This window comes from Anomaloglossus baeobatrachus, chromosome 8 (assembly GCF_048569485.1).
Source record: "Anomaloglossus baeobatrachus isolate aAnoBae1 chromosome 8, aAnoBae1.hap1, whole genome shotgun sequence".
NCBI lineage: Eukaryota > Metazoa > Chordata > Amphibia > Anura > Aromobatidae > Anomaloglossus > Anomaloglossus baeobatrachus.
The window spans coordinates 115,365,278-115,437,366 of record NC_134360.1 but is presented as its reverse complement, the minus strand read 5'-3'; positions in this window follow the sequence as shown (position 1 = coordinate 115,437,366).

Here is a 72,089-nt window from a genome sequence, read left to right as displayed (position 1 = left end):
TGGCACCAGTGGGACACAAAATTAGTATAGCAACCACTTTTTGGATGCCACTTATGTCCAGCACTGTTTGCTATAAAAATAGCAAAGCAAAATGTGCATGAGGGTTTAATGCAGAGGTGCTGGAAAATGCTTGGCACCAGTGGGACACAAAATTAGTATAGCAGCCACTGTTTGGATGCCACTTATGTTCAGCACTGTTTGCTATAAAAATAGCGTAGCAAAATGTGCATGAGGGTTTAATGCAGAGGTGCTGGAAAATGCTTGGCACCGGTGGGACACAAAATTAGTATAGCAACCACTTTTTGAATGCCACTTATGTCCAGCACTGTTTGCTATAAAAATAGCAAAGCAAAATGTGCATGAGGGTTTAATGCAGAGGTGCTGGAAAGTGCTTGGCACCAGTGGGACACAAAATTAGTATAGCAGCCACTGTTTGGATGCCACTTATGTTCAGCACTCTTTGCTATAAAAATAGCGTAGCAAATTGTGCATGAGGGTTAAATGCAGTGGTGATCGAAAATGCATGGCACCAGTGGGACACAAAATTAGTATAGCAGCCACTGTTTGGATGCCACTTATGTCCAGCACTGTTTGCTATAAAAATATCGTAGCAAAATGGGCATCAGGGTGTAATGCAGAGATGCTGGAAAGTGCTTGGCACCAGTGGGTCACAAAATTAGTATAGCAGCCACTGTTTGGATGCCACTTATGTTCAGCACTGTTTGCTATGAAAATAGCGAAGCAAAATGTGCATGAGGGTTTAATGCAGAGGTGCTGGAAAATGCTTGGCACCAGTGGATCACAAAATTAGTATAGCAGCCACTGTTTGGATGCCACTTATGTTCAGCACTCTTTGCTATAAAAATAGCGTAGCAAATTGTGTAAGAGGGTTTAATGCAGAGGTGCTGGAAAATGCTTGGCACCAGTGGGTCACAAAATTAGTATAGCAGCCACTGTTTGGATGCCACTTATGTTCAGCACTGTTTGCTATGAAAATAGCGCAGCAAAATGTGCATGAGGGTTTAATGCAGAGGTGCTGGAAAATGCTTGGCACCAGTGGGTCACAAAATTAGTATAGCAGCCACTGTTTGGATGCCACTTATGTTCAGCACTGTTTGCTATAAAAACAGCGTAGCAAAATGTGCATCAGGGTTTAATGCAGAGGTGCTCGAAAATGCTTGGCACTAGTGGGACACAAAATTAGTATAGCAGCCACTGTTTGGATGCCACTTATGTTCAGCACTGTTTGCTATGAAAATAGCGTAGCAAAATGTGCATGAGGGTTTAATGCAGAGGTGCTGGAAAATGCTTGGCACCAGTGGGTCACAAAATTAGTATAGCAGCCACTGTTTGGATGCCACTTATGTTCAGCACTGTTTGCTATAAAAATAGCGTAGCAAAATGTGCATCAGGGTTTAATGCAGAGGTGCTCGAAAATGCTTGGCACTAGTGGGACACAAAATTAGTATAGCAGCCACTGTTTGGATGCCACTTATGTTCAGCACTGTTTGCTATGAAAATAGCGTAGCAAAATGTGCATGAGGGTTTAATGCAGAGGTGCTGGAAAATGCTTGGCACCAGTGGGTCACAAAATTAGTATAGCAGCCACTGTTTGGATGCCACTTATGTTCAGCACTGTTTGCTATAAAAATAGCGTAGCAAAATGTGCAAGAGGGTTTAATGCAGAGGTGCTGGAAAATGCTTGGCACCAGTGGGTCACAAAATTAGTATAGCAGCCACTGTTTGGATGCCACTTATGTTCAGCACTGTTTGCTATAAAAACAGCGTAGCAAAATGTGCATCAGGGTTGAATGCAGAGGTGCTCGAAAATGCTTGGCACTAGTGGGACACAAAATTAGTATAGCAGCCACTGTTTGGATGCCACTTATGTTCAGCACTGTTTGCTATGAAAATAGCGTAGCAAAATGTGCATGAGGGTTTAATGCAGAGGTGCTGGAAAATGCTTGGCACCAGTGGGTCACAAAATTAGTATAGCAGCCACTGTTTGGATGCCACTTATGTTCAGCACTGTTTGCTATAAAAACAGCGTAGCAAAATGTGCATCAGGGTTTAATGCAGAGGTGCTCGAAAATGCTTGGCACTAGTGGGACACAAAATTAGTATAGCAGCCACTGTTTGGATGCCACTTATGTTCAGCACTGTTTGCTATGAAAATAGCGTAGCAAAATGTGCATGAGGGTTTAATGCAGAGGTGCTGGAAAATGCTTGGCACCAGTGGGTCACAAAATTAGTATAGCAGCCACTGTTTGGATGCCACTTATGTTCAGCACTGTTTGCTATAAAAATAGCGTAGCAAAATGTGCATCAGGGTTTAATGCAGAGGTGCTCGAAAATGCTTGGCACTAGTGGGACACAAAATTAGTATAGCAGCCACTGTTTGGATGCCACTTATGTTCAGCACTGTTTGCTATGAAAATAGCGTAGCAAAATGTGCATGAGGGTTTAATGCAGAGGTGCTGGAAAATGCTTGGCACCAGTGGGTCACAAAATTAGTATAGCAGCCACTGTTTGGATGCCACTTATGTTCAGCACTGTTTGCTATAAAAATAGCGTAGCAAAATGTGCAAGAGGGTTTAATGCAGAGGTGCTGGAAAATGCTTGGCACCAGTGGGTCACAAAATTAGTATAGCAGCCACTGTTTGGATGCCACTTATGTTCAGCACTGTTTGCTATAAAAACAGCGTAGCAAAATGTGCATCAGGGTTGAATGCAGAGGTGCTCGAAAATGCTTGGCACTAGTGGGACACAAAATTAGTATAGCAGCCACTGTTTGGATGCCACTTATGTTCAGCACTGTTTGCTATGAAAATAGCGTAGCAAAATGTGCATGAGGGTTTAATGCAGAGGTGCTGGAAAATGCTTGGCACCAGTGGGTCACAAAATTAGTATAGCAGCCACTGTTTGGATGCCACTTATGTTCAGCACTGTTTGCTATAAAAATAGCGTAGCAAAATGTGCATCAGGGTTTAATGCAGAGGTGCTCGAAAATGCTTGGCACTAGTGGGACACAAAATTAGTATAGCAGCCACTGTTTGGATGCCACTTATGTTCAGCACTGTTTGCTATGAAAATAGCGTAGCAAAATGTGCATGAGGGTTTAATGCAGAGGTGCTGGAAAATGCTTGGCACCAGTGGGTCACAAAATTAGTATAGCAGCCACTGTTTGGATGCCACTTATGTTCAGCACTGTTTGCTATAAAAATAGCGTAGCAAAATGTGCAAGAGGGTTTAATGCAGAGGTGCTGGAAAATGCTTGGCACCAGTGGGTCACAAAATTAGTATAGCAGCCACTGTTTGGATGCCACTTATGTTCAGCACTGTTTGCTATAAAAACAGCGTAGCAAAATGTGCATCAGGGTTTAATGCAGTGGTAATCGAAAATGCTTGGCACCAGTGGGACACAAAATTAGTATAGCAGCCACTGTTTGGATGCCACTTATGTCCAGCACTGTTTGCTATAAAAATATCGTAGCAAAATGGGCATCAGGGTGTAATGCAGAAGTGCTGGAAATTGCTTGGCACCAGTGGGTCACAAAATTAGTATAGCAGCCACTGTTTGGATGCCACTTATGTTCAGCACTGTTTGCTATGAAAATAGCGCAGCAAAATGTGCATGAGGGTTTAATGCAGAGGTGCTGGAAAATGCTTGGCACCAGTGGGTCACAAAATTAGTATAGCAGCCACTGTTTGGATGCCACTTATGTTCAGCACTCTTTGCTATAAAAATAGCGTAGCAAATTCTGCAAGAGGGTTTAATGCAGAGGTGCTGGAAAATGCTTGGCACCAGTGGGTCACAAAATTAGTATAGCAGCCACTGTTTGGATGCCACTTATGTTCAGCACTGTTTGCTATAAAAACAGCGTAGCAAAATGTGCATCAGGGTTTAATGCAGAGGTGCTGGAAAATGCTTGGCACCAGTGGGTCACAAAATTAGTATAGCAGCCACTGTTTGGATGCCACTTATGTTCAGCACTGTTTGCTATAAAAATAGCGTAGCAAAATGTGCATAAGGGTTTAATTCAGAGGTGCTAGAAAATGCTTGGAACCAGTGGGACACAAAATTAGTATAGCAGCAACTGTTTGGATGCCACTTATGTTCAGCACTGTTTGCTATAAAAACAGCGTAGCAAAATGTGCATCAGGGTTTAATGCAGAGGTGCTGGAAAATGCTTGCCACCAGTGGGACACAAAATTAGTATAGCAGCCACTTTTTGGATGCAACTTATGTCCAGCACTGTTTGCTATAAAAATAGTGCAGCAAAATGTGCATGAGGGTTAAATGCAGTGGTGATCGAAAATGCTTGGCACCAGTGGGACACAAAATTAGTATAGCAGCCACTGTTTGGATGCCACTTATGTCCAGCACTGTTTGCTATAAAAATATCGTAGCAAAATGGGCATCAGGGTGTAATGCAGAGGTGCTGGAAAGTGCTTGGCACCAGTGGGTCACAAAATTAGTATAGCAGCCACTGTTTGGATGCCACTTATGTTCAGCACTGTTTGCTATGAAAATAGCGCAGCAAAATGTGCATGAGGGTTTAATGCAGAGGTGCTGGAAAATGCTTGGCACCAGTGGGTCACAAAATTAGTATAGCAGCCACTGTTTGGATGCCACTTATGTTCAGCACTGTTTGCTATAAAAACAGCGTAGCAAAATGTGCATCAGGGTTTAATGCAGAGGTGCTCGAAAATGCTTGGCACTAGTGGGACACAAAATTAGTATAGCAGCCACTGTTTGGATGCCACTTATGTTCAGCACTGTTTGCTATGAAAATAGCGTAGCAAAATGTGCATGAGGGTTTAATGCAGAGGTGCTGGAAAATGCTTGGCACCAGTGGGTCACAAAATTAGTATAGCAGCCACTGTTTGGATGCCACTTATGTTCAGCACTGTTTGCTATAAAAATAGCGTAGCAAAATGTGCATCAGGGTTTAATGCAGAGGTGCTCGAAAATGCTTGGCACTAGTGGGACACAAAATTAGTATAGCAGCCACTGTTTGGATGCCACTTATGTTCAGCACTGTTTGCTATGAAAATAGCGTAGCAAAATGTGCATGAGGGTTTAATGCAGAGGTGCTGGAAAATGCTTGGCACCAGTGGGTCACAAAATTAGTATAGCAGCCACTGTTTGGATGCCACTTATGTTCAGCACTGTTTGCTATAAAAATAGCGTAGCAAAATGTGCAAGAGGGTTTAATGCAGAGGTGCTGGAAAATGCTTGGCACCAGTGGGTCACAAAATTAGTATAGCAGCCACTGTTTGGATGCCACTTATGTTCAGCACTGTTTGCTATAAAAACAGCGTAGCAAAATGTGCATCAGGGTTGAATGCAGAGGTGCTCGAAAATGCTTGGCACTAGTGGGACACAAAATTAGTATAGCAGCCACTGTTTGGATGCCACTTATGTTCAGCACTGTTTGCTATGAAAATAGCGTAGCAAAATGTGCATGAGGGTTTAATGCAGAGGTGCTGGAAAATGCTTGGCACCAGTGGGTCACAAAATTAGTATAGCAGCCACTGTTTGGATGCCACTTATGTTCAGCACTGTTTGCTATAAAAATAGCGTAGCAAAATGTGCATCAGGGTTTAATGCAGAGGTGCTCGAAAATGCTTGGCACTAGTGGGACACAAAATTAGTATAGCAGCCACTGTTTGGATGCCACTTATGTTCAGCACTGTTTGCTATGAAAATAGCGTAGCAAAATGTGCATGAGGGTTTAATGCAGAGGTGCTGGAAAATGCTTGGCACCAGTGGGTCACAAAATTAGTATAGCAGCCACTGTTTGGATGCCACTTATGTTCAGCACTGTTTGCTATAAAAATAGCGTAGCAAAATGTGCAAGAGGGTTTAATGCAGAGGTGCTGGAAAATGCTTGGCACCAGTGGGTCACAAAATTAGTATAGCAGCCACTGTTTGGATGCCACTTATGTTCAGCACTGTTTGCTATAAAAACAGCGTAGCAAAATGTGCATCAGGGTTTAATGCAGTGGTAATCGAAAATGCTTGGCACCAGTGGGACACAAAATTAGTATAGCAGCCACTGTTTGGATGCCACTTATGTCCAGCACTGTTTGCTATAAAAATATCGTAGCAAAATGGGCATCAGGGTGTAATGCAGAAGTGCTGGAAATTGCTTGGCACCAGTGGGTCACAAAATTAGTATAGCAGCCACTGTTTGGATGCCACTTATGTTCAGCACTGTTTGCTATGAAAATAGCGCAGCAAAATGTGCATGAGGGTTTAATGCAGAGGTGCTGGAAAATGCTTGGCACCAGTGGGTCACAAAATTAGTATAGCAGCCACTGTTTGGATGCCACTTATGTTCAGCACTCTTTGCTATAAAAATAGCGTAGCAAATTCTGCAAGAGGGTTTAATGCAGAGGTGCTGGAAAATGCTTGGCACCAGTGGGTCACAAAATTAGTATAGCAGCCACTGTTTGGATGCCACTTATGTTCAGCACTGTTTGCTATAAAAACAGCGTAGCAAAATGTGCATCAGGGTTTAATGCAGAGGTGCTGGAAAATGCTTGGCACCAGTGGGTCACAAAATTAGTATAGCAGCCACTGTTTGGATGCCACTTATGTTCAGCACTGTTTGCTATAAAAATAGCGTAGCAAAATGTGCATAAGGGTTTAATTCAGAGGTGCTAGAAAATGCTTGGAACCAGTGGGACACAAAATTAGTATAGCAGCAACTGTTTGGATGCCACTTATGTTCAGCACTGTTTGCTATAAAAACAGCGTAGCAAAATGTGCATCAGGGTTTAATGCAGAGGTGCTGGAAAATGCTTGCCACCAGTGGGACACAAAATTAGTATAGCAGCCACTTTTTGGATGCAACTTATGTCCAGCACTGTTTGCTATAAAAATAGTGCAGCAAAATGTGCATGAGGGTTAAATGCAGTGGTGATCGAAAATGCTTGGCACCAGTGGGACACAAAATTAGTATAGCAGCCACTGTTTGGATGCCACTTATGTCCAGCACTGTTTGCTATAAAAATATCGTAGCAAAATGGGCATCAGGGTGTAATGCAGAGGTGCTGGAAAGTGCTTGGCACCAGTGGGTCACAAAATTAGTATAGCAGCCACTGTTTGGATGCCACTTATGTTCAGCACTGTTTGCTATGAAAATAGCGCAGCAAAATGTGCATGAGGGTTTAATGCAGAGGTGCTGGAAAATGCTTGGCACCAGTGGGTCACAAAATTAGTATAGCAGCCACTGTTTGGATGCCACTTATGTTCAGCACTCTTTGCTATAAAAATAGCGTAGCAAGTTGTGCAAGAGGGTTTAATGCAGAGGTGCTGGAAAATGCTTGGCACCAGTGGGTCACAAAATTAGTATAGCAGCCACTGTTTGGATGCCACTTATGTTCAGCACTGTTTGCTATGAAAATAGCGTAGCAAAATGTGCATGAGGGTTTAATGCAGAGGTGCTGGAAAATGCTTGGCACCAGTGGGTCACAAAATTAGTATAGCAGCCACTGTTTGGATGCCACTTATGTTCAGCACTGTTTGCTATGAAAATAGCGCAGCAAAATGTGCATGAGGGTTTAATGCAGAGGTGCTGGAAAATGCTTGGCACCAGTGGGTCACAAAATTAGTATAGCAGCCACTGTTTGGATGCCACTTATGTTCAGCACTCTTTGCTATAAAAATAGCGTAGCAAATTCTGCAAGAGGGTTTAATGCAGAGGTGCTGGAAAATGCTTGGCACCAGTGGGTCACAAAATTAGTATAGCAGCCACTGTTTGGATGCCACTTATGTTCAGCACTGTTTGCTATAAAAACAGCGTAGCAAAATGTGCATCAGGGTTTAATGCAGAGGTGCTGGAAAATGCTTGGCACCAGTGGGTCACAAAATTAGTATAGCAGCCACTGTTTGGATGCCACTTATGTTCAGCACTGTTTGCTATAAAAATAGCGTAGCAAAATGTGCATAAGGGTTTAATTCAGAGGTGCTAGAAAATGCTTGGAACCAGTGGGACACAAACTTAGTATAGCAGCAACTGTTTGGATGCCACTTATGTTCAGCACTGTTTGCTATAAAAACAGCGTAGCAAAATGTGCATCAGGGTTTAATGCAGAGGTGCTGGAAATTGCTTGCCACCAGTGGGACACAAAATTAGTATAGCAGCCACTTTTTGGATGCAACTTATGTCCAGCACTGTTTGCTATAAAAATAGTGCAGCAAAATGTGCATGAGGGTTAAATGCAGTGGTGATCGAAAATGCTTGGCACCAGTGGGACACAAAATTAGTATAGCAGCCACTGTTTGGATGCCACTTATGTCCAGCACTGTTTGCTATAAAAATATCGTAGCAAAATGGGCATCAGGGTGTAATGCAGAGGTGCTGGAAAGTGCTTGGCACCAGTGGGTCACAAAATTAGTATAGCAGCCACTGTTTGGATGCCACTTATGTTCAGCACTGTTTGCTATGAAAATAGCGCAGCAAAATGTGCATGAGGGTTTAATGCAGAGGTGCTGGAAAATGCTTGGCACCAGTGGGTCACAAAATTAGTATAGCAGCCACTGTTTGGATGCCACTTATGTTCAGCACTCTTTGCTATAAAAATAGCGTAGCAAGTTGTGCAAGAGGGTTTAATGCAGAGGTGCTGGAAAATGCTTGGCACCAGTGGGTCACAAAATTAGTATAGCAGCCACTGTTTGGATGCCACTTATGTTCAGCACTGTTTGCTATGAAAATAGCGTAGCAAAATGTGCATGAGGGTTTAATGCAGAGGTGCTGGAAAATGCTTGGCACCAGTGGGTCACAAAATTAGTATAGCAGCCACTGTTTGGATGCCACTTATGTTCAGCACTGTTTGCTATAAAAATAGCGTAGCAAAATGTGCAAGAGGGTTTAATGCAGAGGTGCTGGAAAATGCTTGGCACCAGTGGGTCACAAAATTAGTATAGCAGCCACTGTTTGGATGCCACTTATGTTCAGCACTGTTTGCTATAAAAATAGCGTAGCAAAATGTGCATCAGGGTTTAATGCAGAGGTGCTGGAAAATGCTTGGCACCAGTTTGACAACAATGGAGTATAGCAGCCACTGTTTAGATGCCACTTATGTTCAGCACTGTTTGCTATAAAAATAGCGTAGCAAAATGTGCATCAGGGTTTAATGCAGAGGTGCTGGAAAATTCTTGGCACCAGTGGGACACAAAATTAGTATAGCAGCCACTATTTGGATGCCACTTATGTTCAGCACTGTTTGCTATAAAAACAGCGTAGCAAAATGTGCATCAGGGTTTAATGCAGAGGTGCTCGAAAATGCTTGGCACTAGTGGGACACAAAATTAGTATAGCAGCCACTGTTTGGATGCCACTTATGTCCAGCACTGTTTGCTATAAAAACAGAGTAGCAAAATGTGCATCAGGGTTTAATGCAGAGGTGCTGGAAAATGCTTGGCACCAGTGGGACACAAAATTAGTATAGCAGCCACTGTTTGGATGCCACTTATGTTCAGCACTGTTTGCTATAAAAATAGCGTAGCAAAATGTGCATGAGGGTTTAATGCAGAGGTGCTGGAAAATGCTTGGCACCGGTGGGACACAAAATTAGTATAGCAACCACTTTTTGGATGCCACTTATGTCCAGCACTGTTTGCTATAAAAATAGCAAAGCAAAATGTGCATGAGGGTTTAATGCAGAGGTGCTGGAAAGTGCTTGGCACCAGTGGGACACAAAATTAGTATAGCAGCCACTGTTTGGATGCCACTTATGTTCAGCACTCTTTGCTATAAAAATAGCGTAGCAAATTGTGCATGAGGGTTAAATGCAGTGGTGATCGAAAATGCTTGGCACCAGTGGGACACAAAATTAGTATAGCAGCCACTGTTTGGATGCCACTTATGTCCTGCACTGTTTGCTATAAAAATATCGTAGCAAAATGGGCATCAGGGTGTAATGCAGAGGTGCTGGAAAGTGCTTGGCACCAGTGGGTCACAAAATTAGTATAGCAGCCACTGTTTGGATGCCACTTATGTTCAGCACTGTTTGCTATGAAAATAGCGCAGCAAAATGTGCATGAGGGTTTAATGCAGAGGTGCTGGAAAATGCTTGGCACCAGTGGATCACAAAATTAGTATAGCAGCCACTGTTTGGATGCCACTTATGTTCAGCACTCTTTGCTATAAAAATAGCGTAGCAAATTGTGCAAGAGGGTTTAATGCAGAGGTGCTGGAAAATGCTTGGCACCAGTGGGTCACAAAATTAGTATAGCAGCCACTGTTTGGATGCCACTTATGTTCAGCACTGTTTGCTATGAAAATAGCGCAGCAAAATGTGCATGAGGGTTTAATGCAGAGGTGCTGGAAAATGCTTGGCACCAGTGGGTCACAAAATTAGTATAGCAGCCACTGTTTGGATGCCACTTATGTTCAGCACTGTTTGCTATAAAAACAGCGTAGCAAAATGTGCATCAGGGTTTAATGCACAGGTGCTCGAAAATGCTTGGCACTAGTGGGACACAAAATTAGTATAGCAGCCACTGTTTGGATGCCACTTATGTTCAGCACTGTTTGCTATGAAAATAGCGTAGCAAAATGTGCATGAGGGTTTAATGCAGAGGTGCTGGAAAATGCTTGGCACCAGTGGGTCACAAAATTAGTATAGCAGCCACTGTTTGGATGCCACTTATGTTCAGCACTGTTTGCTATAAAAATAGCGTAGCAAAATGTGCATCAGGGTTTAATGCAGAGGTGCTCGAAAATGCTTGGCACTAGTGGGACACAAAATTAGTATAGCAGCCACTGTTTGGATGCCACTTATGTTCAGCACTCTTTGCTATAAAAATAGCGTAGCAAGTTGTGCAAGAGGGTTTAATGCAGAGGTGCTGGAAAATGCTTGGCACCAGTGGGTCACAAAATTAGTATAGCAGCCACTGTTTGGATGCCACTTATGTTCAGCACTGTTTGCTATGAAAATAGCGTAGCAAAATGTGCATGAGGGTTTAATGCAGAGGTGCTGGAAAATGCTTGGCACCAGTGGGTCACAAAATTAGTATAGCAGCCACTGTTTGGATGCCACTTATGTTCAGCACTGTTTGCTATAAAAATAGCGTAGCAAAATGTGCAAGAGGGTTTAATGCAGAGGTGCTGGAAAATGCTTGGCACCAGTGGGTCACAAAATTAGTATAGCAGCCACTGTTTGGATGCCACTTATGTTCAGCACTGTTTGCTATAAAAATAGCGTAGCAAAATGTGCATCAGGGTTTAATGCAGAGGTGCTGGAAAATGCTTGGCACCAGTTTGACAACAATGGAGTATAGCAGCCACTGTTTAGATGCCACTTATGTTCAGCACTGTTTGCTATAAAAATAGCGTAGCAAAATGTGCATCAGGGTTTAATGCAGAGGTGCTGGAAAATTCTTGGCACCAGTGGGACACAAAATTAGTATAGCAGCCACTATTTGGATGCCACTTATGTTCAGCACTGTTTGCTATAAAAACAGCGTAGCAAAATGTGCATCAGGGTTTAATGCAGAGGTGCTCGAAAATGCTTGGCACTAGTGGGACACAAAATTAGTATAGCAGCCACTGTTTGGATGCCACTTATGTCCAGCACTGTTTGCTATAAAAAAAGAGTAGCAAAATGTGCATCAGGGTTTAATGCAGAGGTGCTGGAAAATGCTTGGCACCAGTGGGACACAAAATTAGTATAGCAGCCACTGTTTGGATGCCACTTATGTTCAGCACTGTTTGCTATAAAAATAGCGTAGCAAAATGTGCATGAGGGTTTAATGCAGAGGTGCTGGAAAATGCTTGGCACCGGTGGGACACAAAATTAGTATAGCAACCACTTTTTGGATGCCACTTATGTCCAGCACTGTTTGCTATAAAAATAGCAAAGCAAAATGTGCATGAGGGTTTAATGCAGAGGTGCTGGAAAGTGCTTGGCACCAGTGGGACACAAAATTAGTATAGCAGCCACTGTTTGGATGCCACTTATGTTCAGCACTCTTTGCTATAAAAATAGCGTAGCAAATTGTGCATGAGGGTTAAATGCAGTGGTGATCGAAAATGCTTGGCACCAGTGGGACACAAAATTAGTATAGCAGCCACTGTTTGGATGCCACTTATGTCCTGCACTGTTTGCTATAAAAATATCGTAGCAAAATGGGCATCAGGGTGTAATGCAGAGGTGCTGGAAAGTGCTTGGCACCAGTGGGTCACAAAATTAGTATAGCAGCCACTGTTTGGATGCCACTTATGTTCAGCACTGTTTGCTATGAAAATAGCGCAGCAAAATGTGCATGAGGGTTTAATGCAGAGGTGCTGGAAAATGCTTGGCACCAGTGGATCACAAAATTAGTATAGCAGCCACTGTTTGGATGCCACTTATGTTCAGCACTCTTTGCTATAAAAATAGCGTAGCAAATTGTGCAAGAGGGTTTAATGCAGAGGTGCTGGAAAATGCTTGGCACCAGTGGGTCACAAAATTAGTATAGCAGCCACTGTTTGGATGCCACTTATGTTCAGCACTGTTTGCTATGAAAATAGCGCAGCAAAATGTGCATGAGGGTTTAATGCAGAGGTGCTGGAAAATGCTTGGCACCAGTGGGTCACAAAATTAGTATAGCAGCCACTGTTTGGATGCCACTTATGTTCAGCACTGTTTGCTATAAAAACAGCGTAGCAAAATGTGCATCAGGGTTTAATGCAGAGGTGCTCGAAAATGCTTGGCACTAGTGGGACACAAAATTAGTATAGCAGCCACTGTTTGGATGCCACTTATGTTCAGCACTGTTTGCTATGAAAATAGCGTAGCAAAATGTGCATGAGGGTTTAATGCAGAGGTGCTGGAAAATGCTTGGCACCAGTGGGTCACAAAATTAGTATAGCAGCCACTGTTTGGATGCCACTTATGTTCAGCACTGTTTGCTATAAAAATAGCGTAGCAAAATGTGCATCAGGGTTTAATGCAGAGGTGCTCGAAAATGCTTGGCACTAGTGGGACACAAAATTAGTATAGCAGCCACTGTTTGGATGCCACTTATGTTCAGCACTGTTTGCTATGAAAATAGCGTAGCAAAATGTGCATGAGGGTTTAATGCAGAGGTGCTGGAAAATGCTTGGCACCAGTGGGTCACAAAATTAGTATAGCAGCCACTGTTTGGATGCCACTTATGTTCAGCACTGTTTGCTATAAAAATAGCGTAGCAAAATGTGCAAGAGGGTTTAATGCAGAGGTGCTGGAAAATGCTTGGCACCAGTGGGTCACAAAATTAGTATAGCAGCCACTGTTTGGATGCCACTTATGTTCAGCACTGTTTGCTATAAAAACAACGTAGCAAAATGTGCATCAGGGTTTAATGCAGAGGTGCTCGAAAATGCTTGGCACTAGTGGGACACAAAATTAGTATAGCAGCCACTGTTTGGATGCCACTTATGTTCAGCACTGTTTGCTATGAAAATAGCGTAGCAAAATGTGCATGAGGGTTTAATGCAGAGGTGCTGGAAAATGCTTGGCACCAGTGGGTCACAAAATTAGTATAGCAGCCACTGTTTGGATGCCACTTATGTTCAGCACTGTTTGCTATAAAAATAGCGTAGCAAAATGTGCATCAGGGTTTAATGCAGAGGTGCTCGAAAATGCTTGGCACTAGTGGGACACAAAATTAGTATAGCAGCCACTGTTTGTATGCCACTTATGTTCAGCACTGTTTGCTATGAAAATAGCGTAGCAAAATGTGCATGAGGGTTTAATGCAGAGGTGCTGGAAAATGCTTGGCACCAGTGGGTCACAAAATTAGTATAGCAGCCACTGTTTGGATGCCACTTATGTTCAGCACTGTTTGCTATAAAAATAGCGTAGCAAAATGTGCAAGAGGGTTTAATGCAGAGGTGCTGGAAAATGCTTGGCACCAGTGGGTCACAAAATTAGTATAGCAGCCACTGTTTGGATGCCACTTATGTTCAGCACTGTTTGCTATAAAAATATCGTAGCAAAATGGGCATCAGGGTGTAATGCAGAGGTGCTGGAAAGTGCTTGGCACCAGTGGGTCACAAAATTAGTATAGCAGCCACTGTTTGGATGCCAGTTATGTTCAGCACTGTTTGCTATGAAAATAGCGCAGCAAAATGTGCATGAGGGTTTAATGCAGAGGTGCTGGAAAATGCTTGGCACCAGTGGGTCACAAAATTAGTATAGCAGCCACTGTTTGGATGCCACTTATGTTCAGCACTCTTTGCTATAAAAATAGCGTAGCAAATTGTGCAAGAAGGTTTAATGCAGAGGTGCTGGAAAATGCTTGGCACCAGTGGGTCACAAAATTAGTATAGCAGCCACTGTTTGGATGCCACTTATGTTCAGCACTGTTTGCTATAAAAACAGCGTAGCAAAATGTGCATCAGGGTTTAATGCAGAGGTGCTGGAAAATGCTTGGCACCAGTGGGTCACAAAATTAGTATAGCAGCCACTGTTTGGATGCCACTTATGTTCAGCACTGTTTGCTATAAAAATAGCGTAGCAAAATGTGCATAAGGGTTTAATTCAGAGGTGCTAGAAAATGCTTGGAACCAGTGGGACACAAAATTAGTATAGCAGCAACTGTTTGGATGCCACTTATGTTCAGCACTGTTTGCTATAAAAACAGCGTAGCAAAATGTGCATCAGGGTTTAATGCAGAGGTGCTGGAAAATGCTTGCCACCAGTGGGACACAAAATTAGTATAGCAGCCACTTTTTGGATGCAACTTATGTCCAGCACTGTTTGCTATAAAAATAGTGTAGCAAAATGTGCATGAGGGTTAAATGCAGTGGTGATCGAAAATGCTTGGCACCAGTGGCACACAAAATTAGTATAGCAGCCACTGTTTGGATGCCACTTATGTCCAGCACTGTTTGCTATAAAAATATCGTAGCAAAATGTGCATCAGGGTGTATTGCAGAGGTGCTGGAAAGTGCTTGGCACCAGTGGGTCACAAAATTAGTATAGCAGCCACTGTTTGGATGCCACTTATGTTCAGCACTGTTTGCTATGAAAATAGCGCAGCAAAATGTGCATGAGGGTTTAATGCAGAGGTGCTGGAAAATGCTTGGCATCAGTGGGTCACAAAATTAGTATAGCAGCCACTGTTTGGATGCCACTTATGTTCAGCACTCTTTGCTATAAAAATAGCGTAGCAAATTGTGCAAGAGGGTTTAATGCAGAGGTGCTGGAAAATGCTTGGCACCAGTGGGTCACAAAATTAGTATAGCAGCCACTGTTTGGATGCCACTTATGTTCAGCACTCTTTGCTATAAAAATAGCGTAGCAAATTGTGCAAGAGGGTTTAATGCAGAGGTGCTGGAAAATGCTTGGCACCAGTGGGTCACAAAATTAGTATAGCAGCCACTGTTTGGATGCCACTTATGTTCAGCACTGTTTGCTATAAAAATAGCGTAGCAAAATGTGCATCAGGGTTTAATGCAGAGGTGCTGGAAAATGCTTGGCACCAGTTTGACAACAATGGAGTATAGCAGCCACTGTTTAGATGCCACTTATGTTCAGCACTGTTTGCTATAAAAATAGCGTAGCAAAATGTGCATCAGGGTTTAATGCAGAGGTGCTGGAAAATTCTTGGCACCAGTGGGACACAAAATTAGTATAGCAGCCACTATTTGGATGCCACTTATGTTCAGCACTGTTTGCTATAAAAACAGCGTAGCAAAATGTGCATCAGGGTTTAATGCAGAGGTGCTCGAAAATGCTTGGCACTAGTGGGACACAAAATTAGTATAGCAGCCACTGTTTGGATGTCACTTATGTCCAGCACTGTTTGCTATAAAAACAGAGTAGCAAAATGTGCATCAGGGTTTAATGCAGAGGTGCTGGAAAATGCTTGGCACCAGTGGGACACAAAATTAGTATAGCAGCCACTGTTTGGATGCCACTTATGTTCAGCACTGTTTGCTATAAAAATAGCGTAGCAAAATGTGCATGAGGGTTTAATGCAGAGGTGCTGGAAAATGCTTGGCACCAGTGGGACACAAAATTAGTATAGCAACCACTTTTTGGATGCCACTTATGTCCAGCACTGTTTGCTATAAAAATAGCAAAGCAAAATGTGCATGAGGGTTTAATGCAGAGGTGCTGGAAAATGCTTGGCACCAGTGGGACACAAAATTAGTATAGCAGCCACTGTTTGGATGCCACTTATGTTCAGCACTGTTTGCTATAAAAATAGCATAGCAAAATGTGCATGAGGGTTTAATGCAGAGGTGCTGGAAAATGCTTGGCACCGGTGGGACACAAAATTAGTATAGCAACCACTTTTTGAATGCCACTTATGTCCAGCACTGTTTGCTATAAAAATAGCAAAGCAAAATGTGCATGAGGGTTTAATGCAGAGGTGCTGGAAAGTGCTTGGCACCAGTGGGACACAAAATTAGTATAGCAGCCACTGTTTGGATGCCACTTATGTTCAGCACTCTTTGCTATAAAAATAGCGTAGCAAATTGTGCATGAGGGTTAAATGCAGTGGTGATCGAAAATGCATGGCACCAGTGGGACACAAAATTAGTATAGCAGCCACTGTTTGGATGCCACTTATGTCCAGCACTGTTTGCTATAAAAATATCGTAGCAAAATGGGCATCAGGGTGTAATGCAGAGATGCTGGAAAGTGCTTGGCACCAGTGGGTCACAAAATTAGTATAGCAGCCACTGTTTGGATGCCACTTATGTTCAGCACTGTTTGCTATGAAAATAGCGAAGCAAAATGTGCATGAGGGTTTAATGCAGAGGTGCTGGAAAATGCTTGGCACCAGTGGATCACAAAATTAGTATAGCAGCCACTGTTTGGATGCCACTTATGTTCAGCACTCTTTGCTATAAAAATAGCGTAGCAAATTGTGCAAGAGGGTTTAATGCAGAGGTGCTGGAAAATGCTTGGCACCAGTGGGTCACAAAATTAGTATAGCAGCCACTGTTTGGATGCCACTTATGTTCAGCACTGTTTGCTATGAAAATAGCGCAGCAAAATGTGCATGAGGGTTTAATGCAGAGGTGCTGGAAAATGCTTGGCACCAGTGGGTCACAAAATTAGTATAGCAGCCACTGTTTGGATGCCACTTATGTTCAGCACTGTTTGCTATAAAAACAGCGTAGCAAAATGTGCATCAGGGTTTAATGCAGAGGTGCTCGAAAATGCTTGGCACTAGTGGGACACAAAATTAGTATAGCAGCCACTGTTTGGATGCCACTTATGTTCAGCACTGTTTGCTATAAAAATAGCGTAGCAAAATGTGCATCAGGGTTTAATGCAGAGGTGCTCGAAAATGCTTGGCACTAGTGGGACACAAAATTAGTATAGCAGCCACTGTTTGGATGCCACTTATGTTCAGCACTGTTTGCTATGAAAATAGCGTAGCAAAATGTGCATGAGGGTTTAATGCAGAGGTGCTGGAAAATGCTTGGCACCAGTGGGTCACAAAATTAGTATAGCAGCCACTGTTTGGATGCCACTTATGTTCAGCACTGTTTGCTATAAAAATAGCGTAGCAAAATGTGCAAGAGGGTTTAATGCAGAGGTGCTGGAAAATGCTTGGCACCAGTGGGTCACAAAATTAGTATAGCAGCCACTGTTTGGATGCCACTTATGTTCAGCACTGTTTGCTATAAAAACAGCGTAGCAAAATGTGCATCAGGGTTTAATGCAGAGGTGCTCGAAAATGCTTGGCACTAGTGGGACACAAAATTAGTATAGCAGCCACTGTTTGGATGCCACTTATGTTCAGCACTGTTTGCTATGAAAATAGCGTAGCAAAATGTGCATGAGGGTTTAATGCAGAGGTGCTGGAAAATGCTTGGCACCAGTGGGTCACAAAATTAGTATAGCAGCCACTGTTTGGATGCCACTTATGTTCAGCACTGTTTGCTATAAAAATAGCGTAGCAAAATGTGCATCAGGGTTTAATGCAGAGGTGCTCGAAAATGCTTGGCACTAGTGGGACACAAAATTAGTATAGCAGCCACTGTTTGGATGCCACTTATGTTCAGCACTGTTTGCTATGAAAATAGCGTAGCAAAATGTGCATGAGGGTTTAATGCAGAGGTGCTGGAAAATGCTTGGCACCAGTGGGTCACAAAATTAGTATAGCAGCCACTGTTTGGATGCCACTTATGTTCAGCACTGTTTGCTATAAAAATAGCGTAGCAAAATGTGCAAGAGGGTTTAATGCAGAGGTGCTGGAAAATGCTTGGCACCAGTGGGTCACAAAATTAGTATAGCAGCCACTGTTTGGATGCCACTTATGTTCAGCACTGTTTGCTATAAAAATAGCGTAGCAAAATGTGCATAAGGGTTTAATTCAGAGGTGCTAGAAAATGCTTGGAACCAGTGGGACACAAAATTAGTATAGCAGCAACTGTTTGGATGCCACTTATGTTCAGCACTGTTTGCTATAAAAACAGCGTAGCAAAATGTGCATCAGGGTTTAATGCAGTGGTAATCAAAAATGCTTGGCACCAGTGGGACACAAAATTAGTATAGCAGCCACTGTTTGGATGCCACTTATGTCCAGCACTGTTTGCTATAAAAATATCGTAGCAAAATGGGCATCAGGGTGTAATGCAGAGGTGCTGGAAATTGCTTGGCACCAGTGGGTCACAAAATTAGTATAGCAGCCACTGTTTGGATGCCACTTATGTTCAGCACTGTTTGCTATGAAAATAGCGCAGCAAAATGTGCATGAGGGTTTAATGCAGAGGTGCTGGAAAATGCTTGGCACCAGTGGGTCACAAAATTAGTATAGCAGCCACTGTTTGGATGCCACTTATGTTCAGCATTCTTTGCTATAAAAATAGCGTAGCAAATTCTGCAAGAGGGTTTAATGCAGAGGTGCTGGAAAATGCTTGGCACCAGTGGGTCACAAAATTAGTATAGCAGCCACTGTTTGGATGCCACTTATGTTCAGCACTGTTTGCTATGAAAATAGCGTAGCAAAATGTGCATGAGGGTTTAATGCAGAGGTGCTGGAAAATGCTTGGCACCAGTGGGTCACAAAATTAGTATAGCAGCCACTGCTTGGATGCCACTTATGTTCAGCACTGTTTGCTATAAAAATAGCGTAGCAAAATGTGCAAGAGGGTTTAATGCAGAGGTGCTGGAAAATGCTTGGCACCAGTGGGTCACAAAATTAGTATAGCAGCCACTGTTTGGATGCCACTTATGTTCAGCACTGTTTGCTATAAAAACAGCGTAGCAAAATGTGCATCAGGGTTTAATGCAGAGGTGCTCGAAAATGCTTGGCACTAGTGGGACACAAAATTAGTATAGCAGCCACTGTTTGGATGCCACTTATGTTCAGCACTGTTTGCTATGAAAATAGCGTAGCAAAATGTGCATGAGGGTTTAATGCAGAGGTGCTGGAAAATGCTTGGCACCAGTGGGTCACAAAATTAGTATAGCAGCCACTGTTTGGATGCCACTTATGTTCAGCACTGTTTGCTATAAAAATAGCGTAGCAAAATGTGCATCAGGGTTTAATGCAGAGGTGCTCGAAAATGCTTGGCACTAGTGGGACACAAAATTAGTATAGCAGCCACTGTTTGGATGCCACTTATGTTCAGCACTGTTTGCTATGAAAATAGCGTAGCAAAATGTGCATGAGGGTTTAATGCAGAGGTGCTGGAAAATGCTTGGCACCAGTGGGTCACAAAATTAGTATAGCAGCCACTGTTTGGATGCCACTTATGTTCAGCACTGTTTGCTATAAAAATAGCGTAGCAAAATGTGCAAGAGGGTTTAATGCAGAGGTGCTGGAAAATGCTTGGCACCAGTGGGTCACAAAATTAGTATAGCAGCCACTGTTTGGATGCCACTTATGTTCAGCACTGTTTGCTATAAAAATAGCGTAGCAAAATGTGCATAAGGGTTTAATTCAGAGGTGCTAGAAAATGCTTGGAACCAGTGGGACACAAAATTAGTATAGCAGCAACTGTTTGGATGCCACTTATGTTCAGCACTGTTTGCTATAAAAACAGCGTAGCAAAATGTGCAGCAGGGTTTAATGCAGTGGTAATCAAAAATGCTTGGCACCAGTGGGACACAAAATTAGTATAGCAGCCACTGTTTGGATGCCACTTATGTCCAGCACTGTTTGCTATAAAAATATCGTAGCAAAATGGGCATCAGGGTGTAATGCAGAGGTGCTGGAAATTGCTTGGCACCAGTGGGTCACAAAATTAGTATAGCAGCCACTGTTTGGATGCCACTTATGTTCAGCACTGTTTGCTATGAAAATAGCGCAGCAAAATGTGCATGAGGGTTTAATGCAGAGGTGCTGGAAAATGCTTGGCACCAGTGGGTCACAAAATTAGTATAGCAGCCACTGTTTGGATGCCACTTATGTTCAGCACTCTTTGCTATAAAAATAGCGTAGCAAATTCTGCAAGAGGGTTTAATGCAGAGGTGCTGGAAAATGCTTGGCACCAGTGGGTCACAAAATTAGTATAGCAGCCACTGTTTGGATGCCACTTATGTTCAGCACTGTTTGCTATAAAAACAGCGTAGCAAAATGTGCATCAGGGTTTAATGCAGAGGTGCTGGAAAATGCTTGGCACCAGTGGGTCACAAAATTAGTATAGCAGCCACTGTTTGGATGCCACTTATGTTCAGCACTGTTTGCTATGAAAATAGCGCAGCAAAATGTGCATGAGGGTTTAATGCAGAGGTGCTGGAAAATGCTTGCCACCAGTGGGACACAAAATTAGTATAGCAGCCACTTTTTGGATGCAACTTATGTCCAGCACTGTTTGCTATAAAAATAGTGTAGCAAAATGTGCATGAGGGTTAAATGCAGTGGTGATCGAAAATGCTTGGCACCAGTGGGACACAAAATTAGTATAGCAGCCACTGTTTGGATGCCACTTATGTCCAGCACTGTTTGCTATAAAAATATCGTAGCAAAATGGGCATCAGGGTGTAATGCAGAGGTGCTGGAAAGTGCTTGGCATCAGTGGGACACAAAATTAGTATAGCAGCCACTTTTTGGATGCCAATTATGTCCAGCACTGTTTTGCTATAAAAATAGCGTAGCAAAATGTGCATCAGGGTTTAATGCAGAGGTGCTGGAAAATGCTTGCCACCAGTGGGACACAAAATTAGTATAGCAGCCACTGTTTGGATGCCACTTATGTTCAGCACTGTTTGCTATAAAAATAGCGTAGCAAAATGTGCATAAGGGTTTAATTCAGAGGTGCTAGAAAATGCTTGGAACCAGTGGGACACAAAATTAGTATAGCAGCAACTGTTTGGATGCCACTTATGTTCAGCACTGTTTGCTATAAAAACAGCGTAGCAAAATGTGCATCAGGGTTTAATGCAGAGGTGCTGGAAAATGCTTGCCACCAGTGGGACACAAAATTAGTATAGCAGCCACTTTTTGGATGCAACTTATGTCCAGCACTGTTTGCTATAAAAATAGTGTAGCAAAATGTGCATGAGGGTTAAATGCAGTGGTGATCGAAAATGCTTGGCACCAGTGGGACACAAAATTAGTATAGCAGCCACTGTTTGGATGCCACTTATGACCAGCACTGTTTGCTATAAAAATATCGTAGCAAAATGGGCATCAGGGTGTAATGCAGAGGTGCTGGAAAGTGCTTGGCACCAGTGGGTCACAAAATTAGTATAGCAGCCACTGTTTGGATGCCACTTATGTTCAGCACTGTTTGCTATGAAAATAGCGCAGCAAAATGTGCATGAGGGTTTAATGCAGAGGTGCTGGAAAATGCTTGGCACCAGTGGGTCACAAAATTAGTATAGCAGCCACTGTTTGGATGCCACTTATGTTCAGCACTCTTTGCTATAAAAATAGCGTAGCAAATTGTGCAAGAGGGTTTAATGCAGAGGTGCTGGAAAATGCTTGGCACCAGTGGGTCACAAAATTAGTATAGCAGCCACTGTTTGGATGCCACTTATGTTCAGCACTGTTTGCTATGAAAATAGCGTAGCAAAATGTGCATGATGGTTTAATGCAGAGGTGCTGGAAAATGCTTGGCACCAGTGGGTCACAAAATTAGTATAGCAGCCACTGTTTGGATGCCACTTATGTTCAGCACTGTTTGCTATAAAAATAGCGTAGCAAAATGTGCAAGAGGGTTTAATGCAGAGGTGCTGGAAAATGCTTGGCACCAGTGGGTCACAAAATTAGTATAGCAGCCACTGTTTGGATGCCACTTATGTTCAGCACTGTTTGCTATAAAAATAGCGTAGCAAAATGTGCATCAGGGTTTAATGCAGAGGTGCTGGAAAATGCTTGGCACCAGTTTGACAACAATGGAGTATAGCAGCCACTGTTTAGATGCCACTTATGTTCAGCACTGTTTGCTATAAAAATAGCGTAGCAAAATGTGCATCAGGGTTTAATGCAGAGGTGCTGGAAAATTCTTGGCACCAGTGGGACACAAAATTAGTATAGCAGCCACTATTTGGATGCCACTTATGTTCAGCACTGTTTGCTATAAAAACAGCGTAGCAAAATGTGCATCAGGGTTTAATGCAGAGGTGCTCGAAAATGCTTGGCACTAGTGTGACACAAAATTAGTATAGCAGCCACTGTTTGGATACCACTTATGTCCAGCACTGTTTGCTATAAAAACAGAGTAGCAAAATGGGCATCAGGGTTTAATGCAGAGGTGCTGGAAAATGATTGGCACCAGTGGGACACAAAATTAGTATAGCAGCCACTGTTTGGATGCCACTTATGTTCAGCACTGTTTGCTATAAAAATAGCGTAGCAAAATGTGCATGAGGGTTTAATGCAGAGGTGCTGGAAAATGCTTGGCACCAGTGGGACACAAAATTAGTATAGCAACCACTTTTTGGATGCCACTTATGTCCAGCACTGTTTGCTATAAAAATAGCAAAGCAAAATGTGCATGAGGGTTTAATGCAGAGGTGCTGGAAAATGCTTGGCACCAGTGGGACACAAAATTAGTATAGCAGCCACTGTTTGGATGCCACTTATGTTCAGCACTGTTTGCTATAAAAATAGCGTAGCAAAATGTGCATGAGGGTTTAATGCAGAGGTGCTGGAAAATGCTTGGCACCAGTGGGACACAAAATTAGTATAGCAACCACTTTTTGGATGCCACTTATGTCCAGCACTGTTTGCTATAAAAATAGCAAAGCAAAATGTGCATGAGGGTTTAATGCAGAGGTGCTGGAAAATGCTTGGCACCAGTGGGACACAAAATTAGTATAGCAGCCACTATTTGGATGCCACTTATGTTCAGCACTGTTTGCTATAAAAATAGCGTAGCAAAATGTGCATGAGGGTTTAATGCAGAGGTGCTGGAAAATGCTTGGCACCAGTGGGACACAAAATTAGTATAGCAACCACTTTTTGGATGCCACTTATGTCCAGCACTGTTTGCTATAAAAATAGCAAAGCAAAATGTGCATGAGGGTTTAATGCAGAGGTGCTGGAAAATGCTTGGCACCAGTGGGACACAAAATTAGTATAGCAGCCACTGTTTGGATGCCACTTATGTTCAGCACTGTTTGCTATAAAAATAGCGTAGCAAAATGTGCATGAGGGTTTAATGCAGAGGTTCTGGAAAATGCTTAGCACCAGTGGGACACAAAATTAGTATAGCAACCACTTTTTGGATGCCACTTATGTCCAGCACTGTTTGCTATAAAAATAGCAAAGCAAAATGTGCATGAGGGTTTAATGCAGAGGTGCTGGAAAGTGCTTGGCACCAGTGGGACACAAAATTAGTATAACAGCCACTGCTTGGATGCCACTTTTGTTCAGCACTGTTTGCTATAAAAATAGCATAGCAAAACGTGCATGAGGGTTTAATGCAGAGGTGCTGGAAAATGCTTGGCATTAGTGGGTCACAAAATTAGTATAGCAGCCACTGTTTGGATGCCACTTATGTTCAGCACTCTTTGCTATAAAAATAGCGTAGCAAATTGTGCAAGAGGGTTTAATGCAGAGGTGCTGGAAAATGCTTGGCACCAGTGGGTCACAAAATTAGTATAGCAGCCACTGTTTGGATGCCACTTATGTTCAGCACTGTTTGCTATGAAAATAGCGTAGCAAAATGTGCATGAGGGTTTAATGCAGAGGTGCTGGAAAATGCTTGGCACCAGTGGGTCACAAAATTAGTATAGCAGCCACTGTTTGGATGCCACTTATGTTCAGCACTGTTTGCTATAAAAATAGCGTAGCAAAATGTGCAAGAGGGTTTAATGCAGAGGTGCTGGAAAATGCTTGGCACCAGTGGGTCACAAAATTAGTATAGCAGCCACTGTTTGGATGCCACTTATGTTCAGCACTGTTTGCTATAAAAATAGCGTAGCAAAATGTGCATAAGGGTTTAATTCAGAGGTGCTAGAAAATGCTTGGAACCAGTGGGACACAAAATTAGTATAGCAGCAACTGTTTGGATGCCACTTATGTTCAGCACTGTTTGCTATAAAAACAGCGTAGCAAAATGTGCATCAGGGTTTAATGCAGAGGTGCTGGAAAATACTTGGCACCAGTGGGACACAAAATTAGTATTACAGCCCCTAATTGGATGCCACTTATGTCCAGCACTGTTTGCTATAAAAATACCATAGCAAAACGTGCATGAGGGTTTAATGCAGAGGTGCTGGAAAATGCTTGCCACCAGTGGGACACAAAATTAGTATAGCAGCCACTTTTTGGATGCAACTTATGTCCAGCACTGTTTGCTATAAAAATAGTGTAGCAAAATGTGCATGAGGGTTAAATGCAGTGGTGATCGAAAATGCTTGGCACCAGTGGGACACAAAATTAGTATAGCAGCCACTGTTTGGATGCCACTTATGTCCAGCACTGTTTGCTATAAAAATATCGTAGCAAAATGGGCATCAGGGTGTAATGCTGAGGTGCTGGAAAGTGCTTGGCATCAGTGGGACACAAAATTAGTATAGCAGCCACTTTTTGGATGCCACTTATGTCCAGCACTGTTTTGCTATAAAAATAGCGTAGCAAAATGTGCATCAGGGTTTAATGCAGAGGTGCTGGAAAATGCTTGGCACCAGTTTGACAACAATGGAGTATAGCAGCCACTGTTTAGATGCCACTTATGTTCAGCACTGTTTGCTATAAAAATAGCGTAGCAAAATGTGCATCAGGGTTTAATGCAGAGGTGCTGGAAAATTCTTGGCACCAGTGGGACACAAAATTAGTATAGCAGCCACTATTTGGATGCCACTTATGTTCAGCACTGTTTGCTATAAAAACAGCGTAGCAAAATGTGCATCAGGGTTTAATGCAGAGGTGCTCGAAAATGCTTGGCACTAGTGGGACACAAAATTAGTATAGCAGCCACTGTTTGGATGCCACTTATGTCCAGCACTGTTTGCTATAAAAACAGAGTAGCAAAATGTGCATCATGGTTTAATGCAGAGGTGCTGGAAAATGCTTGGCACCAGTGGGACACAAAATTAGTATAGCAGCCACTGTTTGGATGCCACTTATGTTCAGCACTGTTTGCTATAAAAACAGCGTAGCAAAATGTGCATCATGGTTTAATGCAGAATTGCTGGAAAATGCTTGGCACCAGTGGGACACAAAATTAGTATAGCAAACACTTTTTGGATGCCACTTATGTCCAGCACTGTTTGCTATAAAAATAGCATAGCAAAACGTGCATGAGGGTTTAATGCAGAGGTGCTTGAAAATGCTTGGCACCAGTGGGACACAAAATTATTATAGCAGCCACTATTTGGATGCCACTTATGTTCAGCACTGTTTGCTATAAAAATATCATAGCAAAATGTGCATCAGGGTTTAATGCAGAGGTGCTCGAAAATGCTTGGCACCAGTGGGACACAAAATTAGTATAGCAGCCACTGTTTTGATGCCACTTATGTCCAGCCCTGTTTGCTATAAAAACAGCGTAGCAAAATGTTCATGAGGGTTTAATGCCGAGGTGCTGGAAAATGCTTGGCACCAGTGGGACACAAAATTAGTATAGCAGCCACTGTTTGGATGCCACTTATGTTCAGCACTGTTTGCTATAAAAATAGCGTAGCAAAATGTGCATCAGGGTTTAATGCAGAGGTGCTGGAAAATGCTTGGCACCAGTGGGACACAAAATTAGTATAGCAACCACTTTTTGGATACCACTTATGTCCAGCACTGTTTGCTATAAAAATAGCAAAGCAAAATGTGCATGAGGGTTTAATGCAGAGGTGCTGGAAAGTGCTTGGCACCAGTGGGACACAAAATTAGTATAGCAGCCACTGTTTGGATTCCACTTATGTTCAGCACTGTTTGCTATAAAAATAGCGTAGCAAAATGTGCATCAGGGTTTAATGCAGAGGTGCTCGAAAATGCTTGGCACCAGTGGGACACAAAATTATTATAGCAGCCACTGTTTGGATGCCACTTAAGTTCAGCACTGTTTGCTATAAAAACAGCGTAGCAAAATGTGCATCAGGGTTTAATGCAGAGGTGCTGGAAAATGCTTGGCACCAGTGGGACACAAAATTAGTATTACAGCCCCTAATTGGATGCCGCTTATGTCCAGCACTGTTTGCTATAAAAATACCATAGCAAAACGTGCATGAGGGTTTAATGCAGAGGTGCTGGAAAATGCTTGCCACCAGTGGGACAACAATGGAGTATAGCAGCCACTGTTTGGATGCCACTTATGTTCAGCACTGTTTGCTGTAAAAATAGCGTAGCAAAATGTGCATCAGGGTTAAATGCAGTGGTGATCGAAAATGCTTGGCACCAGTGGGACACAAAATTAGTATAGCAGCCACTGTTTGGATACCACTTATGTCCAGCACTGTTTGCTATAAAAATATCGTAGCAAAATGGGCATCAGGGTGTAATGCAGAGGTGCTGGAAAGTGCTTGGCATCAGTGGGACACAAAATTAGTATAGCAGCCACTTTTTGGATGCCACTTATGTCCAGCACTGTTTTGCTATAAAAATAGCGTAGCAAAATGTGCATCATGGTTTAATGCAGAGGTGCTGGAAAATGCTTGGCACCAGTTTGACAACAATGGAGTATAGCAGCCACTGTTTAGATGCCACTTATGTTCAGCACTGTTTGCTATAAAAACAGCGTAGCAAAATGTGCATCAGGGTTTAATGCAGAGGTGCTCGAAAATGCTTGGCACTAGTGGGACACAAAATTAGTATAGCAGCCACTGTTTGGATGCCACTTATGTCCAGCACTGTTTGCTATAAAAACAGAGTAGCAAAATGTGCATCAGGGTTTAATGCAGAGGTGCTGGAAAATGCTTTGCACCAGTGGGACACAAAATTAGAATAGCAGCCACTGTTTGGATGCCACTTATGTTCAGCACTGTTTGCTATAAAAATAGCGTAGCAAAATGTGCATGTGGGTTTAATGCAGAGGTGCTGGAAAATGCTTGGCACCAGTGGGACACAAAATTAGTATAGCAACCACTTTTTGGATGCCACTTATGTCCAGCACTGTTTGCTATAAAAATAGCAAAGCAAAATGTGCATTAGGGTTTAATGCAGAGGTGCTGGAAAGTGCATGGCACCAGTGGGACACAAAATTAGTATAACAGCCACTGCTTGGATGCCACTTTTGTTCAGCACTGTTTGCTATAAAAATAGCATAGCAAAACGTGCATGAGGGTTTAATGCAGAGGTGCTGGAAAATGCTTGGCACCAGTGGGACACAAAATTAGTATAGCAGCCACTTTTTGGATGCCACTTATGTTCAGCACTGTTTGCTATAAAAATAGCGTAGCAAAATGTGCATCAGGGTTTAATGCAGAGGTGCTCGAAAATGCTTGGCACCAGTGGGACACAAAATTAGTATAGCAGCCCCTGTTTGGATGCCATTTATGTCCAGCACTGTTTGCTATAAAAACAGCGTAGCAAAATGTGCATCAGGGTTTAATGCAGAGGTGCTGGAAAGTGCTTGGCACCAGTGGGACACAAAATTAGTATAACAGCCACTGTTCGGATGCCACTTATGTTCAGCACTGTTTGCTATAAAAATAGCATAGCAAAACGTGCATGAGGGTTTAATGCAGAGGTGCTGGAAAATGCTTGGCACCAGTGGGACACAAAATTAGAATAGCAGCCACTGTTTGGATGCCACTTATGTCCAGCACTGTTTGCTATAAAAACAACGTAGCAAAATGTGCATCAGGGTTTTATGCAGAGGTGCTGGAAAATGCTTGGCACCAGTGGGACACAAAATTAGTATAGCAACCACTTTTTGGATGCCACTTATGTCCAGCACTGTTTGCTATAAAAATAGCGTAGCAAAATGTGCATGAGGGTTTAATGCAGAGGTGCTGGAAAGTGCTTGGCACCAGTGGGACACAAAATTAGTATAACAGCCTCTGTTTGCATGCCACTTATGTTCAGCACTGTTTGCTATAAAAATAGCATAGCAAAACGTGCATGAGGGTTTAATGCAGAGTTGCTTGAAAATGCTTGGCACCAGTGGGACACAAAATTATTATAGCAGGCACTATTTGGATGCCACTTATGTACAGCACTGTTTGCTATAAAAATATTATAGCAAAATGTGCATCAGGGTTTAATGCAGAGGTGCTCGAAAATGCTTGGCACCAGTGGGACACAAAATTAGTATAGCAGCCACTGTTTGGATGCCACTTATGTCCAGCACTGTTTGCTATAAAAACAGCGTAGCAAAATGTTCATGAGGGTTTAATGCCGAGGTGCTGGAAAATGCTTGGCACCAGTGGGACACAAAATTAGTATAGCAGCCACTGTTTGGATGCCACTTATGTTCAGCACTGTTTGCTATAAAAATAGCGTAGCAACATGTGCATCAGGGTTTAATGCAGAGGTGCTGGAAAATGCTTGGCACCAGTGGGACACAAAATTAGTATAGCAACCACTTTTTGGATACCACTTATGTCCAGCACTGTTTGCTATAAAAATAGCAAAGCAAAATGTGCATGAGGGTGTAATGCAGATGTGCTGGAAAATGCTTGCCACCAGTGGGACAACAATGGAGTATAGCAGCCACTGTTTGGATGCCACTTATGTTCAGCACTGTTTGCTGTAAAAATAGCGTAGCAAAATGTACATCAGGGTTAAATGCAGTGGTGATCGAAAATGCTTGGCACCAGTGGGACACAAAATTAGTATAGCAGCCACTGTTTGGATGCCACTTATGTCCAGCACTGTTTGCTATAAAAATATCGTAGCAAAATGGGCATCAGGGTGTAATGCAGAGGTGCTGGAAAGTGCTTGGCATCAGTGGGACACAAATATAGTATAGCAGCCACTTTTTTGATGCCACTTATGTCCAGCACTGTTTTGCTATAAAAATAGCGTAGCAAAATGTGCATCATGGTTTAATGCAGAGGTGCTGGAAAATGCTTGGAACCAGTTTGACAACAATGGAGTATAGCAGCCACTGTTTAGATGCCACTTATGTTCAGCACTGTTTGCTATAAAAACAGCGTAGCAAAATGTGCATCAGGGTTTAATGCAGAGGTGCTCGAAAATGCTTGGCACTAGTGGGACACAAAATTAGTATAGCAGCCACTGTTTGGATGCCACTTATGTCCAGCACTGTTTGCTATAAAAACAGAGTAGCAAAATGTGCATCAGGGTTTAATGCAGAGGTGCTGGAAAATGCTTGGCACCAGTGGGACACAAAATTAGAATAGCAGCCACTGTTTGGATGCCACTTATGTTCAGCACTGTTTGCTATAAAAATAGCGTAGCAAAATGTGCATGAGGGTTTAATGCAGAGGTGCTGGAAAATGCTTGGCACAAGTGGGACACAAAATTAGTATAGCAACCACTTTTTGGATGCCACTTATGTCCAGCACTGTTTGCTATAAAAATAGCAAAGCAAAATGTGCATTAGGGTTTAATGCAGAGGTGCTGGAAAGTGCATGGCACCAGTGGGACACAAAATTAGTATAACAGCCACTGCTTGGATGCCACTTTTGTTCAGCACTGTTTGCTATAAAAATAGCATAGCAAAACGTGCATGAGGGTTTAATGCAGAGGTGCTGGAAAATGCTTGGCACCAGTGGGACACAAAATTAGTATAGCAGCCACTATTTGGATGCCACTTATGTTCAGCACTGTTTGCTATAAAAATAGCGTAGCAAAATGTGCATCAGGGTTTAATGCAGAGGTGCTCGAAAATGCTTGGCACCAGTGGGACACAAAATTAGTATAGCAGCCCCTGTTTGGATGCCATTTATGTCCAGCACTGTTTGCTATAAAAACAGCGTAGCAAAATGTGCATCAGGGTTTAATGCAGAGGTGCTGGAAAGTGCTTGGCACCAGTGGGACACAAAATTAGTATAACAGCCACTGTTCGGATGCCACTTATGTTCAGCACTGTTTGCTATAAAAATAGCATAGCAAAACGTGCATGAGGGTTTAATGCAGAGGTGCTGGAAAATGCTTGGCACCAGTGGGACACAAAATTAGTATAGCAGCCACTATTTGGATGCCACTTATGTTCAGCACTGTTTGCTATAAAAACAGCGTAGCAAAATGTGCATCAGGGTTTAATGCAGAGGTGCTCGAAAATGCTTGGCACTAGTGGGACACAAAATTAGTATAGCAGCCACTGTTTGGATGCCACTTATGTCCAGCACTGTTTGCTATAAAAACAGCGTAGCAAAATGTGCATCATGGTTTAATGCAGAGGTGCTGGAAAATGCTTGGCACCAGTGGGACACAAAATTAGTATAGCAGCCACTGTTTGGATGCCACTTATGTTCAGCACTGTTTGCTATAAAAACAGCGTAGCAAAATGTGCATCATGGTTTAATGCAGAATTGCTGGAAAATGCTTGGCACCAGTGGGACACAAAATTAGTATAGCAAACACTTTTTGGATGCCACTTATGTCCAGCACTGTTTGCTATAAAAATAGCATAGCAAAACGTGCATGAGGGTTTAATGCAGAGGTGCTTGAAAATGCTTGGCACCAGTGGGACACAAAATTATTATAGCAGCCACTATTTGGATGCCACTTATGTTCAGCACTGTTTGCTATAAAAATATCATAGCAAAATGTGCATCAGGGTTTAATGCAGAGGTGCTCGAAAATGCTTGGCACCAGTGGGACACAAAATTAGTATAGCAGCCACTGTTTTGATGCCACTTATGTCCAGCACTGTTTGCTATAAAAACAGCATAGCAAAATGTTCATGAGGGTTTAATGCCGAGGTGCTGGAAAATGCTTGGCACCAGTGGGACACAAAATTAGTATAGCAGCCACTGTTTGGATGCCACTTATGTTCAGCACTGTTTGCTATAAAAATAGCGTAGCAAAATGTGCATCAGGGTTTAATGCAGAGGTGCTGGAAAATGCTTGGCACCAGTGGGACACAAAATTAGTATAGCAACCACTTTTTGGATACCACTTATGTCCAGCACTGTTTGCTATAAAAATAGCAAAGCAAAATGTGCATGAGGGTTTAATGCAGAGGTGCTGGAAAGTGCTTGGCACCAGTGGGACACAAAATTAGTATAGCAGCCACTGTTTGGATTCCACTTATGTTCAGCACTGTTTGCTATAAAAATAGCGTAGCAAAATGTGCATCAGGGTTTAATGCAGAGGTGCTCGAAAATGCTTGGCACCAGTGGGACACAAAATTATTATAGCAGCCACTGTTTGGATGCCACTTAAGTTCAGCACTGTTTGCTATAAAAACAGCGTAGCAAAATGTGCATCAGGGTTTAATGCAGAGGTGCTGGAAAATGCTTGGCACCAGTGGGACACAAAATTAGTATTACAGCCCCTAATTGGATGCCGCTTATGTCCAGCACTGTTTGCTATAAAAATACCATAGCAAAACGTGCATGAGGGTTTAATGCAGAGGTGCTGGAAAATGCTTGCCACCAGTGGGACAACAATGGAGTATAGCAGCCACTGTTTGGATGCCACTTATGTTCAGCACTGTTTGCTGTAAAAATAGCGTAGCAAAATGTGCATCAGGGTTAAATGCAGTGGTGATCGAAAATGCTTGGCACCAGTGGGACACAAAATTAGTATAGCAGCCACTGTTTGGATGCCACTTATGTCCAGCACTGTTTGCTATAAAAATATCGTAGCAAAATGGGCATCAGGGTGTAATGCAGAGGTGCTGGAAAGTGCTTGGCATCAGTGGGACACAAAATTAGTATAGCAGCCACTTTTTGGATGCCACTTATGTCCAGCACTGTTTTGCTATAAAAATAGCGTAGCAAAATGTGCATCATGGTTTAATGCAGAGGTGCTGGAAAATGCTTGGCACCAGTTTGACAACAATGGAGTATAGCAGCCACTGTTTAGATGCCACTTATGTTCAGCACTGTTTGCTATAAAAACAGCGTAGCAAAATGTGCATCAGGGTTTAATGCAGAGGTGCTCGAAAATGCTTGGCACTAGTGGGACACAAAATTAGTATAGCAGCCACTGTTTGGATGCCACTTATGTCCAGCACTGTTTGCTATAAAAACAGAGTAGCAAAATGTGCATCAGGGTTTAATGCAGAGGTGCTGGAAAATGCTTGGCACCAGTGGGACACAAAATTAGAATAGCAGCCACTGTTTGGATGCCACTTATGTTCAGCACTGTTTGCTATAAAAATAGCGTAGCAAAATGTGCATGAGGGTTTAATGCAGAGGTGCTGGAAAATGCTTGGCACCAGTGGGACACAAAATTAGTATAGCAACCACTTTTTGGATGCCACTTATGTCCAGCACTGTTTGCTATAAAAATAGCAAAGCAAAATGTGCATTAGGGTTTAATGCAGAGGTGCTGGAAAGTGCATGGCACCAGTGGGACACAAAATTAGTATAACAGCCACTGCTTGGATGCCACTTTTGTTCAGCACTGTTTGCTATAAAAATAGCATAGCAAAACGTGCATGAGGGTTTAATGCAGAGGTGCTGGAAAATGCTTGGCACCAGTGGGACACAAAATTAGTATAGCAGCCACTTTTTGGATGCCACTTATGTTCAGCACTGTTTGCTATAAAAATAGCGTAGCAAAATGTGCATCAGGGTTTAATGCAGAGGTGCTCGAAAATGCTTGGCACCAGTGGGACACAAAATTAGTATAGCAGCCCCTGTTTGGATGCCATTTATGTCCAGCACTGTTTGCTATAAAAACAGCGTAGCAAAATGTGCATCAGGGTTTAATGCAGAGGTGCTGGAAAGTGCTTGGCACCAGTGGGACACAAAATTAGTATAACAGCCACTGTTCGGATGCCACTTATGTTCAGCACTGTTTGCTATAAAAATAGCATAGCAAAACGTGCATGAGGGTTTAATGCAGAGGTGCTGGAAAATGCTTGGCACCAGTGGGACACAAAATTAGAATAGCAGCCACTGTTTGGATGCCACTTATGTCCAGCACTGTTTGCTATAAAAACAACGTAGCAAAATGTGCATCAGGGTTTTATGCAGAGGTGCTGGAAAATGCTTGGCACCAGTGGGACACAAAATTAGTATAGCAACCACTTTTTGGATGCCACTTATGTCCAGCACTGTTTGCTATAAAAATAGCGTAGCAAAATGTGCATGAGGGTTTAATGCAGAGGTGCTGGAAAGTGCTTGGCACCAGTGGGACACAAAATTAGTATAACAGCCTCTGTTTGCATGCCACTTATGTTCAGCACTGTTTGCTATAAAAATAGCATAGCAAAACGTGCATGAGGGTTTAATGCAGAGTTGCTTGAAAATGCTTGGCACCAGAGGGACACAAAATTATTATAGCAGGCACTATTTGGATGCCACTTATGTACAGCACTGTTTGCTATAAAAATATTATAGCAAAATGTGCATCAGGGTTTAATGCAGAGGTGCTCGAAAATGCTTGGCACCAGTGGGACACAAAATTAGTATAGCAGCCACTGTTTGGATGCCACTTATGTCCAGCACTGTTTGCTATAAAAACAGCGTAGCAAAATGTTCATGAGGGTTTAATGCCGAGGTGCTGGAAAATGCTTGGCACCAGTGGGACACAAAATTAGTATAGCAGCCACTGTTTGGATGCCACTTATGTTCAGCACTGTTTGCTATAAAAATAGCGTAGCAACATGTGCATCAGGGTTTAATGCAGAGGTGCTGGAAAATGCTTGGCACCAGTGGGACACAAAATTAGTATAGCAACCACTTTTTGGATACCACTTATGTCCAGCACTGTTTGCTATAAAAATAGCAAAGCAAAATGTGCATGAGGGTGTAATGCAGATGTGCTGGAAAATGCTTGCCACCAGTGGGACAACAATGGAGTATAGCAGCCACTGTTTGGATGCCACTTATGTTCAGCACTGTTTGCTGTAAAAATAGCGTAGCAAAATGTGCATCAGGGTTAAATGCAGTGGTGATCGAAAATGCTTGGCACCAGTGGGACACAAAATTAGTATAGCAGCCACTGTTTGGATGCCACTTATGTCCAGCACTGTTTGCTATAAAAATATCGTAGCAAAATGGGCATCAGGGTGTAATGCAGAGGTGCTGGAAAGTGCTTGGCATCAGTGGGACACAAATATAGTATAGCAGCCACTTTTTTGATGCCACTTATGTCCAGCACTGTTTTGCTATAAAAATAGCGTAGCAAAATGTGCATCATGGTTTAATGCAGAGGTGCTGGAAAATGCTTGGAACCAGTTTGACAACAATGGAGTATAGCAGCCACTGTTTAGATGCCACTTATGTTCAGCACTGTTTGCTATAAAAACAGCGTAGCAAAATGTGCATCAGGGTTTAATGCAGAGGTGCTCGAAAATGCTTGGCACCAGTGGGACAAAAAATTAGTATAGCAGCCACTGTTTGGATGCCACTTATGTCCAGCACTGTTTGCTATAAAAACAGCGTAGCAAAATGTTCATGAGGGTTTAATGCCGAGGTGCTGGAAAATGCTTGGCACCAGTGGGACACAAAATTAGTATAGCAGCCACTGTTTGGATGCCACTTATGTTCAGCACTGTTTGCTATAAAAATAGCGTAGCAACATGTGCATCAGGGTTTAATGCAGAGGTGCTGGAAAATGCTTGGCACCAGTGGGACACAAAATTAGTATAGCAACCACTTTTTGGATACCACTTATGTCCAGCACTGTTTGCTATAAAAATAGCAAAGCAAAATGTGCATGAGGGTGTAATGCAGATGTGCTGGAAAATGCTTGCCACCAGTGGGACAACAATGGAGTATAGCAGCCACTGTTTGGATGCCACTTATGTTCAGCACTGTTTGCTGTAAAAATAGCGTAGCAAAATGTGCATCAGGGTTAAATGCAGTGGTGATCGAAAATGCTTGGCACCAGTGGGACACAAAATTAGTATAGCAGCCACTGTTTGGATGCCACTTATGTCCAGCACTGTTTGCTATAAAAATATCGTAGCAAAATGGGCATCAGGGTGTAATGCAGAGGTGCTGGAAAGTGCTTGGCATCAGTGGGACACAAATATAGTATAGCAGCCACTTTTTTGATGCCACTTATGTCCAGCACTGTTTTGCTATAAAAATAGCGTAGCAAAATGTGCATCATGGTTTAATGCAGAGGTGCTGGAAAATGCTTGGAACCAGTTTGACAACAATGGAGTATAGCAGCCACTGTTTAGATGCCACTTATGTTCAGCACTGTTTGCTATAAAAACAGCGTAGCAAAATGTGCATCAGGGTTTAATGCAGAGGTGCTCGAAAATGCTTGGCACTAGTGGGACACAAAATTAGTATAGCAGCCACTGTTTGGATGCCACTTATGTCCAGCACTGTTTGCTATAAAAACAGAGTAGCAAAATGTGCATCAGGGTTTAATGCAGAGGTGCTGGAAAATGCTTGGCACCAGTGGGACACAAAATTAGAATAGCAGCCACTGTTTGGATGCCACTTATGTTCAGCACTGTTTGCTATAAAAATAGCGTAGCAAAATGTGCATGAGGGTTTAATGCAGAGGTGCTGGAAAATGTTTGGCACAAGTGGGACACAAAATTAGTATAGCAACCACTTTTTGGATGCCACTTATGTCCAGCACTGTTTGCTATAAAAATAGCAAAGCAAAATGTGCATTAGGGTTTAATGCAGAGGTGCTGGAAAGTGCATGGCACCAGTGGGACACAAAATTAGTATAACAGCCACTGCTTGGATGCCACTTATGTTCAGCACTGTTTGCTATAAAAATAGCGTAGCAAAATGTGCATCAGGGTTTAATGCAGAGGTGCTCGAAAATGCTTGGCACCAGTGGGACACAAAATTAGTATAGCAGCCCCTGTTTGGATGCCATTTATGTCCAGCACTGTTTGCTATAAAAACAGCGTAGCAAAATGTGCATCAGGGTTTAATGCAGAGGTGCTGGAAAGTGCTTGGCACCAGTGGGACACAAAATTAGTATAACAGCCACTGTTCGGATGCCACTTATGTTCAGCACTGTTTGCTATAAAAATAGCATAGCAAAACGTGCATGAGGGTTTAATGCAGAGGTGCTGGAAAATGCTTGGCACCAGTGGGACACAAAATTAGAATAGCAGCCACTGTTTGGATGCCACTTATGTCCAGCACTGTTTGCTATAAAAACAACGTAGCAAAATGTGCATCAGGGTTTAATGCAGAGGTGCTGGAAATGCTTGGCACCAGTGGGACACAAAATTAGTATAGCAACCACTTTTTGGATGCCACTTATGTCCGGCACTGTTTGCTATAAAAATAGCGTAGCAAAATCTGCATGAGGGTTTAATGCAGAGGTGCTGGAAAGTGCTTGGCACCAGTGGGACACAAAATTAGTATAACAGCCACTGTTTGCATGCCACTTATGTTCAGCACTGTTTGCTATAAAAATAGCATAGCAAAACGTGCATGAGGGTTTAATGCAGAGTTGCTTGAAAATGCTTGGCACCAGTGGGACACAAAATTATTATAGCAGGCACTATTTGGATGCCACTTATGTACAGCACTGTTTGCTATAAAAATATTATAGCAAAATGTGCATCAGGGTTTAATGCAGAGGTGCTCGAAAATGCTTGGCACCAGTGGGACACAAAATTAGTATAGCAGCCACTGTTTGGATGCCACTTATGTCCAGCACTGTTTGCTATAAAAACAGCGTAGCAAAATGTTCATGAGGGTTTAATGCCGAGGTGCTGGAAAATGCTTGGCACCAGTGGGACACAAAATTAGTATAGCAGCCACTGTTTGGATGCCACTTATGTTCAGCACTGTTTGCTATGAAAATAGCGTAGCAACATGTGCATCAGGGTTTAATGCAGAGGTGCTGGAAAATGCTTGGCACCAGTGGGACACAAAATTAGTATAGCAACCACTTTTTGGATACCACTTATGTCCAGCACTGTTTGCTATAAAAATAGCAAAGCAAAATGTGCATGAGGGTTTAATGCAGAGGTGCTGGAAAGTGCTTGGCACCAGTGGGACACAAAATTAGTATAGCAGCCACTGTTTGGATGCCACTTATGTCCAGCACTGTTTGCTATAAAAACATCGTAGCAAAATGTGCATCAGGGTTTAATGCAGAGGTGCTGGAAAATGCTTGGCACCAGTGGGACACAAAATTAGTATAGCAACCACTTTTTGGATGCCACTTATGTCCAGCACTGTTTGCTATAAAAATAGCGTAGCAAAATTTGCATGAGGGTTTAATGCAGAGGTGCTAAAAAAATGCTTGGCACCAGTGGGACAGCAATGGAGTATAGCAGCCACTGTTTGGATGCCACTTATGTTCAGCACTGTTTGCTATAAAAATAGCGTAGCAAAATGTGCATCAGGGTTTAATGCAGAGGTGCTGAAAAATTCTTGGCACCAATGGGACACAAAATTAATATAGCAGCCACTGTTTGGATGCCACTTATGTTCAGCACTGTTTGCTATAAAAATAGCGTAGCAAAATGTGCATAAGGGTTTATTGCAGAGGTGCTGGAAAATGCTTGGCACCAGTGGGTCACAAAATTAGTATAGCAGCCACTGTTTGGATGCCACTTATGTTCAGCACTGTTTGCTATAAAAATAGCGTAGCAAAATGTGCATCAGGGTTTAATGCAGAGGTGCTGGAAAATGCTTGGCACCAGTGGGACAACAATGGAGTATAGCAGCCACTGTTTAGATGCAACTTATGTTCAGCACTGTTTGCTATAAAAATAGCGTAGCAAAATGTGCATCAGGGTTTAATGCAGAGGTGCTGGAAAATGCTTGGCACCAGTGGGACACAAAATTAGTATAGCAACCACTTTTTGAATGCCACTTATGTCCAGCACTGTTTGCTATAAAAAAAGCGTAGCAAAATGTGCATGAGGGTTTAATGCAGAGGTGCTGGAAAGTGCTTGGCACCAGTGGGACACAAAATTAGTATAACAGCCACTGTTTGGATGCCACTTATGTTCAGCACTGTTTGCTATAAAAATAGCATAGCAAAATGTGCATGAGGGTTTAATGCAGAGCTGCTGGAAAGTGCTTGGCACCAGTGGGACACAAAATTAGTATAACACCCACTGTTTGGATGCCACTTATGTTCAGCACTATTTGCTATATAAATAGCGTAGCAAAATGTGCATGAGGGTTTGATGCAGAGGTGCTGGAAAATGGTTGGCACCAGTGGGACACAAAATTAGTATAGCAGCCACTTTTTGGATGCCACTTATGTCCAGTACTGTTTGCTATAAAAATAGCGTAGGAAAATGTGCATCAGGGTTTAATGCAGAGGTGCTGGAAAATGCTTGGCACCAGTGGGACACAAAATTAGTATAGCAGCCACTGTTTGGATGCCACTTATGTTCAGCACTGTTTGCTATAAAAATAGCGTAGCAAAATGTCCATCAGGGTTTAATGCAGAGGTGCTGGAAAATGCTTGGCACCAGTGGGACACAAAATTAGTATAGCAACCACTTTTTGAATGCCACTTATGTCCAGCACTGCTTGCTATAAAAATAGCGTAGCAAAATGTGCATGAGGGTTTAATGCAGAGGTGCTGGAAAATACTTGGCACCAGTGGGACACAAAATTAGTATAGCAGCCACTGTTTGGATGCCACTTATGTTCAGCACTGTTTGCTATAAAAATAGCGTAGCAAAATGTGCATCAGGGTTTAATGCAGAGGTGCTGGAAAATGCTTGGCACCAGTGGGACACAAAATTAGTATAGCAACCACTTTTTGAATGCCACTTATGTCCAGCACTGCTTGCTATAAAAATAGCGTTGCAAAATGTGCATGAGGGTTTAATGCAGAGGTGCTGGAAAATACTTGGCACCAGTGGGACAACAATGGAGTATAGCAGCCTCTGTTTGGATGCCACTTATGTTCAGCACTGTTTGCTATAAAAATAGTGTAGCAAAATGTGCATAAGGGTTTAATGCAGAAGTGCTGGAAAATGCTTGGCACCAGTGGGTCACAAAATTAGTATAGCAGCCACTGTTTGGATGCCACTTATATTCAGCACTGTTTTCTATAAAAATAGCGTAGCAAAATGTGCATCAGGGTTTAATGCAGAAGTGCTGGAAAATGCTTGCACCAGTGGGACACAAAATTAGTATAGCAACCACTGTTTGGATGCCACTTATGTCCAGCACTGTTTGCTATAAAAATAGCGTAGCAAAATGTGCATGAGGGTTTAATGCAGAGGTGCTTGAAAATGCTTGGCACCAGTGGGACACAAAATTAGTATAGCAGCCCCTATTTGGATGCCACTTATGTTCAGCACTGTTTGCTATAAAAATATCATAGCAAAATGTGCATCAGGGTTTAATGCAGAGGTGCTCGAAAATGCTTGGCACCAGTGGGACACAAAATTAGTATAGCAACCACTTTTTGAATGCCACTTATGTCCAGCACTGTTTGCTATAAAAAAAGCGTAGCAAAATGTGCATGAGGGTTTAATGCAGAGGTGCTGGAAAGTGCTTGGCACCAGTGGGACACAAAATTAGTATAACAGCCACTGTTTGGATGCCACTTATGTTCAGCACTGTTTGCTATAAAAATAGCATAGCAAAATGTGCATGAGGGTTTAATGCAGAGGTGCTGGAAAGTGCTTGGCACCAGTGGGACACAAAATTGGTATAACAGCCACTGTTTGGATGACACTTATGTTCAGCACTGTTTGCTATAAAAATAGCATAGCAAAACGTGCATGAGGGTTTAATGCAGAGGTGCTTGAAAATGCTTGGCACCAGTGGGACACAAAATTAGTATAGCAGCCCCTATTTGGATGCCACTTATGTTCAGCACTGTTTGCTATAAAAATATCATAGCAAAATGTGCATCAGGGTTTAATGCAGAGGTGCTCGAAAATGCTTGGCACCAGTGGGACACAAAATTAGTATAGCAGCCACTGTTTTGATGCCACTTATGTCCAGCACTGTTTGCTATAAAAACAGCGTAGCAAAATATGCATGAGGGTTTAATGCAGAGGTGCTGGAAAATGCTTGGCACCAGTGGGACACAAAATTAGTATAGCAGCCACTGTTTGGATGCCACTTATGTTCAGCACTGTTTGCTATAAAAATAGCGTAGCAAAATGTGCATCAGGGTTTAATGCAGAGGTGCTGGAAAATGCTTGGCACCAGTGGGACACAAAATTAGTATAGCAGCCACTGTTTGGATGCCACTTATGTTCAGCACTGTTTGCTATAAAAATTGCGTAGCAAAATTTGCATGAGGGTTTAATGCAGAGGTGCTGGAAAATGCTTGGCACCAGTGGGACAGCAATGGAGTATAGCAGTCACTGTTTGGATGCCACTCATGTTCAGCACTGTTTGCTGTAAAAATAGCGTAGCAAAATGTGCATGAGGGTTTAATGCCGAGGTGCTGGAAAATGCTTGGCACCAGTGGGACACAAAATTAGTATAGCAGCCACTGTTTGGATGCCACTTATGTTCAGCACTGTTTGCTATAAAAATAGCGTAGCAAAATGTGCATCAGGGTTTAATGCAGAGGTGCTGGAAAATGCTTGGCACCAGTGGGACACAAAATTAGTATAGCAACCACTTTTTGGATACCACTTATGTCCAGCACTGTTTGCTATAAAAATAGCAAAGCAAAATGTGCATGAGGGTTTAATGCAGAGGTGCTGGAAAGTGCTTGGTACCAGTGGGACACAAAATTAGTATAGCAGCCACTGTTTGGATGCCACTTATGTCCAGCACTGTTTGCTATAAAAACAGCGTAGCAAAATGCGCATCAGGGTTTAATGCAGAGGTGCTGGAAAATGCTTGGCACCAGTGGGACACAAAATTAGTATTACAGCCCCTATGTCAGGGCCAGGCGGTCGGGCAGACCCAGGAGGTGGATCCACTGGGCCGAACTCTAAGATGGTGGTAGGAGTCCGGTAGCTGAAGCACTATGGATAGCAGAACAGTCCGTGCACGTGGAGGTAACGGAGAAGTCCCTGGGACCACGGAGTCACAGATGGTAGTCCGGGTGACGTAGCTCAGGTTCGGAAGCCGAGATGATGTCAGGCAGGGTCCGGAACCTTGTGGAGCGAGATGACAGGTCACCGCAGGGATCAGAGATGGTACGGACTGTCAGATGGCAGACGGACAGCGTGCGGGGTTCGGGATTCAGCAGAACCGGATGGCGAGGCAGGATCAGCTCTAGAAGAGAGATACGTGAGTATGGCATGAAGACACAAGGAGACCTGACTCCTAGCTTGGAAAACACGAAGATCAGGCCCCGCCCCCTTGGACAATAAACCCTTATATACCCTGTACCTGTTTAGCTTCATTTCCTGTTAATGGACGCTGGCCCTTTAAGAAAGGGTCAGTGACCGCGCGCGCGCCCTAATGCGCATGCGCGCCGCCCGGGTGCCAGAAGCCAGGGAAGGAGGCTGAGGGGAGGACGCAGGGGAGCCGGCCAGGGCCTGGGAAGCCGTCAGACGCCGGGATCAGGGGCCAGGGAACCTGGGAAGGACGGGCACCGGAGGCTGGAGAGCGGGGAGCGTGGCAGGTGAGCCGGGGAGCGGGGCAGAGGACCCGGGGAGCGGGGCAGAGGACCCGGGGAGGGGAGCTGAGGACCCGGGGAGCGTGACAGTACCCCCCCCCCCCACGCCCCCCTCCCCGCAACCGGGACATGAAGGCACGGATCAGAGGAGTGCCCACGTTCTCCCTGGGCTCCCAGGACCTATCCTCAGGACCATACCCCTCCCAGTCCACCAGGAAGAACTGTCGGCCCCGAACAGTCTTCATGGCCACGATATCCCTTACCGCATAGATGTCGTCCTCGGCAATAGGAGGAGGAGCCGGACTGGCAGCAGAGGAGAAGGGACCAAGGAAAACCGGCTTGAGCAGAGAGACGTGGAAGGAGTTGGGAATCCGCATCGTGGCCGGAAGCCTCAGTTTGTAGGAGACCTCATTGATCCTGCTGAGGACCTTAAACGGCCCGCTGTAGCGAGGACCCAGCTTGTAGGAAGGTATCTTCAATCGGATGTACTGGGAAGCAAGCCAGACCAGGTCACCAGGAGAGAAACACGGAGGGTCCAGGCGCCTCTTGTCGGCGTGTTTCTTCATCCGCTGGGTAGCGCGCCCAAGGGACGCCTTGACAGAATCCCAAATGGTAGCGAAGTCACGGGCTACAGTATCAGCAGCAGGGACATCCGAAGAAGGGGATAAAGGCAACGGGATGGAGGGCTGAAGTCCGTAAACGACATGAAAGGGAGACTTGGAGGACGACTCACTGATGTGGTGGTTATGGGAGAATTCAGCCCAAGGCAGAAGCGTGGACCAGTCGTCGTGATGGGCGTTGACATAGTGACGCAAGAAGGAGGTCAAGATTTGATTGACCCTCTCCACTTGGCCATTAGACTGAGGATGGTAAGCAGAAGAAAAGTCCAGAGTCACTCCCAGATGTTTGCAGAGCGCCCTCCAGAAGCGGGAGGTGAACTGAGTTCCCCTGTCGGACACGATGTGGGATGGAAAGCCATGCAAGCGGAAGATGTGATGTATATAGGCTTCCGCGAGCTCCTGAGCAGAGGGCAGTCCGGCCATAGGGACGAAGTGAGCCATTTTGGAGAACCGGTCCACCACGACCCATATGACTGTGTGCCCGGAGGATAATGGCAAGTCCGTAATAAAGTCCATCGCTATGTGTTGCCATGGAACTGAGGGTATAGGCAGAGGCAGAAGACGGCCATATGGCAGGTGCTTGGGCGTCTTGTTCCTGGCACAAGAGGAGCAGGCAGAGACGAAAGCAGCGACGTCCGTGCGAAGGGATGGCCACCAGTAATGGCGTACAATCGCACCCCATGTTCTCTTCTGACCTGCATGACCGGCTGTTTTTGAGGCATGACCCCAGTGTAAGACTTTTTGCCTGTCGGTCTCAGAGACATAGGTCTTCCCGGGCGGTATCTGGGCCAGGGTGACAGGAGCCACCGGAATAATCTTGCTAGGAGAGATGATAGGTTGGGTACTCTCTTCCTCCTGCTCCATGGGCATGAGAGACCTAGACAGGGCATCAGCGCGTACATTCTTGTCCGCGGGTCGGAAATGGAGCTGGAAATCAAACCTGGCAAAGAATAAGGACCACCTGGCTTGCCGTGGGTTCAGTCGCTGAGCGGACCGTAGGTATTCCAGGTTCTTGTGGTCCGTGTAGATAATCACGGGGTACACTGCTCCTTCCAGGAGGTAGCGCCACTCCTCCAGAGCCAGTTTGACCGCCAATAGTTCTCGGTCACCGATGGTGTAATTGCGTTCAGGCGCTGAGAAGCTCTTGGAGAAAAAACCGCAAGTCACCATCTTCCCGGAGGAGGACTTCTGCAGGAGCACTGCTCCGGCTCCTGAGGAGGAGGCATCCACCTCCAAGGTGAACTGGCGGTTTAACTCCGGTCGGTGGAGTACAGGAGAGGAGGCAAATGCTCGCTTCAGAGAGCAAAACGCGGCATCGGCCGCAGGTGACCAGTCCTTTGGATTAGCCTCCTTCTTGGTCAAGGCGGAGAGAGGAGCAGTCAGGGCAGAGAAGTGAGGTATAAACTGGCGGTAGTAGTTGGCGAATCCCAGGAACCGTTGGATTGCCTTCAGTCCAGAAGGGGGAGGCCAGTTGAGAATAGAGGAGACCTTCTTTGGATCCATCTGCAGCCCTGTACCCGAGATGATGTATCCCAGGAAAGGGAGAGAAGACTGCTCAAAGACACACTTCTCATATTTGGCGTAGAGACGATTCTCTCTCAGTCTCTGTAGAACCAGCCGTACGTTCTCTCTGTGGGTCTGGAGGTCCGGAGAGAAGACAAGGATGTCATCCAGATAAACTACTACACAGATGTAGAGGAGGTCCCGGAAAATGTCGTTCACCAATTCTTGGAATACGGCAGGAGCGTTACACAGACCGAAGGGCATTACGCAATATTCATAGTGCCCATCGCGAGTATTAAACGCGGTCTTCCATTCGTCCCCAGAGCGGATACGAACTAGGTTGTAGGCACCCCGAAGATCCAGTTTGGTGAACACACGGGCTCCTCTGAGCCGGTCGAACAATTCGGGGATGAGCGGCAGGGGGTACTTGTTTTTTATGGTGATCTGATTCAACCCCCGGTAGTCAATGCATGGGCGCAGGTCACCCTCTTTCTTCTTAACGAAGAAGAAGCCTGCTCCCGCAGGAGAGGAGGATCTCCGGATGAATCCCCTTGCCAGGCTCTCTGTGATGTAGGTAGACATGGCTCTGGTTTCGGCTGGAGACAACGGATATATCCGTCCTCGAGGTGGTGTTGTTCCGGGGAGCAGGTCGATGGCGCAATCGTAGGGACGGTGTGGCGGAAGTACTTCAGACTCCTTTTTGTCAAAAACGTCTGCGAAGGACCAATAGGCCGAGGGCAGTTCCGGTAGGTTCTCTGGAACCGGAGGTCGTCGGATGGGTTGTATGGACTTCAGACATTTCTCATGACAGGCAGAGCCCCATCGGGTGATTTCGCCAGTGCCCCAGCTGACTGATGGTTCATGTGTCCGCAACCAGGGAAGTCCCAGCAGGATTTGATGGGACATGTGTGGGAGGACGTAGAGAGCGATGTTCTCGGTGTGAAGGGCACCGATACGCAGTTTGACCGGCCTGGTGACCCAGGAGATGGTATCAGAGAGGGGTCTCCCATCCACAGAGGCTATCACGAGGGGTTTGTCAAGTGGAGTAACAGGCAGCTGGTACTTGTCCACCGTGGCTTGCTGGATGAAATTGCCTGCTGCCCCGGAATCGAGGTATGCCTCAGCCGTGAAACGCGTCTCTCCCGTTGTTACTTGCACAGTCCACGTAACCGGGTCTGAGAGAGTCCCAGCACCTAGGGTGGCCTCTCCTACCAACCCTAGGCTTTGGAGTTTCCCGGCCTTTCCGGACAGGAGCGTAGGAGGTGAGTGCCCTCTCCGCAGTAAAAGCAGAGACCCTTGGCGAGTTGCTCTGCTCGACGTTGTTCAGACTGCCGTACTCGGTCGATCTGCATGGGCTCGTGGACGGGAATCCCAGCTGATGATGACTGAGGTGTGGAGGGTTTCTGTGGAGGAGAAGAATGCCGTACCGGGCGTCTCTCACGAGACAGCTCCTTGGAGCGCTCCTGAAAACGAATGTCCACTCGAGTTGCTAGGGCAATCAGGGCATCTAGGGTGGAGGGCACGTCACGACCCGCCAACTCATCTTTGATGCGACTCGAGAGACCTTCCCAGAAGGCGGCTGTTAGGGCCTCATTATTCCACCCGAGTTCTGAAGCCAACGTGCGGAAACGGATGGCGTATTGGCCCACCGTCAGTGTTCCTTGACGTAAGCGGAGAAGGGATGAAGCAGACGCAGAGGCGCGTCCCGGCTCGTCAAAGGTGCTGCGGAAGGCCTGCAGGAACTCTTGAAGATCCTTGGTCATAGGGTCCTCCTTCTCCCACAAGGGGTTCATCCACGCCAGTGCCTCGCCCTCCAGGTGGGACATTATGAAGGCGACCTTGGCTTGGTCGGAGGTGAACAAATGTGGCAGCTGCGTGAAATGAAGGGAACATTGGTTTATGAAGCCCCTGCAGGTCTTGGGATCTCCGGCATAACGAGGTGGTGAAGCCAAACGGAGTCGGGAAGCATCCGAAGAGGCGGCCACGGGTGTGGGAGCCGTGGATTGACTAGTGGAGGCCCGGGATGCTGAAGGCGTAACTGCCGCTTGTAACGTATTCAGGCGGGTGTCCACGGAAGTCATAAAGTTCAGCATGCGGGTCTGGACTTCACGCTGGCGTTGGAGTTCCTCTTGCAAGGCCGCTAGTGCTGCAGCGGGATCCATGGCCTGATCTTACTGTCAGGGCCAGGCGGTCGGGCAGACCCAGGAGGTGGATCCACTGGGCCGAACTCTAAGATGGTGGTAGGAGTCCGGTAGCTGAAGCACTATGGATAGCAGAACAGTCCGTGCACGTGGAGGTAACGGAGAAGTCCCTGGGACCACGGAGTCACAGATGGTAGTCCGGGTGACGTAGCTCAGGTTCGGAAGCCGAGATGATGTCAGGCAGGGTCCGGAACCTTGTGGAGCGAGATGACAGGTCACCGCAGGGATCAGAGATGGTACGGACTGTCAGATGGCAGACGGACAGCGTGCGGGGTTCGGGATTCAGCAGAACCGGATGGCGAGGCAGGATCAGCTCTAGAAGAGAGATACGTGAGTATGGCACGAAGACACAAGGAGACCTGACTCCTAGCTTGGAAAACACGAAGATCAGGCCCCGCCCCCTTGGACAATAAACCCTTATATACCCTGTACCTGTTTAGCTTCATTTCCTGTTAATGGACGCTGGCCCTTTAAGAAAGGGTCAGTGACCGCGCGCGCGCCCTAATGCGCATGCGCGCCGCCCGGGTGCCAGAAGCCAGGGAAGGAGGCTGAGGGGAGGACGCAGGGGAGCCGGCCAGGGCCTGGGAAGCCGTCAGACGCCGGGATCGGAGGCCAGGGAACCTGGGAAGGACGGGCACCGGAGGCTGGAGAGCGGGGAGCGTGGCAGGTGAGCCGGGGAGCGGGGCAGAGGACCCGGGGAGCGGGGCAGAGGACCCGGGGAGGGGAGCCGAGGACCCGGGGAGCGTGACACCCTAATTGGATGCCGCTTATGTCCAGCACTGTTTGCTATAAAAATACCATAGCAAAACGTGTATGAGGGTTTAATGCAGAGGTGCTGGAAAATGCTTGCCACCAGTGGGACAACAATGGAGTATAGCAGCCACTGTTTGGATGCCACTTATGTTCAGCACTGTTTGCTGTAAAAATAGCGTAGCAAAATGTGCATCAGGGTTAAATGCAGTGGTGATCGAAAATGCTTGGCACCAGTGGGACACAAAATTAGTATAGCAGCCACTGTTTGGATGCCACTTATGTCCAGCACTGTTTGCTATAAAAATATCGTAGCAAAATGGGCATCAGGGTGTAATGCAGAGGTGCTGGAAAGTGCTTGGCATCAGTGGGACACAAAATTAGTATAGCAGCCACTTTTTGGATGCCACTTATGTCCAGCACTGTTTTGCTATAAAAATAGCGTAGCAAAATGTGCATCATGGTTTAATGCAGAGGTGCTGGAAAATGCTTGGCACCAGTTTGACAACAATGGAGTATAGCAGCCACTGTTTAGATGCCACTTATGTTCAGCACTGTTTGCTATAAAAATAGCGTAGCAAAATGTGCATCAGGGTTTAATGCAGAGGTGCTGGAAAATTCTTGGCACCAGTGGGACACAAAATTAGTATAGCAGCCACTATTTGGATGCCACTTATGTTCAGCACTGTTTGCTATAAAAACAGCGTAGCAAAATGTGCATCAGGGTTTAATGCAGAGGTGCTCGAAAATGCTTGGCACTAGTGGGACACAAAATTAGTATAGCAGCCACTGTTTGGATGCCACTTATGTCCAGCACTGTTTGCTATAAAAACAGAGTAGCAAAATGTGCATCAGGGTTTAATGCAGAGGTGCTGGAAAATGCTTGGCACCAGTGGGACACAAAATTAGTATAGCAGCCACTGTTTGGATGCCACTTATGTTCAGCACTGTTTGCTATAAAAATAGCGTAGCAAAATGTGCATGAGGGTTTAATGCAGAGGTGCTGGAAAATGCTTGGCACCAGTGGGACACAAAATTAGTATAGCAACCACTTTTTGGATGCCACTTATGTCCAGCACTGTTTGCTATAAAAATAGCAAAGCAAAATGTGCATTAGGGTTTAATGCAGAGGTGCTGGAAAGTGCATGGCACCAGTGGGACACAAAATTAGTATAACAGCCACTGCTTGGATGCCACTTTTGTTCAGCACTGTTTGCTATAAAAATAGCATAGCAAAACGTGCATGAGGGTTTAATGCAGAGGTGCTGGAAAATGCTTGGCACCAGTGGGACACAAAATTAGTATAGCAGCCACTATTTGGATGCCACTTATGTTCAGCACTGTTTGCTATAAAAATAGCGTAGCAAAATGTGCATCAGGGTTTAATGCAGAGGTGCTCGAAAATGCTTGGCACCAGTGGGACACAAAATTAGTATAGCAGCCCCTGTTTGGATGCCATTTATGTCCAGCACTGTTTGCTATAAAAACAGCGTAGCAAAATGTGCATCAGGGTTTAATGCAGAGGTGCTGGAAAGTGCTTGGCACCAGTGGGACACAAAATTAGTATAACAGCCACTGTTCGGATGCCACTTATGTTCAGCACTGTTTGCTATAAAAATAGCATAGCAAAACGTGCATGAGGGTTTAATGCAGAGGTGCTGGAAAATGCTTGGCACCAGTGGGACACAAAATTAGAATAGCAGCCACTATTTGGATGCCACTTATGTTCAGCACTGTTTGCTATAAAAATAGCGTAGCAAAATGTGCATCAGGGTTTAATGCAAAGGTGCTGGAAAATGCTTGGCACCAGTGGGACACAAAATTAGTATAGCAACCACTTTTTGGATGCCACTTATGTCCAGCACTGTTTGCTATAAAAATAGCGTAGCAAAATTTGCATGAGGGTTTAATGCAGAGGTGCTGGAAAATGCTTGGCACCAGAGGGACAACAATGGAGTATAGCAGCCACTGTTTGGATGCCACTTATGTTCAGCACTGTTTGCTATAAAAATAGCGTAGCAAAATGTGCATGAGGGTTTAATGCAGAGGTGCTGGAAAATGCTTGGCACCAGTGGGACACAAAATTAGTATAGCAACCACTTTTTGGATGCCACTTATGTCCAGCACTGTTTGCTATAAAAATAGCAAAGCAAAATGTGCATTAGGGTTTAATGCAGAGGTGCTGGAAAGTGCATGGCACCAGTGGGACACAAAATTAGTATAACAGCCACTGCTTGGATGCCACTTTTGTTCAGCACTGTTTGCTATAAAAATAGCATAGCAAAATGTGCATGAGGGTTTAATGCAGAGGTGCTGGAAAATGCTTGGCACCAGTGGGACACAAAATTAGTATAGCAGCCACTATTTGGATGCCACTTATGTTCAGCACTGTTTGCTATAAAAATAGCGTAGCAAAATGTGCATCAGGGTTTAATGCAGAGGTGCTCGAAAATGCTTGGCACCAGTGGGACACAAAATTAGTATAAGAAGGCAAAAGACCACACAATACAAATAGGAGAGGGGCAACATGATACACCTTCCTACATGGCACACTCTAGACATATGAGAACAAGGAGAACAACAACAGAGTGTATTGCAAAAGTGAAAAATTTATTGACAAAGGCAGGCACAGGAAAGGATAAGCGGCGACATCAAAGACATGTGTGTGACAAAATTGTATGGGAGATGTTACAACATACAAGATAATTCCGATGGGCCACCTTAACTGTTAAAATGGTAACAACAATAATGTGCATATGACAGGAACACATATGTAAGGACAAGCAGATGCAAAATAACGGAGGGAAAAATTATCATAAGCACAAGTTATGTGCCCCCTATTAAATCATGCATCAGAATTGACCATGGTCATAAGCATAATGCCCATAGTGTGTGGCATGTGTAAGGATGGAGACGCATGTGCACATGAAAAATACAATAATAGATGATGTATTAATACAATTAAGTATGAATCAAACCAAAGTCATAGACTATAGATGCAGTGAAACAACATGGCGTCGGCATCACATATATACATAGCACAAGCAAAATGCTATATTGGGCATAAGAATCGCATATGCATAGCGAAAACAGGTGGCAATCACATAGAGCCTAAGTCAGGCATGTAATAAAAAAGCAATGGGCGCGGACCCAAATAGGAAGCATACCCATAAAGCACACACAGCCAGTGAGTGGCAGCAAAGAGGTCCCCCTGGAGACCCCGACGTATACGTTTCACGATCCAGGAAGTATGATCATTTCATCAGGGGGATAACCACGCTGTAAGTGGAACATGCTTTTAAGCATGGCGCCTACCTCCCTGGTCACTCCCCCCGCAGCGTCAGCACAGACCGCATCATAGGAAGTCCCGGGCCCGGAGTCATCGGCAATCAACGCCCATCAAGATGGTTTGCGCATGCGCGGGAATGAGGACGCGTCACTCATGACCAGCGCATGCGCAGAGGCGATTAGAGATGCCGAGGAGACCGGCTGTAACCCGGAAATGCGGCTGTCAGACGCGGAGGGGAGGGACCAGGGAGGGGGCAAGAGAAAAAAGAGAATAACATGGATCACATAGAAGGAAAGATGCAGTATCGACAATCCTGTAGTCTTGAGTATAGGTCCAAATCCGTGATCCCAAATGTAGAGAGTATAAGAAGATGCCATGCAGAAGTAATCAGCGCTCCTAAGAAAGTGCCAGAAGAAATTTATAACTAGAATAAAAACAAAAAATATGGAAAATTAAAAACGAGGCACTTAAAACCAGGGAGACAGGAAAAAACGGAGAGACTATACACTGTCACAAAAATGGTGCAAAGCTGAGGTGCCCATTTAACCCCCTGGGGGACATTGTTCCCAGGGTGTAAATCCAGCGAGTTTCACGTTGTGCTAGGATTTTTCGTACATTTCCTCCACGTGCACCCCCATGAATGACATCTATACCCCTAACAAGCAGAGATTTAGGATCACAAGCATGAAAAGCATGAAAGTGACGTGGAAGGGTCTTGAGGCTGGAAATATCAACCGCCGTCCGGGCCGCAGCAATGTCCCTCACATGTTCCCTCACGCGTTTGCGTAACTCTCTGCTGGTGAGGCCAACATATATCATGCGGCACCCACAGGTGGCATAATAAACCACATTGCTGGTGCCGCATGATACATAATGTTGAATATCATAAGTACGGGCCCCATCAGCAGAGGTGAAGGATGAACTGCGAAGGACATTGCTGCAGGCCAGACAGTGGCCGCAGGGAAAACAGCCTTTAAGGGGGCTACCAAGGTCCAGGAAAGTACTGGGCTGGCGTGGAATGTAATGACTCCGGACAAGAATGTCACGGAGATTACGTGACCTACGGGATGTCAAAAGTGGATAATCAGATAGTAAATTACGGAGGGTAGGGTCTGATTGAAGGACCCCCCAATGCCTGCTAAGAATGGTTCGCATACTATTCCATTCATGATTGAATGTAGAGATGAACCTAATCGGACCGGGATTAGAGGAGATACCAGACTTAGCCGCCCCACCATAAAGCAAAGTTGAACGAGGGGTATGTTTTGCCCGTAAATACGCCCTTTTAATGCTCCTATTACTATAACCCCGCTCTTGAAACCGAATTGTAAGGTCCGCCGCTTGCTCCTCAAACTTAAGGTCAGAGGAGCAAATGCGCCTCATGCGCAAAAATTGGCCCGTCGGAATGGCTCGAATAGTAGACTGGTCATGGGACGACGAGGCATGAAGCAAGGAGTTGACCGAAGTTGTTTTGCGGAAAACATCAGTCTGGATAACCTGATTACCATCAATCTCAATATCAATATCAAGGAAATCCAGACGTCTTGCATCACTCCTATAGGTTAGTTTGATGTTAAAGGAGTTCATGCCCAGTCGGCCCATGAATTCGTCAAGTTGCTCCGCCTTGCCCGCCCACAAAATAAACAAATCATCAATATATCGCAACCAGCACTGCGCATGGGCATCGGCCGGCCCGCCCCCGTCGCACAGCAAACCCCTCTCCCAGTATCCCAGGAAGAGGTTTGCGTACGAAGGCGCACAGGCCGCGCCCATCGCAGTGCCGCGCTGCTGCAAATAATAATTATCTTTGAATAAAAAGAAATTGTGGGTAAGGACAAAGCGGAGCAACTCAAGGATCAAGTCACACATCGAGCCATCCCGACCAGAGGCCAACAAAAAATGCTTAGTAGCCTCCAGTCCATCCTCGTGGCAAATGCAGGTGTAGAGGGACTCAACATCTGCAGTAACAAGCAGTGTCCCTTCATCCACAGAGATGCCGTCAATCCTCCTGAGAACGTCCGTAGTGTCACGGACATATGAGGGGAGTGTTTCGACCAAAGGTTTTAAATAATAGTCGATAAATCGGCATGTTGGCTCACACAACCCCTCAATGCCGGACACAATAGGACGGCCAGGAGGACAGAGGGCATCTTTGTGGATTTTTGGTAGTAAATAAAAGGTAGATATTTTAGGAAAACGTACTGTGAGTCCCTCTACAACCTGCTTACTAATGATACCATCATCACATGCCTTGCCAAGGATGGACTGGAGTTGGGCGGAGAAGGTCAGAGCGGGGTTATAGTGGAGACGATGGTAAGTGGCTTTATCGCGTAACTGGCGAAATGCCTCCCTCTCGTACATGATAGTGGGCCAGATCACAATGTTTCCCCCCTTGTCCGCAGGTTTAATAACAACATCATCCATCCTGTCCAGGGATTCAATCGCCAATCTATCTTGATGTGTAAGATTATCATGGCGACGTCGCCTGGACAGTTGTTCAAAATCTTTAATAACAAGTTTGGTAAAAATTTCCACAGCGGGACAAACGGACAAGGGGGGAAACCTGGTCGATCTGGGCAAAACACTAGGTGGAAATTGATCATGCATGGTGGGCGCAGCCTCGTCCAGCAGCTCCTCGAGATCCCGGATAGCCTGCTGTTCGCGAGGGTCCAATGGTTCACCAGACTGGTTACGTTTGTTATGAAGTTTACTCAAAACAACCTTCCGAGCGAAAAGGTATAAGTCCTTCACTGCTGTAAAGCAGTGAAAGGAGTTGGTAGGTGAAAAGGATAATCCTTTAGACAGAACATTGATCTGAGAGATGGAGAGGGTATGGTTAGACAAATTAATTACCTGTAAGGCTTTACGCTTGCTAGTGTTAGGTTGTTGCTGTTTGGATATAAGCCTTGTCAAAACGCCACTGGGTTGACCAATCTCCATATCTGATTCGTCCGTATCACTGGGAACCATATTCAGACGTCCAGTTGAACCAGCACCCCGTAACCTGGAAAGCGAGCGCGATCTAGATCGCCGTCCAACGGTATTGGATCGCCACCTGTAAACACGATCTTGATGGGAATCGTTTTGATCCCGTTGGAATTTTTTGATTTTTACTGTTTTAATTTCTTTTTCCAGGCGTACAAGGTCAGATTCATTCTGACTGGTAAATTTAGCCAGGGCATCAACCGACATACTCTCTTTGATTGTGGTCAAGAGTTTCTCCATCTCCCCCTCCATCTCCGAGATCGAGGCACTGTCTATTTCACTCAGAAGGCTGAGGAAACCCCTTGAGCAGACATTGGAAAGTTCCTCCCAGCGGGTTTTTATGGATTCATTATCCACCTGAAAGGAAGGAAAAATTTGGATCCTTAGGCCTCTTGGTATGAGCCCCCTCTGTATATATTTAGCCAGAAACGCCCGATTCCACCAGACCTTGGTGCGTCTGTGGAGCAGGTTTCTATAGCTTTGCACACTTTCGGACAATGTAAAGTCTCCCTCTGTCTCTGCTGCAGCGCCGCCGACCTCAGCAAGTGCCTTGTCCAGCTCTTTTAACCATGATTCATCATGGGAGCGGAAATCCATGGTAGAAGTGGAATGAGCTGTGGAAACCACAGAAAAAAGGCTTACATCCAAACAGCAACAACCTAACACTAGCAAGCGTAAAGCCTTACAGGTAATTAATTTGTCTAACCATACCCTCTCCATCTCTCAGATCAATGTTCTGTCTAAAGGATTATCCTTTTCACCTACCAACTCCTTTCACTGCTTTACAGCAGTGAAGGACTTATACCTTTTCGCTCGGAAGGTTGTTTTGAGTAAACTTCATAACAAACGTAACCAGTCTGGTGAACCATTGGACCCTCGCGAACAGCAGGCTATCCGGGATCTCGAGGAGCTGCTGGACGAGGCTGCGCCCACCATGCATGATCAATTTCCACCTAGTGTTTTGCCCAGATCGACCAGGTTTCCCCCCTTGTCCGTTTGTCCCGCTGTGGAAATTTTTACCAAACTTGTTATTAAAGATTTTGAACAACTGTCCAGGCGACGTCGCCATGATAATCTTACACATCAAGATAGATTGGCGATTGAATCCCTGGACAGGATGGATGATGTTGTTATTAAACCTGCGGACAAGGGGGGAAACATTGTGATCTGGCCCACTATCATGTACGAGAGGGAGGCATTTCGCCAGTTACGCGATAAAGCCACTTACCATCGTCTCCACTATAACCCCGCTCTGACCTTCTCCGCCCAACTCCAGTCCATCCTTGGCAAGGCATGTGATGATGGTATCATTAGTAAGCAGGTTGTAGAGGGACTCACAGTACGTTTTCCTAAAATATCTACCTTTTATTTACTACCAAAAATCCACAAAGATGCCCTCTGTCCTCCTGGCCGTCCTATTGTGTCCGGCATTGAGGGGTTGTGTGAGCCAACATGCCGATTTATCGACTATTATTTAAAACCTTTGGTCGAAACACTCCCCTCATATGTCCGTGACACTACGGACGTTCTCAGGAGGATTGACGGCATCTCTGTGGATGAAGGGACACTGCTTGTTACTGCAGATGTTGAGTCCCTCTACACCTGCATTTGCCACGAGGATGGACTGGAGGCTACTAAGCATTTTTTGTTGGCCTCTGGTCGGGATGGCTCGATGTGTGACTTGATCCTTGAGTTGCTCCGCTTTGTCCTTACCCACAATTTCTTTTTATTCAAAGATAATTATTATTTGCAGCAGCGCGGCACTGCGATGGGCGCGGCCTGTGCGCCTTCGTACGCAAACCTCTTCCTGGGATACTGGGAGAGGGGTTTGCTGTGCGACGGGGGCGGGCCGGCCGATGCCCATGCGCAGTGCTGGTTGCGATATATTGATGATTTGTTTATTTTGTGGGCGGGCAAGGCGGAGCAACTTGACGAATTCATGGGCCGACTGGGCATGAACTCCTTTAACATCAAACTAACCTATAGGAGTGATGCAAGACGTCTGGATTTCCTTGATATTGATATTGAGATTGATGGTAATCAGGTTATCCAGACTGATGTTTTCCGCAAAACAACTTCGGTCAACTCCTTGCTTCATGCCTCGTCGTCCCATGACCAGTCTACTATTCGAGCCATTCCGACGGGCCAATTTTTGCGCATGAGGCGCATTTGCTCCTCTGACCTTAAGTTTGAGGAGCAAGCGGCGGACCTTACAATTCGGTTTCAAGAGCGGGGTTATAGTAATAGGAGCATTAAAAGGGCGTATTTACGGGCAAAACATACCCCTCGTTCAACTTTGCTTTATGGTGGGGCGGCTAAGTCTGGTATCTCCTCTAATCCCGGTCCGATTAGGTTCATCTCTACATTCAATCATGAATGGAATAGTATGCGAACCATTCTTAGCAGGCATTGGGGGGTCCTTCAATCAGACCCTACCCTCCGTAATTTACTATCTGATTATCCACTTTTGACATCCCGTAGGTCACGTAATCTCCGTGACATTCTTGTCCGGAGTCATTACATTCCACGCCAGCCCAGTACTTTCCTGGACCTTGGTAGCCCCCTTAAAGGCTGTTTTCCCTGCGGCCACTGTCTGGCCTGCAGCAATGTCCTTCGCAGTTCATCCTTCACCTCTGCTGATGGGGCCCGTACTTATGGTGGAAGGGGATGAGGGTAAAGCCAACCTGCTGAATGACTTTTTTTCTACGGTTTTTATACAAGAAAATGCCATGGCAGATGACATGACCAGTGATACCATAAATTCACACTTGAATATTACCTGCTTAACCCAGCAGGAAGTACGCCGCCGCCTCGAAATCACTAAGGTTGACAAATCTCCGGGCCCGGATGGCATACACCCCAGAGTACTACAGGAATTGAGTTCTGTGATAGATAGACCATTATTTTTAATCTTCTCAGATTCCTTAATAACAGGGTCGGTACCGCAGGACTGGCGCATAGCAAATGTGGTGCCAATATTCAAAAAGGGGACAAAAACTGAGCCGGGAAATTATAGGCCAGTAAGTTTAACCTCTACGGTTGGTAAAATCCTTGAGGGTTTCTTGAGAGATGCTATATTGGAGTATCTCAAGAAAAATAACCTTATGACAGAGTATCAACATGGGTTTATGAGGGATCGATCCTGTCAAACTAATTTGATCAGCTTCTATGAAGAGGTAAGTTCAAGTCTGGACCAGGGAAATGCAGTGGATGTTGTGTATATGGACTTTTCAAAAGCTTTTGATACGGTGCCACACAAAAGGTTGGTACATAAAATGAGAATAATGGGGATAGGGGAAAATATGTGTAACTGGGTTAAAAACTGGCTAAGTGATAGGAAACAAAGGGTGGTTATTAATGGTACGTACTCGGACTGGGTCTCAGTTCATAGTGGGGTACCACAGGGGTCAGTATTGGGCCCACTTCTTTTCAACATATTTATAAATGACCTTGTTGGGGGCATGCGGAGTAGAATTTCAATATTTGCAGATGATACTAAACTCTGCAGGGTAATCAATACAGAGGAGGATAATTTTATATTACAGGGAGATTTATGTAAATTGGAGGATTGGGCTGAGAAGTGGCAATTGAAGTTTAATGTAGATAAATGTAAGGTCATGCACTTGGGTAGAGGAAATAACATTTATGATTATGTACTTAATCGTAGAACACTGGGTAAAACAGACACAGAAAAAGACTTGGGTGTATTGGTGGATGGTAAACTTCACTTTAGTGGACAGTGTCAGGCAGCTGCTGCCAGGGCTAATAAAATAATGGGATGTATTAAAAGAGGTATAAGTGTTCATGAAAAAAATATAGTTCTACCTCTGTACAAGTCACTAGTGCGACCGCACGTAGAATACTGTGTACAATTCTGGTCACCGATATATAAGAAGGACATAGCTGAACTGGAGAGGGTGCAGAGAAGAGCCACCAAGATTATTAGAGGAATGGGTGGGCTGCAATACCAAGACAGGTTATTAAACTTGGGGTTATTTAGTTTGGAAAAACGAAGGCTTAGGGGGGATCTAATCACAATGTATAAATATATGAGGGGACAGTACAGAGACCTTTCCAAAGATCTTTTTACACCAAGGCCTGCGACTGGAACACGGGGGCATCCACTACGTCTTGAGGAAAGAAGGTTTAATCATAATCACAGACGAGGATTCTTTACTGTACGAGCAGTGAGACTATGGAACTCTCTGCCACATGATGTTGTAATGAGTGATTCACTACTAACATTTAAGCAGAGCCTGGACGCCTTTCTTGAAAAATGTAATATTACCAGTTATGTATATTAGATTTTATGACAGGGTATTGATCCAGGGAACTAGTCTGATTGCCGGATGTGGAGTCAGGAAGGAAATTTTTTCCCCATTGGAACTTGTTTGCCACATTGGGGTTTTTTTGCCTTCCTCTGGATCAACATGTTAGCCTACAGGTTGAACTAGATGGACTTAGAGTCTCCCTTCAACCTTAAAAACTATGATACTATGAAACTATGAACTATGATATTCAACATTATGTATCATGCGGCACCAGCAATGTGGTTTATTATGCCACCTGTGGGTGCCGCATGATATATGTTGGCCTCACCAGCAGAGAGTTACGCAAACGCGTGAGGGAACATGTGAGGGACATTGCTGCGGCCCGGACGGCGGTTGATATTTCCAGCCTCAAGACCCTTCCACGTCACTTTCATGCTTTTCATGCTTGTGATCCTAAATCTCTGCTTGTTAGGGGTATAGATGTCATTCATGGGGGTGCACGTGGAGGAAATGTACGAAAAATCCTAGCACAACGTGAAACTCGCTGGATTTACACCCTGGGAACAATGTCCCCCAGGGGGTTAAATGAGCACCTCAGCTTTGCACCATTTTTGTGACAGTGTATAGTCTCTCCGTTTTTTCCTGTCTCCCTGGTTTTAAGTGCCTCGTTTTTAATTTTCCATATTTTTTGTTTTTATTCTAGTTATAAATTTCTTCTGGCACTTTCTTAGGAGCGCTGATTACTTCTGCATGGCATCTTCTTATACTCTCTACATTTGGGATCACGGATTTGGACCTATACTCAAGACTACAGGATTGTCGATACTGCATCTTTCCTTCTATGTGATCCATGTTATTCTCTTTTTTCTCTTGCCCCCTCCCTGGTCCCTCCCCTCCGCGTCTGACAGCCGCATTTCCGGGTTACAGCCGGTCTCCTCGGCATCTCTAATCGCCTCTGCGCATGCGCTGGTCATGAGTGACGCGTCCTCATTCCCGCGCATGCGCAAACCATCTTGATGGGCGTTGATTGCCGATGACTCCGGGCCCGGGACTTCCTATGATGCGGTCTGTGCTGACGCTGCGGGGGGAGTGACCAGGGAGGTAGGCGCCATGCTTAAAAGCATGTTCCACTTACAGCGTGGTTATCCCCCTGATGAAATGATCATACTTCCTGGATCGTGAAACGTATACGTCGGGGTCTCCAGGGGGACCTCTTTGCTGCCACTCACTGGCTGTGTGTGCTTTATGGGTATGCTTCCTATTTGGGTCCGCGCCCATTGCTTTTTTATTACATGCCTGACTTAGGCTCTATGTGATTGCCACCTGTTTTCGCTATGCATATGCGATTCTTATGCCCAATATAGCATTTTGCTTGTGCTATGTATATATGTGATGCCGACGCCATGTTGTTTCACTGCATCTATAGTCTATGACTTTGGTTTGATTCATACTTAATTGTATTAATACATCATCTATTATTGTATTTTTCATGTGCACATGCGTCTCCATCCTTACACATGCCACACACTATGGGCATTATGCTTATGACCATGGTCAATTCTGATGCATGATTTAATAGGGGGCACATAACTTGTGCTTATGATAATTTTTCCCTCCGTTATTTTGCATCTGCTTGTCCTTACATATGTGTTCCTGTCATATGCACATTATTGTTGTTACCATTTTAACAGTTAAGGTGGCCCATCGGAATTATCTTGTATGTTGTAACATCTCCCATACAATTTTGTCACACACATGTCTTTGATGTCGCCGCTTATCCTTTCCTGTGCCTGCCTTTGTCAATAAATTTTTCACTTTTGCAATACACTCTGTTGTTGTTCTCCTTGTTCTCACAAAATTAGTATAGCAGCCCCTGTTTGGATGCCATTTATGTCCAGCACTGTTTGCTATAAAAACAGCGTAGCAAAATGTGCATCAGGGTTTAATGCAGAGGTGCTGGAAAGTGCTTGGCACCAGTGGGACACAAAATTAGTATAACAGCCACTGTTCGGATGCCACTTATGTTCAGCACTGTTTGCTATAAAAATAGCATAGCAAAACGTGCATGAGGGTTTAATGCAGAGGTGCTGGAAAATGCTTGGCACCAGTGGGACACAAAATTAGAATAGCAGCCACTATTTGGATGCCACGTATGTTCAGCACTGTTTGCTATAAAAATAGCGTAGCAAAATGTGCATCAGGGTTTAATGCAAAGGTGCTGGAAAATGCTTGGCACCAGTGGGACACAAAATTAGTATAGCAACCACTTTTTGGATGCCACTTGTGTCCAGCACTGTTTGCTATAAAAATATTATAGCAAAATGTGCATCAGGGTTTAATGCAGAGGTGCTCGAAAATGCTTGGCACCAGTGGGACACAAAATTAGTATAGCAGCCACTGTTTGGATGCCACTTATGTTCAGCACTGTTTGCTATAAAAATAGCATAGCAAAACGTGCATGAGGGTTTAATGCAGAGTTGCTTGAAAATGCTTGGCACCAGTGGGACACAAAATTATTATAGCAGCCACTATTTGGATGCCACTTATGTACAGCACTGTTTGCTATAAAAATATTATAGCAAAATGTGCATCAGGGTTTAATGCAGAGGTGCTCGAAAATGCTTGGCACCAGTGGGACACAAAATTAGTATAGCAGCCACTGTTTGGATGCCACTTATGTCCAGCACTGTTTGCTATAAAAACAGCGTAGCAAAATGTTCATGAGGGTTTAATGCCGAGGTGCTGGAAAATGCTTGGCACCAGTGGGACACAAAATTAGTATAGCAGCCACTGTTTGGATGCCACTTATGTTCAGCACTGTTTGCTATAAAAATAGCGTAGCAAAATGTGCATCAGGGTTTAATGCAGAGGTGCTGGAAAATGCTTGGCACCAGTGGGACACAAAATTAGTATAGCAACCACTTTTTGGATACCACTTATGTCCAGCACTGTTTGCTATAAAAATAGCAAAGCAAAATGTGCATGAGGGTTTAATGCAGAGGTGCTGGAAAGTGCTTGGCACCAGTGGGACACAAAATTAGTATAGCAGCCACTGTTTGGATGCCACTTATGTCCAGCACTGTTTGCTATAAAAACAGCGTAGCAAAATGTGCATCAGGGTTTAATGCAGAGGTGCTGTAAAATGCTTGGCACCAGTGGGACACAAAATTAGTATAGCAACCACTTTTTGGATGCCACTTATGTCCAGCACTGTTTGCTATAAAAATAGCGTAGCAAAATTTGCATGAGGGTTTAATGCAGAGGTGCTAAAAAAATGCTTGGCACCAGTGGGACAGCAATGGAGTATAGCAGCCACTGTTTGGATGCCACTTATGTTCAGCACTGTTTGCTATAAAAATAGCGTAGCAAAATGTGCATCAGGGTTTAATGCAGAGGTGCTGAAAAATTCTTGGCACCAATGGGACACAAAATTAATATAGCAGCCACTGTTTGGATGCCACTTATGTTCAGCACTGTTTGCTATAAAAATAGCGTAGCAAAATGTGCATAAGGGTTTATTGCAGAGGTGCTGGAAAATGCTTGGCACCAGTGGGTCACAAAATTAGTATAGCAGCCACTGTTTGGATGCCACTTATGTTCAGCACTGTTTGCTATAAAAATAGCGTAGCAAAATGTGCATCAGGGTTTAATGCAGAGGTGCTGGAAAATGCTTGGCACCAGTGGGACAACAATGGAGTATAGCAGCCACTGTTTAGATGCAACTTATGTTCAGCACTGTTTGCTATAAAAATAGCGTAGCAAAATGTGCATCAGGGTTTAATGCAGAGGTGCTGGAAAATGCTTGGCACCAGTGGGACACAAAATTAGTATAGCAACCACTTTTTGAATGCCACTTATGTCCAGCACTGTTTGCTATAAAAAAAAGCGTAGCAAAATGTGCATGAGGGTTTAATGCAGAGGTGCTGGAAAGTGCTTGGCACCAGTGGGACACAAAATTAGTATAACAGCCACTGTTTGGATGCCACTTATGTTCAGCACTGTTTGCTATAAAAATAGCATAGCAAAATGTGCATGAGGGTTTAATGCAGAGCTGCTGGAAAGTGCTTGGCACCAGTGGGACACAAAATTAGTATAACACCCACTGTTTGGATGCCACTTATGTTCAGCACTATTTGCTATAAAAATAGCGTAGCAAAATGTGCATGAGGGTTTGATGCAGAGGTGCTGGAAAATGGTTGGCACCAGTGGGACACAAAATTAGTATAGCAGCCACTTTTTGGATGCCACTTATGTCCAGTACTGTTTGCTATAAAAATAGCGTAGGAAAATGTGCATCAGGGTTTAATGCAGAGGTGCTGGAAAATGCTTGGCACCAGTGGGACACAAAATTAGTATAGCAGCCACTGTTTGGATGCCACTTATGTTCAGCACTGTTTGCTATAAAAATAGCGTAGCAAAATGTCCATCAGGGTTTAATGCAGAGGTGCTGGAAAATGCTTGGCACCAGTGGGACACAAAATTAGTATAGCAACCACTTTTTGAATGCCACTTATGTCCAGCACTGCTTGCTATAAAAATAGCGTAGCAAAATGTGCATGAGGGTTTAATGCAGAGGTGCTGGAAAATACTTGGCACCAGTGGGACACAAAATTAGTATAGCAGCCACTGTTTGGATGCCACTTATGTTCAGCACTGTTTGCTATAAAAATAGCGTAGCAAAATGTGCATCAGGGTTTAATGCAGAGGTGCTGGAAAATGCTTGGCACCAGTGGGACACAAAATTAGTATAGCAACCACTTTTTGAATGCCACTTATGTCCAGCACTGCTTGCTATAAAAATAGCGTAGCAAAATGTGCATGAGGGTTTAATGCAGAGGTGCTGGAAAATACTTGGCACCAGTGGGAAAACAATGGAGTATAGCAGCCTCTGTTTGGATGCCACTTATGTTCAGCACTGTTTGCTATAAAAATAGCGTAGCAAAATGTGCATAAGGGTTTAATGCAGAAGTGCTGGAAAATGCTTGGCACCAGTGGGTCACAAAATTAGTATAGCAGCCACTGTTTGGATGCCACTTATATTCAGCACTGTTTTCTATAAAAATAGCGTAGCAAAATGTGCATCAGGGTTTAATGCAGAAGTGCTGGAAAATGCTTGGCACCAGTGGGACACAAAATTAGTATAGCAACCACTGTTTGGATGCCACTTATGTCCAGCACTGTTTGCTATAAAAATAGCGTAGCAAAATGTGCATGAGGGTTTAATGCAGAGGTGCTGGAAAGTGCTTGGCACCAGTGGGACACAAAATTAGTATAACAGCCACTGTTTGGATGACACTTATGTTCAGCACTGTTTGCTATAAAAATAGCATAGCAAAACGTGCATGAGGGTTTAATGCAGAGGTGCTTGAAAATGCTTGGCACCAGTGGGACACAAAATTAGTATAGCAGCCACTATTTGGATGCCACTTATGTTCAGCACTGTTTGCTATAAAAATATCATAGCAAAATGTGCATCAGGGTTTAATGCAGAGGTGCTCGAAAATGCTTGGCACCAGTGGGACACAAAATTAGTATAGCAGCCACTGTTTTGATGCCACTTATGTCCAGCACTGTTTGCTATAAAAACAGCGTAGCAAAATGTGCATGAGGGTTTAATGCAGAGGTGCTGGAAAATGCTTGGCACCAGTGGGACAGCAATGGAGTATAGCAGTCACTGTTTGGATGCCACTCATGTTCAGCACTGTTTGCTGTAAAAATAGCGTAGCAAAATGTGCATGAGGGTTTAATGCCGAGGTGCTGGAAAATGCTTGGCACCAGTGGAACACAAAATTAGTATAGCAGCCACTGTTTGGATGCCACTTATGTTCAGCACTGTTTGCTATAAAAATAGCGTAGCAAAATGTGCATCGGGGTTTAATGCAGAGGTGCTGGAAAATGCTTGGCACCAGTGGGACACAAAATTAGTATAGCAACCACTTTTTGGATACCACTTATGTCCAGCACTGTTTGCTATAAAAATAGCAAAGCAAAATGTGCATGAGGGTTTAATGCAGAGGTGCTGGAAAGTGCTTGGTACCAGTGGGACACAAAATTAGTATAGCAGCCACTGTTTGGATGCCACTTATGTCCAGCACTGTTTGCTATAAAAACAGCGTAGCAAAATGTGCATCAGGGTTTAATGCAGAGGTGCTGGAAAATGCTTGGCACTAGTGGTACACAAAATTAGTATAGCAACCACTTTTTGGATGCCACTTATGTCCAGCACTGTTTGCTATAAAAATAGCGTAGCAAAATTTGCATGAGGGTTTAATGCAGAGGTGCTAAAAAAATGCTTGGCACCAGTGGGACAGCAATGGAGTATAGCAGCCACTGTTTGGATGCCACTTATGTTCAGCACTGTTTGCTATAAAAATAGCGTAGCAAAATGTGCATGAGGGTTTAATGCAGAGGTGCTGAAAAATTCTTGGCACCAATGGGACACAAAATTAATATAGCAGCCACTGTTTGGATGCCACTTATGTTCAGCACTGTTTGCTATAAAAATAGCGTAGCAAAATGTGCATAAGGGTTTAATGCAGAGGTGCTGGAAAATGCTTGGCACCAGTGGGTCACAAAATTAGTATAGCAGCCACTGTTTGGATGCCACTTATGTTCAGCACTGTTTGCTATAAAAATAGCGTAGCAAAATGTGCATCAGGGTTTAATGCAGAGGTGCTGGAAAATGCTTGGCACCAGTGGGACACAAAATTAGTATAGCAACCACTTTTTGAATGCCACTTATGTCCAGCACTGTTTGCTATAAAAAAAGCGTAGCAAAATGTGCATGAGGGTTTAATGCAGAGGTGCTGGAAAGTGCTTGGCACTAGTGGGACACAAAATTAGTATAACAGCCACTGTTTGGATGCCACTTATGTTCACCACTGTTTGCTATAAAAATAGCATAGCAAAATGTGCATGAGGGTTTAATGCAGAGGTGCTGGAAAGTGCTTGGTACCAGTGGGACACAAAATTAGTATAGCAGCCACTGTTTGGATGCCACTTATGTCCAGCACTGTTTGCTATAAAAACAGCGTAGCAAAATGTGCATCAGGGTTTAATGCAGAGGTGCTGGAAAATGCTTGGCACTAGTGGGACACAAAATTAGTATAGCAACCACTTTTTGGATGCCACTTATGTCCAGCACTGTTTGCTATAAAAATAGCGTAGCAAAATTTGCATGAGGGTTTAATGCAGAGGTGCTAAAAAAATGCTTGGCACCAGTGGGACAGCAATGGAGTATAGCAGCCACTGTTTGGATGCCACTTATGTTCAGCACTGTTTGCTATAAAAATAGCGTAGCAAAATGTGCATGAGGGTTTAATGCAGAGGTGCTGAAAAATTCTTGGCACCAATGGGACACAAAATTAATATAGCAGCCACTGTTTGGATGCCACTTATGTTCAGCACTGTTTGCTATAAAAATAGCGTAGCAAAATGTGCATAAGGGTTTAATGCAGAGGTGCTGGAAAATGCTTGGCACCAGTGGGTCACAAAATTAGTATAGCAGCCACTGTTTGGATGCCACTTATGTTCAGCACTGTTTGCTATAAAAATAGCGTAGCAAAATGTGCATCAGGGTTTAATGCAGAGGTGCTGGAAAATGCTTGGCACCAGTGGGACACAAAATTAGTATAGCAACCACTTTTTGAATGCCACTTATGTCCAGCACTGTTTGCTATAAAAAAAGCGTAGCAAAATGTGCATGAGGGTTTAATGCAGAGGTGCTGGAAAGTGCTTGGCACCAGTGGGACACAAAATTAGTATAACAGCCACTGTTTGGATGCCACTTATGTTCACCACTGTTTGCTATAAAAATAGCATAGCAAAATGTGCATGAGGGTTTAATGCAGACGTGCTGGAAAGTGCTTGGCACCAGTGGGACACAAAATTAGTATAACACCCACTGTTTGGATGCCACTTATGTTCAGCACTATTTGCTATAAAAATAGCGTAGCAAAATGTGCATGAGGGTTTGATGCAGAGGTGCTGGAAAATGGTTGGCACCAGTGGGACACAAAATTAGTATAGCAGCCACTTTTTGGATGCCACTTATGTTCAGTACTGTTTGCTATAAAAATAGCGTAGGAAAATGTGCATCAGGGTTTAATGCAGAGGTGTGGAAAATGCTTGGCACCAGTGGGACACAAAATTAGTATAACACCCACTGTTTGGATGCCACTTATGTTCAGCACTATTTGCTATAAAAATAGCATAGCAAAATGTGCATGAGGGTTTAATGCAGAGGTGCTGGAAAGTGCTTGGCACCAGTGGGACACAAAATTAGTATAACACCCACTGTTTGGATGCCACTTATGTCCAGCACTGTTTGCTATAAAAATAGCGTAGCAAAATTTGCATGAGGGTTTAATGCAGAGGTGCTGGAAAATGCTTGGCACCAGAGGGACAACAATGGAGTATAGCAGCCACTGTTTGGATGCCACTTATGTTCAGCACTGTTTGCTATAAAAATAGCGTAGCAAAATGTGCATGAGGGTTTAATGCAGAGGTGCTGGAAAATGCTTGGCACCAGTGGGACACAAAATTAGTATAGCAACCACTTTTTGGATGCCACTTATGTCCAGCACTGTTTGCTATAAAAATAGCAAAGCAAAATGTGCATTAGGGTTTAATGCAGAGGTGCTGGAAAGTGCATGGCACCAGTGGGACACAAAATTAGTATAACAGCCACTGCTTGGATGCCACTTTTGTTCAGCACTGTTTGCTATAAAAATAGCATAGCAAAATGTGCATGAGGGTTTAATGCAGAGGTGCTGGAAAATGCTTGGCACCAGTGGGACACAAAATTAGTATAGCAGCCACTATTTGGATGCCACTTATGTTCAGCACTGTTTGCTATAAAAATAGCGTAGCAAAATGTGCATCAGGGTTTAATGCAGAGGTGCTCGAAAATGCTTGGCACCAGTGGGACACAAAATTAGTATAGCAGCCCCTGTTTGGATGCCATTTATGTCCAGCACTGTTTGCTATAAAAACAGCGTAGCAAAATGTGCATCAGGGTTTAATGCAGAGGTGCTGGAAAGTGCTTGGCACCAGTGGGACACAAAATTACTATAACAGCCACTGTTCGGATGCCACTTATGTTCAGCACTGTTTGCTATAAAAATAGCATAGCAAAACGTGCATGAGGGTTTAATGCAGAGGTGCTGGAAAATGCTTGGCACCAGTGGGACACAAAATTAGAATAGCAGCCACTATTTGGATGCCACGTATGTTCAGCACTGTTTGCTATAAAAATAGCGTAGCAAAATGTGCATCAGGGTTTAATGCAAAGGTGCTGGAAAATGCTTGGCACCAGTGGGACACAAAATTAGTATAGCAACCACTTTTTGGATGCCACTTGTGTCCAGCACTGTTTGCTATAAAAATATTATAGCAAAATGTGCATCAGGGTTTAATGCAGAGGTGCTCGAAAATGCTTGGCACCAGTGGGACACAAAATTAGTATAGCAGCCACTGTTTGGATGCCACTTATGTTCAGCACTGTTTGCTATAAAAATAGCATAGCAAAACGTGCATGAGGGTTTAATGCAGAGTTGCTTGAAAATGCTTGGCACCAGTGGGACACAAAATTATTATAGCAGCCACTATTTGGATGCCACTTATGTACAGCACTGTTTGCTATAAAAATATTATAGCAAAATGTGCATCAGGGTTTAATGCAGAGGTGCTCGAAAATGCTTGGCACCAGTGGGACACAAAATTAGTATAGCAGCCACTGTTTGGATGCCACTTATGTCCAGCACTGTTTGCTATAAAAACAGCGTAGCAAAATGTTCATGAGGGTTTAATGCCGAGGTGCTGGAAAATGCTTGGCACCAGTGGGACACAAAATTAGTATAGCAGCCACTGTTTGGATGCCACTTATGTTCAGCACTGTTTGCTATAAAAATAGCGTAGCAAAATGTGCATCAGGGTTTAATGCAGAGGTGCTGGAAAATGCTTGGCACCAGTGGGACACAAAATTAGTATAGCAACCACTTTTTGGATACCACTTATGTCCAGCACTGTTTGCTATAAAAATAGCAAAGCAAAATGTGCATGAGGGTTTAATGCAGAGGTGCTGGAAAGTGCTTGGCACCAGTGGGACACAAAATTAGTATAGCAGCCACTGTTTGGATGCCACTTATGTCCAGCACTGTTTGCTATAAAAACAGCGTAGCAAAATGTGCATCAGGGTTTAATGCAGAGGTGCTGTAAAATGCTTGGCACCAGTGGGACACAAAATTAGTATAGCAACCACTTTTTGGATGCCACTTATGTCCAGCACTGTTTGCTATAAAAATAGCGTAGCAAAATTTGCATGAGGGTTTAATGCAGAGGTGCTAAAAAAATGCTTGGCACCAGTGGGACAGCAATGGAGTATAGCAGCCACTGTTTGGATGCCACTTATGTTCAGCACTGTTTGCTATAAAAATAGCGTAGCAAAATGTGCATCAGGGTTTAATGCAGAGGTGCTGAAAAATTCTTGGCACCAATGGGACACAAAATTAATATAGCAGCCACTGTTTGGATGCCACTTATGTTCAGCACTGTTTGCTATAAAAATAGCGTAGCAAAATGTGCATAAGGGTTTATTGCAGAGGTGCTGGAAAATGCTTGGCACCAGTGGGTCACAAAATTAGTATAGCAGCCACTGTTTGGATGCCACTTATGTTCAGCACTGTTTGCTATAAAAATAGCGTAGCAAAATGTGCATCAGGGTTTAATGCAGAGGTGCTGGAAAATGCTTGGCACCAGTGGGACAACAATGGAGTATAGCAGCCACTGTTTAGATGCAACTTATGTTCAGCACTGTTTGCTATAAAAATAGCGTAGCAAAATGTGCATCAGGGTTTAATGCAGAGGTGCTGGAAAATGCTTGGCACCAGTGGGACACAAAATTAGTATAGCAACCACTTTTTGAATGCCACTTATGTCCAGCACTGTTTGCTATAAAAAAAAGCGTAGCAAAATGTGCATGAGGGTTTAATGCAGAGCTGCTGGAAAGTGCTTGGCACCAGTGGGACACAAAATTAGTATAACACCCACTGTTTGGATGCCACTTATGTTCAGCACTATTTGCTATAAAAATAGCGTAGCAAAATGTGCATGAGGGTTTGATGCAGAGGTGCTGGAAAATGGTTGGCACCAGTGGGACACAAAATTAGTATAGCAGCCACTTTTTGGATGCCACTTATGTCCAGTACTGTTTGCTATAAAAATAGCGTAGGAAAATGTGCATCAGGGTTTAATGCAGAGGTGCTGGAAAATGCTTGGCACCAGTGGGACACAAAATTAGTATAGCAGCCACTGTTTGGATGCCACTTATGTTCAGCACTGTTTGCTATAAAAATAGCGTAGCAAAATGTCCATCAGGGTTTAATGCAGAGGTGCTGGAAAATGCTTGGCACCAGTGGGACACAAAATTAGTATAGCAACCACTTTTTGAATGCCACTTATGTCCAGCACTGCTTGCTATAAAAATAGCGTAGCAAAATGTGCATGAGGGTTTAATGCAGAGGTGCTGGAAAATACTTGGCACCAGTGGGACACAAAATTAGTATAGCAGCCACTGTTTGGATGCCACTTATGTTCAGCACTGTTTGCTATAAAAATAGCGTAGCAAAATGTGCATCAGGGTTTAATGCAGAGGTGCTGGAAAATGCTTGGCACCAGTGGGACACAAAATTAGTATAGCAACCACTTTTTGAATGCCACTTATGTCCAGCACTGCTTGCTATAAAAATAGCGTAGCAAAATGTGCATGAGGGTTTAATGCAGAGGTGCTGGAAAATACTTGGCACCAGTGGGAAAACAATGGAGTATAGCAGCCTCTGTTTGGATGCCACTTATGTTCAGCACTGTTTGCTATAAAAATAGCGTAGCAAAATGTGCATAAGGGTTTAATGCAGAAGTGCTGGAAAATGCTTGGCACCAGTGGGTCACAAAATTAGTATAGCAGCCACTGTTTGGATGCCACTTATATTCAGCACTGTTTTCTATAAAAATAGCGTAGCAAAATGTGCATCAGGGTTTAATGCAGAAGTGCTGGAAAATGCTTGGCACCAGTGGGACACAAAATTAGTATAGCAACCACTGTTTGGATGCCACTTATGTCCAGCACTGTTTGCTATAAAAATAGCGTAGCAAAATGTGCATGAGGGTTTAATGCAGAGGTGCTGGAAAGTGCTTGGCACCAGTGGGACACAAAATTAGTATAACAGCCACTGTTTGGATGACACTTATGTTCAGCACTGTTTGCTATAAAAATAGCATAGCAAAACGTGCATGAGGGTTTAATGCAGAGGTGCTTGAAAATGCTTGGCACCAGTGGGACACAAAATTAGTATAGCAGCCACTATTTGGATGCCACTTATGTTCAGCACTGTTTGCTATAAAAATATCATAGCAAAATGTGCATCAGGGTTTAATGCAGAGGTGCTCGAAAATGCTTGGCACCAGTGGGACACAAAATTAGTATAGCAGCCACTGTTTTGATGCCACTTATGTCCAGCACTGTTTGCTATAAAAACAGCGTAGCAAAATGTGCATGAGGGTTTAATGCAGAGGTGCTGGAAAATGCTTGGCACCAGTGGGACAGCAATGGAGTATAGCAGTCACTGTTTGGATGCCACTCATGTTCAGCACTGTTTGCTGTAAAAATAGCGTAGCAAAATGTGCATGAGGGTTTAATGCCGAGGTGCTGGAAAATGCTTGGCACCAGTGGAACACAAAATTAGTATAGCAGCCACTCTTTGGATGCCACTTATGTTCAGCACTGTTTGCTATAAAAATAGCGTAGCAAAATGTGCATCAGGGTTTAATGCAGAGGTGCTGGAAAATGCTTGGCACCAGTGGGACACAAAATTAGTATAGCAACCACTTTTTGGATACCACTTATGTCCAGCACTGTTTGCTATAAAAATAGCAAAGCAAAATGTGCATGAGGGTTTAATGCAGAGGTGCTGGAAAGTGCTTGGTACCAGTGGGACACAAAATTAGTATAGCAGCCACTGTTTGGATGCCACTTATGTCCAGCACTGTTTGCTATAAAAACAGCGTAGCAAAATGTGCATCAGGGTTTAATGCAGAGGTGCTGGAAAATGCTTGGCACTAGTGGTACACAAAATTAGTATAGCAACCACTTTTTGGATGCCACTTATGTCCAGCACTGTTTGCTATAAAAATAGCGTAGCAAAATTTGCATGAGGGTTTAATGCAGAGGTGCTAAAAAAATGCTTGGCACCAGTGGGACAGCAATGGAGTATAGCAGCCACTGTTTGGATGCCACTTATGTTCAGCACTGTTTGCTATAAAAATAGCGTAGCAAAATGTGCATGAGGGTTTAATGCAGAGGTGCTGAAAAATTCTTGGCACCAATGGGACACAAAATTAATATAGCAGCCACTGTTTGGATGCCACTTATGTTCAGCACTGTTTGCTATAAAAATAGCGTAGCAAAATGTGCATAAGGGTTTAATGCAGAGGTGCTGGAAAATGCTTGGCACCAGTGGGTCACAAAATTAGTATAGCAGCCACTGTTTGGATGCCACTTATGTTCAGCACTGTTTGCTATAAAAATAGCGTAGCAAAATGTGCATCAGGGTTTAATGCAGAGGTGCTGGAAAATGCTTGGCACCAGTGGGACACAAAATTAGTATAGCAACCACTTTTTGAATGCCACTTATGTCCAGCACTGTTTGCTATAAAAAAAGCGTAGCAAAATGTGCATGAGGGTTTAATGCAGAGGTGCTGGAAAGTGCTTGGCACTAGTGGGACACAAAATTAGTATAACAGCCACTGTTTGGATGCCACTTATGTTCACCACTGTTTGCTATAAAAATAGCATAGCAAAATGTGCATGAGGGTTTAATGCAGAGGTGCTGGAAAGTGCTTGGTACCAGTGGGACACAAAATTAGTATAGCAGCCACTGTTTGGATGCCACTTATGTCCAGCACTGTTTGCTATAAAAACAGCGTAGCAAAATGTGCATCAGGGTTTAATGCAGAGGTGCTGGAAAATGCTTGGCACTAGTGGGACACAAAATTAGTATAGCAACCACTTTTTGGATGCCACTTATGTCCAGCACTGTTTGCTATAAAAATAGCGTAGCAAAATTTGCATGAGGGTTTAATGCAGAGGTGCTAAAAAAATGCTTGGCACCAGTGGGACAGCAATGGAGTATAGCAGCCACTGTTTGGATGCCACTTATGTTCAGCACTGTTTGCTATAAAAATAGCGTAGCAAAATGTGCATGAGGGTTTAATGCCGAGGTGCTGGAAAATGCTTGGCACCAGTGGAACACAAAATTAGTATAGCAGCCACTCTTTGGATGCCACTTATGTTCAGCACTGTTTGCTATAAAAATAGCGTAGCAAAATGTGCATCAGGGTTTAATGCAGAGGTGCTGGAAAATGCTTGGCACCAGTGGGACACAAAATTAGTATAGCAACCACTTTTTGGATACCACTTATGTCCAGCACTGTTTGCTATAAAAATAGCAAAGCAAAATGTGCATGAGGGTTTAATGCAGAGGTGCTGGAAAGTGCTTGGTACCAGTGGGACACAAAATTAGTATAGCAGCCACTGTTTGGATGCCACTT